Source organism: Medicago sativa, chromosome 5 (genome assembly GCF_051527215.1).
Source record: "Medicago sativa cultivar Bolivia chromosome 5, Bolivia_mono, whole genome shotgun sequence".
NCBI lineage: Eukaryota > Viridiplantae > Streptophyta > Magnoliopsida > Fabales > Fabaceae > Medicago > Medicago sativa.
This window is the reverse complement of record NC_140753.1, coordinates 48830271-48902359: the sequence shown is the minus strand read 5'-3', so window position 1 is coordinate 48902359 and position 72089 is coordinate 48830271. Positions and strand designations below refer to the sequence as shown.

General features: G+C 32.5%; 4 protein-coding genes, 1 long non-coding RNA gene and 1 pseudogene across 7 annotated transcripts in view; 4 read left to right on the top strand and 2 right to left on the bottom strand.

Annotated features, from left to right (window-relative positions):
* The window catches only part of LOC146922634 (uncharacterized), a 1689-nt gene extending 1105 nt beyond the window's left edge, over nucleotides 1-584 (top strand). The window contains exon 2 of the long non-coding RNA XR_015012541.1: nucleotides 204-584. This is a non-coding gene — a long non-coding RNA (uncharacterized LOC146922634). The remainder of the gene's footprint in view (nucleotides 1-203) is intronic.
* Nucleotides 585-17673: 17089 nt separating this feature from the next.
* On the top strand, nucleotides 17674-23702 carry LOC146922633 (putative beta-D-xylosidase 7). The gene is made up of 6 exons (XM_085715468.1): nucleotides 17674-18103; nucleotides 18416-18718; nucleotides 19598-19767; nucleotides 20205-20302; nucleotides 21430-22194; nucleotides 22978-23702. The coding sequence occupies exons 1-6, from the start codon at nucleotides 17690-17692 to the stop codon at nucleotides 23565-23567; spliced, it is 2340 nt and encodes a 779-aa protein (XP_085571594.1). The 5' UTR covers nucleotides 17674-17689; the 3' UTR covers nucleotides 23568-23702.
* An 11864-nt stretch (nucleotides 23703-35566) lies between these two features.
* LOC146922632 (uncharacterized) lies at nucleotides 35567-37990 on the bottom strand. The gene is made up of 5 exons (XM_085715465.1): nucleotides 37435-37990; nucleotides 37217-37349; nucleotides 36510-36788; nucleotides 36327-36434; nucleotides 35567-36246 (listed from the first exon to the last, which is right to left on the bottom strand). Exons 1-5 carry the CDS (start codon nucleotides 37581-37583, stop codon nucleotides 35836-35838), a joined length of 1080 nt encoding a protein of 359 aa, XP_085571591.1. The 5' UTR covers nucleotides 37584-37990; the 3' UTR covers nucleotides 35567-35835.
* Nucleotides 37991-38070: 80 nt separating this feature from the next.
* Nucleotides 38071-40911, bottom strand: LOC146922631 (uncharacterized). The gene is made up of 3 exons (XM_085715464.1): nucleotides 38865-40911; nucleotides 38257-38571; nucleotides 38071-38180 (listed from the first exon to the last, which is right to left on the bottom strand). The coding sequence occupies exons 1-3, from the start codon at nucleotides 40883-40885 to the stop codon at nucleotides 38078-38080; spliced, it is 2439 nt and encodes an 812-aa protein (XP_085571590.1). The 5' UTR covers nucleotides 40886-40911; the 3' UTR covers nucleotides 38071-38077.
* A 12165-nt stretch (nucleotides 40912-53076) lies between these two features.
* On the top strand, nucleotides 53077-62388 carry LOC146922630 (putative beta-D-xylosidase 7; annotated as a pseudogene). Its single transcript, XR_015012540.1, has 6 exons — nucleotides 53077-53527; nucleotides 55029-55331; nucleotides 55673-55842; nucleotides 56190-56287; nucleotides 58327-59091; nucleotides 61634-62388. The product of XR_015012540.1 is annotated as a putative beta-D-xylosidase 7 (transcript).
* A 1763-nt stretch (nucleotides 62389-64151) lies between these two features.
* LOC146922629 (putative beta-D-xylosidase 7) lies at nucleotides 64152-69694 on the top strand. 2 transcript variants are annotated; one of them, XM_085715466.1, is made up of 6 exons: nucleotides 64152-64589; nucleotides 65004-65306; nucleotides 65698-65867; nucleotides 66260-66357; nucleotides 67340-68104; nucleotides 68954-69694. In XM_085715466.1, exons 1-6 carry the CDS (start codon nucleotides 64176-64178, stop codon nucleotides 69541-69543), a joined length of 2340 nt encoding a protein of 779 aa, XP_085571592.1. In that variant the 5' UTR covers nucleotides 64152-64175; the 3' UTR covers nucleotides 69544-69694. The 2 variants fall into 2 exon arrangements, with proteins under 2 accessions (XP_085571592.1, XP_085571593.1); XM_085715467.1 differs by lacking the exon at nucleotides 68954-69694 and adding an exon at nucleotides 68183-68253.
* The last annotated feature ends 2395 nt before the right edge of the window (nucleotides 69695-72089 follow it).

Sequence of the window (72089 nt, the reverse complement as noted above, 5' to 3'; positions counted from 1 at the left end):
CATGGATTAAAAGTATGACCCATGAGAAATTTCCACACTCAAGCAAGAGAATTAGAGTAAAACACCTAGTTATATGATGAGTCAATAATTAGAGTTTTTAATATAATATTTGAGTCCGTTTTATTTAGATTTGATTCCGTTTTATTTAATATTATTTTCTTTTTAGAACTATTTTACTTCAATTGCAAGTTATTTAATTTCAGGAACAAATAATTGAAAGATTGAGTCTTGGAGCAAAAGAAAGAGGATTTGGAGCTGATTCGGGTCAAAAATACGAAGATTGAAGACAGAAATACAATTTCCGCAAGTCAGAAGCTTGGCACGGCCCGTGCCACCAGCCACACGGCCGTGCCACCTCCCAGACACTCTTTTGCTGCTTTTGCTTAAAAGACAAGCTGCCTATTAGTTTACTTCTGACCTAAAAGTCCATGGTTTCTTGTGGAACATTCTAGTGATGTATTGCTTAGGATTTAAGTCATTGTAAACTATAAACAGAGTAGCTATCTATCATAACAATTCATCTTTTGTTCTCTGAAATAATAAGTGACAATTGTTTCTTTGAATAAAAGTTCACCTTTATTTTATGTTCTTCTTCTTCTCTTCTATGTCTACAATGAACGAGACTTCTCTTCTATGTCTACAATGAACGTGAGTGAGTAGACTCTTCTTGTCTTGGGATTGTTGGGTAAGTCTAAATGACATAACCCTAATGGAACCAAGCTTTGAACCCTAATTTTATTTAAATCTACCTTCTAATCTAATTTCACCGTTGTTATAATGAATTAACAAATATCAAACTCATGAAGCGAAAGTGGAGGGTTAGTATTTGTTAATTCATCATCTCAAATATCAATTCATAAAGCTAAAGTGGAGTTTTGATATTGGAACAAGTGAAATTAGACAAGGATTGCGAAACATAAGAATAGTCTAGCAAACCTTGAGACAAATAAAGTTTCGTTCTTCAAGGATTCCAAAGGCAATCAACCATGAGAATAGGCGTGGTTGCTAGAGGAACACACTCCCTGAAACCGAAAGGAGATGTGATAGGCTTAAAAGAAACTTGTCTTTAGAAAGTAAATCCAATATAAAATTTTGGTTTAGAGTTTGTTTGTGAAGAGCTTGTTATTTAGATGAACCAATAATTCCAAGGCACTTTTATTTTTATTATTTTCTTTTAATTAAAAATCCAAACTTTATAACTCAAAACTCTTTTCTAATCATTGTTGAAAGTTAATTGAATTCATAACTCCCTGTCGGAATGATACTCTTTTATTACTACTTCGGTAAACCGTGCACTTGCGGATTTATCTCATCATTATACTTCCGTTTAGTAAGGGAAATAGAGTCAAAACACTTTTCACCTCTTTGAAGGGAAGACAATAAAGAAAAAGAAAATAGAGAGAGGGGAGAAGCAAGAAAACAGAAACACATTCTCCTTATAATGTATATCGATCTCGAACTTTGAAATCTACCAAATTCACCATTAAAATCATCATCATTCCTCATTAAATTAGCAAAAGTACAAGGAGAAGGAAAAGAGTCAAAGAAGACTAAATGAATAGAAAATGACGACGAGGATAAAATCTACAAGGGAGGGGAGAGGGCATCGAAGAAGTAGATAGTTCATCATCAACACCATCTCCATATTCAAATAAACGTGGGATGCCTTTTTCTCTCTCCATATGCATCAGTGTAAGGTGATATTAGAATGACGATTATTTTTCTATACTACTACAACAACAATCAAGTCTCATCCCACTATGTGGAATCGGCTGCATGAATCAAATTACAACGTAGTGTTCTGTTATAAGTCATATTTGAATTCAACTCAGTAATCTCTAAATTTGTTCTAATAGTTCTCTTATAGTTAGTCTATGTCTTCCTCTACCTATTGTAATCTGACTATGTTTCAACTGATCTACTCTCCTTACTACATAACCAACAAGTCTTCTCACTATATGCCCAAACCACTTAAGCCTATTTTCCACCATTTTTTCTACTATAGGTGCTCCCCGAATCTCTCTCTCTCTCTCTCTCTCTCTCTCTATATATATATATATATATATATATATATATATATATATATATATATATATATGTATGTATGTATGTATATTATGAGAATGACTATTTTATATGAGAAAGGTGAGAATGATCATCAACCATTGTTTTATCTTGGTTTTTCGGGTGTCAAGCATTGATTAGGCTTGAACCTTTTTAACCTTTGATATCTCATTTTTTCTTGGGAAGGGAAAAATAAGAAAAACCCTTGAGAATCGAGGTCCGGGAGTTGTTTTCGCTATAGGAAGGTGTTAGGCACCTATAACGACTATAGTATTCTATAGGAACCGTCTTTACTTTCTACACACGCGCTTTATTTTTAAATGCTGTTTGAAAATGTTATTTACACCTAAGGGTTTGCTAGGTTAAGAATTGGAGGGAGAAGAATGTGTTTGAATTTTTGTTTTATTGGACTTGGAGAAGTTTTGACTTCTTGCCTACATACCCTTTTAAGGGATCAAACTCCATGTAGTTCTCTTCCAAAAAGAGTTTTTATTTTTGTTGGTTGATTTTAAGTTTGAAAATGGAATTTTGAAGAATTGAGATGAGAGGCCTCAAGGGCATAAGCATTGGGAAAATGTGAGGTGGAATTAGTCATTTTGCAAAATAAAGTCTAAGTATGATTAAAATTCATTAATGGTTTTTGTTTAAGAAAATAAAGGAAAAAGGAGGAGTTTTGACTCCTATTTTTTGGAAAAAAAAGTTTTCAAGTGAGATTGTTCATGTTTATTTGGAAAATAGATTTTTTGCCTAAGTGTCAAAACCTAAACATACATCTAAACATACATTCCCTAAACATACATCTAGAGCATACACACCCTAAACATACATCTAAAGTATCCATGTGAGGTGTGTGCTTGTGTCGGTGAGTGTCGGTGTACATGTTTAGAGTCCATTGTCCTTTTACATCATTGACCTAGATTCACACTACTATCCTTGCGAGAACTTAATCTCGCATAAAATGAATTAAAGCAAAATAAAGTGCTAGAAATTAAAAGGGGAAGGAGGAGATGGAATATGGAATGCTTATGATGTATGAAACATGGAACAAAGGGGTTAGTAGCACATGATATAATATCAAGATGTGAAGCAAGCAAAAATTACCATAACAAAAGCAAGAAAATTATCACAAAAACAAGTAGACATAAATCAAGAAAATGCCTAAAATTATCATAAAAATGCAAAGTTCACATGACTTATAATCCTCACAATCCAACACATTTTCAAAGGCATAAATTCAGGTTTTGCAAAGAGGATTAAAATCATGTATCACACTAAACATCTTTAAGGAAAAATTAGACATACTCTTCATTTATTTATTCACAAACAAAGCTTGTAAAGCAAGTAACCAAGCACAATATATTCACATACAGTACAAAACACATCAAAACAGTAGTAAATTCCTCACAAAATCACACATCACGAATCACAAACATATATCAAGGATTGAGAACAAAATTATGCCAATTTTGCAAGACTTTAACATAAAATTTCAAGAAATAAAGCAAGAAATCAAAACATTATTTTTTTATCCATTTTTCCAGTACAAAATTATCACAAAAAGATGACAAAATTAATAGGAAACATTCACAAATTATTTTAGAATTTTTTCAAGAAAATATAAGCATGGTAGGGGTGCAAATATCACAAGACAGTGTGGAAATAACAAGAAATTTCAGAAAAAAACAGAAAACAAAGGCCACAGGCCCAAGCCCATACGTATACTGGATCTGGATCTCAGGAGACAACAGGAGCCATCAGATCGATCCAAACGGATCAAGCCTAGATCTGACGGTGAGGATTGAGGGAAAGATGAACCAGGAATGAACCGGACCGGTTCATTGGTTATATAAAGGTTTGAAACCGGTCCGGTTTCATTTCCTCTTCTCCTTTCTCTCTCTTCTCTAGTTCTAGTGAGAGATGCCCTCGCTTCTCTCTTCTCACCGGTGTTCTTCCCTTCGCCGGTTTCTGGAAAGAAACGGCCGGGGAAGATGAAGATCGGCCGGGATCTTCATAGATCCGCCGGAATCTTCATCTTCTCCGGCGTAATTTCCAGATTCCGGCACCACTTCAAACAACTCCGATCTAAACCCTAATCCATTTATTTTTTCAATCTAAACACGAATCAAACATCAGAATTGACAAATAACCGGTGAAACGTTGTAGATCTACATTTTGAAGTTTCGGTTTCAAATCTTTTCAATCTTTTCAAAGTTTTGTGAAAGAGCAAGTCTAAAAACTTGTTAACCTACTTCGATTCACCGTTTATTTGTGCTTACGAACTTTCGTTGAGCTTTTGCGATGAAAACGAGGGAGTTTTGAGAGATTACCTGAGTTTGATTTAGAGGTTCGAACAAGAATTCTTCGGAGAACTTCAAATTCCTCTGGTAAGTGCTTGAAGTTTCTGAAATCGAAAATAAATCGGTGATGTTTCTCTTCGTCTTCTCCGGTTAGAATCTGGCTTCGATCCTTCTTCTTCTCACCTCAAAACCTCTCTCTGTGATCGTCCAGGTTCGTTGCTTTTGCGATGAATTTGGGCTTGAATTGCAGAGAAAGCGATTCGATGATGATGATTCAAGCTTGAATCTCTGAGAATTGCAATGAATTCATCGAATTGGTGATGAATTTGATTTTCTGGAATTCTAGGGTTTGATAGTGTTCTTTGTGTTCTTGGTGAATTCTGAGATTTTGATCTAACTGCCAAGAGAGAGAAAATCTCTTTCTGTTTCTGTGATTTGATGAGTTGTTGAATTCTGAATGGGGAATGTGATGATTAGGCTCTTATATAGCTGACACTTGGATTTGTAAGCCAATGAAATCCTCCCACCTGGGTTTGAACTAAGAAAGGTTCGGCCTTGCTGGGTTTTAGCACTTGAGGACCTTTTTGCAATTTATTAAAACTTGGGACCCAAAATGAAATAACAGAAAAAGGACTTAAAAGCAAAATTAAAAATATTAGAGGACCGAAATGTAAAACTATTAAAGGACCGAAATGAAAATAATATAAAAATGGAATAAAATTGGTAAAATGGAATAAAAGTAAAGTGAAACACATTTTAAAATCAACAAAAGGACTAAAATGAACCAATTACAAAATAAGGTACTTTAAAGTAACCTCTCTGCCAAAAATTTGAGTGAAATGACCAAAATGCCCCTGGGGACTAAATTGACCCAAAATGAACTCAAATGCAATTTTTGAAATGAATTTTAACATGGAATTAAAGCAAGAAGTTATACAAACCAATTGAAAAGACTCAGAGACAATGTTCAGGGATGAAAAAGAGTTTGAATGCATGAAATGACTAAAATGCCCTTTTTTCATGATTTTTGCAAATAAGATTGAAATAAAATGCAGAGAAATATGCAATTGATCAGAGACAATTTCAAATGACTTGATATGCAAGAAAAACCTTTTGGATGGCTTGAAATGCAAGAAAACCACAGACAAAATCACAATTAAACATTTTCAAGTAACATCAGTAAATTTCAGATAAAGTAGAGTAAAATATCAGAGCAAAACAACAGTCAATTACAATCTCTCAAGAGTCAAAGACCCATCTCAGAGAAGAGGAAAATCATTTTGAGCAAGTAATTTTAGGTCCAAAATTAGGGTATGACAACCATCAGATCAAAATTAAACGATTGAGATTAAAAAGTCACATATGTGCCTCACCCTATTCTATCAAATTTCATAAACTCATTCTTAATTCTTTCATCTTCTCCACTCCATCTCTCTTGCATTCTCATAGTATATGTCCTATATATATATATATATATATATATATATATATATATATATATATATATATATATATATATATATATAATATTGTCATTTCTAATCTTATCTTTCCACAATCTTACCACACATCCAATGCAACGTCCTTATATTCGCTATGCTTATTGTATTCTTGTGTTGGTTCTTAACCATCTAACACTCCATTCCATACAACTTTTTTATTTCTTTGTCATTTTGTACTATGGACCCAAGATATTTAGTTTGTGTAATCGGGGGTTTGAAATGATCTCCAAATTTCACCTCTAAGGTAGGAAATACATCTCCTTTTACTGAGATTACTCTTCATATACTTTGTATTGGTTTTACTCAGGTGTATCCCATACCCTTACAAGGCTTGTCTCCAACCTCTCATACAATTCCTCCCTCGACTCTCCAAACATAACTATATCATCTGCAAAAAAAGTTACATCTCGTTGTTAACCCTTTGATGTGTCCCATAAGTACATCAAAAACTAAAGTATAAATACAAGGGCTTAGGATTGACCCTTGGTGCAATCCTATTGTTATGATAAAATTGTCGATAACAGTTGATCTATATGACAAACTAGAATACGCGCTAGAGGGGGGGGGGGGGGGGGGTGAATAATGTTTTTCTAAATTATCGAGAGTTTAGCGAAAACGTGTTTGAAAAAGGGTCTGACTAATTGGATTTGTGTTTGATATAGATAAAAAAATTAAAGCAATGAATTATACAATAAGATTTACTATTGTATTGAGAGATTCAATTGCTAAATCTTAATACAATCAACTATCAATAATACTCGGCACAATTTAGAAAACTAGACAATTCTTAAACCAAACCCAAAAGCAATAAATCAAGTTTTTACAAATGAACACAATGTATATGAACTTGATGAATTGAAACTTGATTGAATTCAATTGTGATCAATACTGAGTTAGAAAGAAAACTTAATTTAATGAATCAAGACTAGGTTTATAGTTAATGCTTTGATCAAATTCAAACCAATTAGCAACAATTATCAAACATTCATATACATAACTTAACATAAAGTAAAAGAGAAAAGGGAAGATAAATGAAACTGGGATTTATAATGGTTCCCCCTTTGAGTCTTGGCTTCGGGGTACCTCAATTCTTCTTGACAGAAAACGTCTCTATCAGGGACTTTCACTTGTTGTTTTCAAAATTAGAAAAGTACCTTTTTGAAAACTAAATCACCCCCGAAGATATTACCGGTTGAGTCACGACCAGGTCGCTCTCTTTAAGACGTTTTGCAGCACTACCCAAGTTTGTTCAAGGTAGACTAACAGCCGCACCGCCTAAAGCAGCTCATCTCACCTGTTCGATTACGTACTACACCGTAAGTAATCGTTCAAGAAATAAAACCACAATATGGTTTAATCGTTTGACTAAACCACTTAATATGATACGAAGACCACTCAAAACCAAAGGGAGAGAAGTAGTAAAAGAAAGGAAGAAAGACCCGTCAACACAAGTCGAAAGAGGGAGAAGGGAGGAAAAACACATGAAGCAACAACTTTGTTTATCGGTATGAAGAATGAGTCAGGCGAGCTCTCATTTTATAGGGATAGTTCGTAACAAATCCGGAGCGACTTAAGCTAACTTGTGGATTAAGCAAACTTAATCTTTATCATTTTCAGGTTATAAAAAATATATTTCTTTTTGACCCAAGTCTGGCCTGGCCGGCGGGGGCGTCGCGCGTGTGATATATATATATATATATATATATATATATATATATATATATATATATATATATATATATATATATGCGTTCACTTGTTCGCAAAAGTGGGTACCCCAAGGGAACACCCTTGGAGCCTACTTATATAAACACTACTAGTGGGTATGTTCTATCCAATGTGGGACATTTTTCAATTCATACCAATACTAGTTCTTTCCTAAGGGACATGAGTTCATTCTTTCCAACTTCCACTCAAATTCAACTAGTGTTGTGATTACAAGAACTTCTTCAATTACCGTAATTTTTAATACCTATGCAACCACGACCCCCAATCTTCAAGTAACTCTTGAAATTGGCGATTCTCCAAGTCTTGGAATCCTCAATTACCCATGCAATCATTGAAGCTCTTCACCTTGAACTCTTATTTGCTATGTCTTGTGGTTGGATCCCCTTGAACTTGAGAACATTAGAAAGAAAAAAAAAACCAATACCCATGGAGGTGGAATGTAATTACTCAATTCACTTTGGAAACTTGATTCCCAACCAAGATCCTTGAAAGCAATCAACTTACAACCCTTATAGATATCTAGTAAACTATGATTCAAAGACCACAATGATTCTTAGAAAAAGTGTTTAATCTGAAGAACAAGTGGAGAGAGAGAGAGAGAGAGAGAGAGAGAGAGAGAGAGAGAGAGAGAGAGAGAGGTTTGGAGACTCTAGAGAGAATAAATGCAAATGATTCAGTTTTTATAGAGATATGAGGATAAGACTATATATAGAAAAGAGTGGAAAGAAGAAAATTGTATTAAAAAAATATGAGGATAAGACTATATATAGAAAAGAGTGGAAAGAAGAAAATTGTATTAAAAAACAAAGTGAGTATTCAAATCACTAAAAGTTTGATTCGTATCAAACATGTGAAAAAGGATGAATATGGAGTTTTGAAGATTGATACGAATCATGCAATGTATGACTCGAATCATCCTTACCCAGATGAAGGTTGATACAATTCAAATAATGGTGAATCGAATCAGCACATTGAAAAATAAGTCCATAAAGAGTAAATGATATGAATCAGAAGATTTTGAATTGATTCAACAGTGACACGATTAAAAAAACCATGAATCGCATCAAAATGCATGACACAAACCCAACAATGGCAGAGAGGAGAATTGTTAAGATTCAAAATCCTTTGAATAGAAAGAAATACATAGAAAAACTTTTTCCCACTCAAAAAGAAGATTTTTATGCATATGGAAAACTTTATTTGACATCAAGAATCATATGACATGACGACAAAGAGTGCTAGGTGCTTTAACAAGATTCTTGGCCATAGCTACTATTTATATAGACATCATCAAATTAAACTATAGCTAATTCAATATCTAAGCATCATCAAAACTAATGTTATAAGCAACTTCAGTAACCCCGTCCTACATTTTCACAGTAATTGAATCTCCATCACACGTATCCTTAATCACTTGAATATAAGAATTCATAACCTTTTTCTTCTCTAGGGTTTTCCACAAAATATCTCTAGGCTCTCTATCATACACCTTCTTCAAATCTTTAAAAATTAAGTGCAACTCTTTTTTATCCACACATCACACGTCGAAGTAAGTATATTGCTTCCACAATCGACCTTCACTCATAAAACAAATTGATTATCAGAAAATCGAGTCTCATTTCGTAGTCTTAGTTTAATTAACCTTTTCTCATAACTTCATGGTGCGAATCATAAATTTATTTGTCCTATAATTTGTACAATTTTCTATATGCCCCTTGTTTTTATTGATAAGAATTAAAGTGTTTCTTTTCCACTCATCTAGCATTTTCTTTCTTCACGTAATTTCGTTTTGAAAGTTTTGTGAGCCACCCAATTCCTATATCCCCATGATGGTGAGAAAAACGTAAGAAGAGGGTTGAATTGTGCTGGATATTGCAAACTTTTTCAAAGTGTTTCACAAGTCAGAGTCTGAATGTGTTCAGAGTTTGAGTATAGTTCATAATCTGAGTGCAATTCAGAGTCTGGGTGCAACGGATAAAATCAAACACAGAAAAAGAGAGATAGGGATGTATATATATATCCCTATCTCTCTTTTTCTGTGTTATATATATATATATATATATATATATATATATATATATATATATATATATATATATATATCTGTGTGTGTGTGTGTGTGTGTGTGTGTGTGTGTGTGTGTGTATAGAGAGAGAGAGAGAGCAGACACAAAACAATTATACTCATTCCTCCTATAATCCAGAAGTAGTCCATCTGTGGACAAATAATTATTTTCTTTCTTTAAACAAATTGTTTTTTTTGTTCTTCATGAAGTTTGTTGTTATGTGGGTAGTTTTACTTTCTAAAACATATTTGCTGCGATCCATCAGTAACGTGATTATATGCATCTAATTTTTATAGTTGCTGTCAAAGAAGAACAGGAGATGTAATCCAGAACCTCAATATTTTGGATAAAAGAAAATAATTGTGTATAGATAAATATGAAGTGAGTGAGTATATATGTGCAGAATTTTTCTGTCTGCAAATACTGTGTTGTATTATGTTACGTGACCCATCTTTGGAGAAGAAAAATGAATGATATATCAGTGTAGTTTGGTATGTGGAGAAATGATGAAGTACTCATTCTATATTTGTGTATACTATTATTTATTATATTGATTAGACTGAAGGAAAGAAAGAAACACGTTTTTTTATTGAGTGGCACTAGGTGTTCCTACTAATGGGGAAATAAGGCATGATAATAGGAAAAATCAAAGTCTAATGGTCAAAGCAACCTGACATGTAGTTTATAAATCATGAATTAAAGCACATGACAAAAGGACCAATTTATGTTAACTTTTGAAATAAAATAAAACCATAAAATTACAACAATTGTTGTACGCGGATGACTGAAGGATCACAACCTGCAAAACAAGAGAGTGTGAAGTAAAACCTGAGGCGTGACTAAGTCACTGGACTAAGGAATTATCCGCAGAATTGCGCAACTCCCCCAGAATACAAGAGGTTCATCTCGGCGATAATCATACCGAGACTATCAAAACACGAGAAATAAACAATACAAGGTAACTCAGGCACTTGCTATTTTATGTAAAATGAAAGAACAAATTTTACTAAGTGTTTTAGGTGATGAGGGACTGGTTTTTGAAAGAAGGTTTTCGTCAAAAAACTGTTTTAGACAAACTACACTTATATTGTATAGACTCCACTTATCACTAACTTCCTTCACACTATAATTAATATAAATAATAATAATATTAACACCAGCGGTTGAGAAGTTTTAGGAACGTAAGTGTAACGCACCAACAACAAAGTTAAGGAAAAAAGAGTTAGTCATGTAAAATACCAGTCAAACTTAGTTGGCACACTTAAAACACATTTAAAATAATTAAGTTTAACTAATATCACTCAATAAATAGTTAGAATAATTCAAAGGATGTTCCACAAATCATGGTAAAATGACAACGTGACTTATCATATCTATTATTTATATGTCATTAAAATTAATTTCCAAATTAAATCAATCAAAATAAAATAAATAAATATAAATAACTTTTGAAATATCTAAAATATACAACAATCCCCCACATATTTCAAAAGTTTGAAATTAAGAAAATAATTGGCCTGAGTCACCTTTGAATGTAATGCATCGGAACGGTGTAGCAAGCTATGGAACCCGTCCTAGACTAATGAGGCTTAACACACAGTGAATTGGTTTAGCAAGCTATGGAACCCAATACACTTGATGTATGCTAGAGGTCTCATAATCACATTACACCCCCACAATTCTCGTGTAATCGTTGTGTTGCGCATTTAGGCCGTGCGCGTGTCTAGTTTTCATGAGTGCTCTAGAGACCCGCCACGGTCTCATGCAAGCGGCCCCACTTGACACTCATATAGGTGATTCCATCTAGTGCATGCTACAACCACACACCACCCTAAAGGCTTATGGTAATCATTAAAGGCATTAAAAGCCTAACCCTCAAATTTTAATTTAATTAGAACTTCTCATTTCATTGTCATGATACTATAGGAAAAGGACAAAACAGTTTAGTGCTAACATAACTAACAAGTGACTTATTTTTCCCATCGAACCTTTTTCATGGGATCTCCAATCATAAAGGTTGGGTTCCCATCACTTGTCGTTTTCGAGTGGCATAGTCCCATTTCTCTAAATTTCCTCCCAAGGGGTTTTTTTATACGGACCCGCTAAATTCACAAATATTGACCAAGACGTCTCTTAGTCAATTAACCTCATATTTCATCAAGTCTATAAAAATAAACTCGGATTACACAATAAATTACATATGTCTGCTTAGCTGACAACTAAGCGACAAATTAGTCATCAATAAGATAAATCTACTTGTAGATTTATTCTTATTGGATTCATATATAATTATCATCATTGTATTATTTGAATACAATGGTTCATCCATTCTAAATAATGTCTCATGTATTGTTCAGTCAACTTCCCTAATATGGTTTATCAAGTCTACTTAGACAAATTCCAAATGACAACATCTCCACAAAGGGGATAATCAAATCCAAAAATATTTAGTTATTATATAAGTCTGCTTAAATAAACTTTAAGCAACGTCACTATCAACCAGGTATGCTTGAATGACTATCAAAAGACAATGCCCCCACAATTGGTAATATAATGTAGAGTTAATTTAATTAAATTCTAATACAATGGATAGTTCATAGTATACCATTTGATATTTCATGAGTTAAAAAATCATCACAAAATTATTTATAAAGTGAACTCATTAAATGGATCATACAAATTTTCACAATCATAACATCAACAAATCCACTTATTAAGAGCACTAAATCTCAACATAGAATATGAACTCAAAAGTAGGAAAGGAAATATTTTGCATACTTTCACAGCATATTAGTCAAAAGGTCAAAATAAAATAAGGACTTCAAAACTACAAATTACATATGTTCCAAATTTGGTTCGACACAATTTGCTTTAAAGCAACTACCCAAGTAATACATTTCATAAACTTCTCATTAACATACATATCATATTAGTGCACTTCTAAAATTTCTCAAATCACAGAAATATATATACAATCGTCACAAAGTAAACTTACTCAAATAATATATATTTGTAGCATAAACATTCCAATAAAGTTCTCATATATCATCAAACATTTCAGTTTAATTTATATCCACATCATTTTAATTTACGGCAAACAACTCCTAACTCAATTAATGTTTGATAGCAAATAAAACTAAAACTACTCTATTAAAAATTATCAATGCAAATCAATCCCAATAATACAACCTCATATATCCAATATGTGCAAACATTGAACTTCATAGATCTAATAGAATACACAAAGTAAACACATGTCCCAGCAAGCATTTATCGTCCAATTGGATGAAGAAGGTTAATAGAAACTTGTTCTTTTAAGTCTCACAAAAGTATTCAGATTAACAATCATCTCAAAGCTCTACACACTTTGAATAAATTTTAAATCGGTTTTTAACTACTCATGTTTGCACTCACTCATTTAGATAAAATATCACATCAAATATTTTAAAGACAATATTACTTGAATATCCAACAAACATATGTATGAGGCATATAATGCTTTATGAAATTCAGTTTTCAACTTTGATAAATCACTGTCATCAATCAAACAAAGAGTACTACGATAAAATAGTATGAAACCTTTTAGAAACTCACGTTTAAAATTACAGGTGATCAGTCTCAAACAAACAAGGGCTTAATAATTTACATCAGATTTTCAAAATGCCTCATTAATCAAAACAATACTATATTTCAAATCAAGTAAATCAACAATTTTCAACATGATTAAAAATATTATGCTAGCTCAAATAATTAAGTAGGAAAATGCACCCAAACACATGATTGTAATTTACACAAGTACGTTTAAATTAAGGACAAGTAAAATGGAGTAGATAGAACCTGTGTGACATATCCACAATGTAATTTTCTACAACTTATTCGCCATTCTCTTCAAATCAAAGGTTCACCACCTCTACATGACGATGTAAGGACTCATTCACAATTCCAAGTAACATCATCAAGCTGCTCATCATAGGTGGCCACTGTCAGAGAGCCGACCATGTTGCAGGTTGGTAACGACATTTCATAACCCTTTCCAGCCATAATTCCTTAGATTGTTGTACGCGGATGACTGAAGGATCACAACCTGCAAAACAAGAGAGTGTGAAGTAAAACCTGAGGCGTGACTAAGTCACTGGACTAAGGAATTATCCGCAGATTTGCGCAACTCCCCCAGAATACAACAGGTTCATCTCGGCGATAATCATACCGAGGCTATCAGAACACGAGAAATAAACAATACAAGGTAACTCAGGCACTTGCTATTTTATGTAAAATGAAAGAACAAATTTTACTAAGTGTTTAAGGTGATGAGGGACTGGTTTTTGAAAGAAGGTTTTCGTCAAAAAACTGTTTTAGACAAACTACACTTCTATTGTATAGACTCCACTTATCACTAACTTCCTTCACACTATAATTAATATAAATAATAATAATATTAACACCAGCGGTTGAGAAGTTTTAGGAACGTAAGTGTAACGCACCAACAGCAAAGTTAAGGAAAAAAGAATTAGTCATGTAAAATACCAGTCAAACTTAGTTGGCACACTTAAAACACATTTAAAATAATTAAGTTTAACTAATATCACTCAATAAATAGTTAGAATAATTCAAAGGATGTTCCACAAATCATGGTAAAATGACAACATGACTTATCATATCTATTATTTATATGTCATTAAAATTAATTTCCAAATTAAATCAATCAAAATAAAATAAATAAATATAAATAACTTTTGAAATATCTAAAATATACAACAGTCCAATCCCCTTACAATTTCAAGTAGGCATGGAAACAAAACCCATACCCGTGTGTACCCACCGAAACCGAACCCAAATTGAGGAGTTTTCCCCGCTTTTGTCTGGGTTTGAGTATGGGTTTGACTTTTCCCCGATCTCAAAACACGGGTATGAGACGGGTTATGGGGATATAAGTACTCACCCCGAACCAATACTCAAACCCGTCCCGAATGTAGAAAATCAATTAATTATCCCTTTTGTATAAATAAAAACTCATACCCTAAATCATTTCACTCACACTGTCAAAATCTCAGTCTGTCAAACTAAATCTTTCGACAACAAACATTAGTATAAAATAAATGAGAAGAACACGCGAGAAATTAAGTCAAAATTGGATCACATCACAAACATAATATTCATATCCATAAAGAATATACTTCACATTAGTCAAGAAAATCATTACAACATAAGAATCACAATATTCACATACATAATGTTAAAATTCAATCCAAGATAGTCACAACAAAGATAGTCACAAATAATAATTAAGGCAGTTAAGGACATATTCTCACAAGGTAATCAAGAGCCTTCACTGTGGAATAGTCGCAATTCAGACAGTGATAAAAATAGTCACAAATGACATTGAAGACGTTCAATAGCATACTCTCACGAGATAATCTACATCATTCTTAACTTTCACCAATCATTTGTATAGATGTATATGCAATACATCTCATCTCTTTATTATTAATGCATGTGGTACATAATATATGTCTTCAAGCTGGAAACATCTGCCCTTTCGACTCCTCATACTCCAATTGGTTCAACTCGACAAATTATTGTTGAAGGTAAAAAAATAAAATGTGAGAATACACTCTAAAAAATGCAATTTTGAAATTAGTTCAGAGACACTTACCCAAAATTAGATAATTAACCTTCAGATGATATACATAATATTCTCACGAAAGTTTTGATATTGTTTTCATTAAAATCGAACCTTCGGTGAAGAAGAACATATCAAAATAGCAAAATCCATAAACGCAAAAAGTAGAGGTTTCTGCAAGGGTATTGGAAAGGCTAAAATTTTGTAAAAGTGATTGTGATACACTAACACAACGAGAGAAACAACATACTAAAATTTGAGGAAAATCGGAAAATGTTTCTGGACAGCTGATTAGCATCGTGATGTGATTTCCCTCTTCATGGGAGCCATTGCTACTATTGTTGTTGTTCGCCCGTGAGTTTTACTTCTCTCCCTCTTACGTTAGGGTTTTAAGTCTCTCTTATTCCAAATACATTGCGCATGGGCCAATCAATTCTAACACTCATTGGTTCATATATTTTCTTCTATTAATTAGGTCCACTCAACTATATACACCCACCCATTTATTCTCTTCACTCACTAATAATAAAAACTAATTTTATTTTACTCACTCATAACTAATATTGTCCCAAAAATACTCATAGTAAACCACTATCATTTTTCTAAAATGATTAAAATAATAAATCAATAAATAAATATAACCTCTTATATTACTTCTAAATCAAATAATTATCACACCATAACAACTACACATGTAAGGAAAAATAATCAAAATATTACTAAGCAACCAATATAATTATTTATAAAATAAATAATTAAATAAGATGTTAGTTAGAAATAATTAAAATAAAATATGCACACAATTCTTATTAATTCACTTGATGTCACAATAATAAGCAACATACATGTACACATTAAAATAATAAGTAGATATTTATACGATGACCATATATATATATATATATATATATATATATATATATATATATATATATATATATATATATATATATATATATATATATATAGAAAATATATTATGGAAAATTTGGGGTGTTACATGGGGTGCTTTCCAAACACTTGAGGCGATTGGCAGCACACTTGGGGCGCTTCAATGCAATTTCCTACGCATAATCACCTGAATTCATCCCTTTAGGTGTTTGCTTCCATATAAGATGTCTTGGGACTGGGGAAAATAATTCCTTCCTTTGCAATGTCTTCCGAGACCTCTTGAATCTTCATTCATTGTTTTCCGAAAGTCTTCACAAGTCTTCAAGATGTTTTGCTTTGCCGATTTGCATGATTTCTTCATGAATTACATTAAAAACCCTACAATTGCTATGTTTCGAGAAATGTAGAATTACATAACTCGTATAGAAAACATTAGAAAATGTCTCGAAAATCATAGACAATTGCTCTAATACTCATATATTCTGAATGAAAACTAAATGAAAATAACTGGAAAACATGCTAAGAATAACGTAAGATGACATGTTATCAACTTTCAAATTTGTCTTCATTGTCCCTCCAATAAAGGTCTTGCAGCATTTTGATCCAGGCCCTCATTCCTTCTCTGAAAAATCTGCATCTGGTTCAGCTCATCAATGTCATGACCATGACACCTCTTTAATAGGAGTTTGAAACGTTCGTATGCATCGTATAAAAATTCTCCATTTCCTTTCTCAAAGTGGGTGATTTCTTCCCTTGGTGCAATAAACTTTAATACATGGAAAAATCTTTCAAGGAACTTTTCTTCAAGATTATCCCAAGCTGCAAATGTTCCGTTAGGAAGAGAAAATAACCAATCTTTTACACGTCCTTCTAAAGACATAGAGAACAGTCTCAAGTATCAACCTTTTTTGATCTTCTCTAACTTTATGTGTAGAGAGCTATGAGTACGACGGTTTGACTTGGATCAATTTTTAGTTAAAAAAATCTTCAAACCGGTGAAATCTTCATCGGTTCGATTTGTTTTGGCTATCAATGTTTTTTAAAAAAGGAACCGAACCAAACTAAACTAACCGGTTTGGATCGGTTTATTTGATCGGCTTGTTTGAAATACAATTAAAAAAAAAATCATATTCTCACTATTTGTATTTCATGCAAACAACATACTAAAATATTTAATCGAACTTTGTATTTCATATTTTATTTTTTATGTTCTCCGTTTTTCACACGACTTTGTATAACTCACCAAAAAATGGACGATCTCAGTAGCAATGAGGAACAATCAGTTAGGTGTCGCTGACGGCTACAATTATGTTTTTTTTTTTCTTTCTATTAATTAATATTTCCTATAATATTTCCCCTAAAAAAATGTAAAAGTGGGACAACTAACATTTTATTTTATAAAAATTATAGTTAATTTATTGATTTAAAAAACAAATCTATTATTACACTTCAATAAAAACAGACCCACATATCTCTATAAAAACACGCTGTGTTGTACCTGTTACATACATCCCCTCACAGCATGGGTCACTTTTCCATCACCATTACTTTCATTTTTCTCTTCCTAACTCGCTACCACCAACTCGTTCATACCGATTCACAAACTCATGTACCTCCATACTCCTGTGACACCACCAACCCACTTACAAAATCCTTTCCCTTCTGCAATCTCAACCTTACCATCACTCAAAGAGCCAATGACATTGTGTCACGGCTCACATTGGATGAGAAAATCTCTCAACTCGTTAACACAGCTCCTGCCATTCCTCGACTCGGTATACCGAGTTACCAATGGTGGGATGAAGCGTTGCACGGTGTTGCTAATGCTGGTAAAGGGATAAGATTGAATGGTAGTGTTGCAGGTGCTACTAGTTTTCCTCAAGTTATTCTTACTGCTGCTTCTTTTGATCCTAAACTTTGGTACCGAATCAGTAAGGTTAGTAACTCTTTTAATCCATGTTTGAAATTCATTTTAAGATATTTTTTGTATTTTTATATCTTTATATACAAAAACATGAACTAGTTTAAAGATTTTAGTTTTTGGTTGATTAGTTTAAGATATATTAATTACTTGAATTCAGTTTTTATAATAAGAAAACATATTATATTAGTGTATTTTTATCATCACTTCAGATGAGTTCGTCAGACTTGAGACCTTCGAGTATACTCTTCTAATGGTCTCGGGTTTGAATCATTTCAGTGTCAGATAAAAAATTATACTTTTTTATCTTAATTAAAATGTATGTAGGTGATTGGAACTGAGGCTAGAGGAGTGTACAATGCTGGACAAGCCCAAGGGATGACGTTTTGGGCACCAAACATAAACATATTTAGGGACCCAAGATGGGGAAGAGGACAAGAAACAGCTGGGGAAGATCCTTTGGTAAATTCAAAATATGCTGTTTCCTATGTGAGAGGACTTCAAGGAGATTCCTTTGAAGGTGGGAAACTAATTGGAGATCGTCTTAAAGCTTCTGCTTGTTGCAAACACTTTACTGCTTATGATTTGGATCATTGGAAGGGTTTGGACCGTTTTGATTTTGATGCAAAAGTAAGTTTTCTTTTCTCTATGATTTGGATGATTAATTCTGCGGTGAACAAGTGAGATAAATCTTGCATCATGCACAAACTAATTTTCACTATTAGATCAATAAATCTTATTGTTATATTGAAAGATGTATAATGTGATTTATTAGTCAAATGTAGAAATGATATTTGTGGATGATACAAAACCATTTTATTTGTGCTCACTCCCCCGGTCTTATTTATAAGAGAAATTTTGGTCAACGAAAGTTAATGTATTTGGTTTGAATTTTGAACCAGATACATCAACTTTTGTTAACCAAACATTCTCTTATAAATAGGACCGGAGTGAGTATTAGACAAAGCCGTCACCTGATTTGTCTTTTAGTTTCGTTTGTTGTGTTGTACAGCAGAGTATGTTTTGTCTTTTTGTTATTTTTATTTTGAATTGCCTTGTTTTATGTCGTTGATGAATACTTGGAACTTGAATAATTTCTTGCATATTAGAGCTTCAATTATCTTTAGTCATGTTAGGTATTATTGCCAAAAGAATAGTTGATTTAATATTGAAATTAAAAAATGACAAATAGGTAGTAGCAAAATTTTGAAAAAAAAAAAAATCGATACGTGAATAAAAACGGAGAAAGTGACCAAGTTCTTGTTTGTTTAGTTTGTTGAGTTGTGCATATCATGATGATTTGTCTTTTTGTTTCACATTTTGAATTGCCTTGTTTTATGCCGTTGATCAATGCTTGGAACTTGAACAATGTCTTACATAGCTCTGGTTTTGGATCAAGAGGTGGTTTTGGATACATTTGGTCAACTTTTTATGCTAATGATTCTTATTATATTCTTCAGCTTTTAAATTTTTCCATTTAAATAATCCAAATCCGTTCTAATAATTCAGGTTACTTTGCAAGATTTGGCGGATACGTATCAACCCCCATTTCATAGTTGCATAGTACAAGGACGGTCTAGTGGAATAATGTGTGCTTACAACCGTGTCAATGGAGTTCCAAATTGTGCAGATTACAATTTGTTAACCAAAACTGCTAGACAAAAATGGAATTTCAATGGGTATAGATATTAGTTTGTGTTGCATGTTTTTTTTTTACCCTTATAATTATTTCAAATTTATTTTTTTAATTCTTTTATTTACTTTTTAGTTCTTACAAATTACAAAATTGGAAACACAAAATATGTAGTTTTGTATTTTTGTTTAGATATTTAAAAGCGAGTACAAAAATGTAAATTTTATAAGAAGGAACCCCTTATAAGAATTAAACAATATATTTAACAATGTATCCTTTATGAAACAATGTTTTTCACTCTATTGAAGGTGTGAGCAATGGCCTACTTAGTTGGTGAAACTTAGTTTTCAATTCAAACTTTTCAGTTTTCTCTCCTCTTTTTGAAGCTACATTTTTATAATGTATCATTCACCAAAATGTGAAAGTGAACTTTTACTTATTTTTACTTGATTAATAAGAATGATTTTTTGGTGTTAAAATCAGGTATATTACGTCGGATTGTGAAGCAGTAAGAATCATATATGATAATCAAGGTTATGCAAAAACACCAGAGGATGCTGTAGCTGATGTACTTCAAGCTGGTATACTTTCACTTTTCTTTTTATGTCATAATCAGAAGTAGATAAATATAGCTATTACGTGTTTACGGATTCTATCAAAATTTTATGTGTTTTAGAATTGATTTATAACTAAATAAAATCACAATGACAATGTGACATTTAATTATGGTTATCTTACTTTATCAATGGTCCCAATGGAAGGTACTTTTCTCACTTTGTAGTTTGGTCAGTTTACATTTTTTGCTCATATTACTAGCAAAAAAATCACATGGTTTACCCACATTTTCATTAGAGTCCCCACATATATTCCCCACGCCAAGCAAGTTAAATAGCATACTCCAAAAATTTACAGCTGGATTTAAGTTGTGTGTCAAAGACTGTACTTGTTTTAATGTCTATCATTGGACCTGAGTACAACCTAAAAACTTTCTTTCAATTAGAGATTTATTTCATGCTTATTTTTCTGAGAGGTGTGCATTTTACCTCATACCAAGATCTAATCGACTAAATCACGAGAATTAAAAAAGTTGGTTTTAATATAAATTTGTTGACAATTGTTATTGTTTTATATGTTTACCTTTTAGGATAGAGAATAAGTTTATATTTCAATCAACATATCTATTCCAAGTTTCAGAAAATGATGTAATATAATTAGACTTACATTGGTAAATAAATACTTGAAAATTTAAAAAAGATCTTAAAGTGACTTCCTTGTCTTTTGTATTTTAGTTATGACTTTGCCAGTGGCCTCATTTGTGTCATAGAGTGAGGAAAATTTGCAAGTGTCCATGATAATTAAGATTGATCCATGCACTCTAAGTTTTATGGTTAAATTACATGTCTTAATTTTACACAATGTGGACATATACTATCTCTAAGCACTATAATCACTTTAGTTATCTTTATTTTGTAACAGAACAGAACATGACTTTACTCTTTAGATTTAATGCATGTTTAGATTGATGATGAATAGTAGTTATGTTTATTTTGCAACAGAACATGACTTTAGAAATAATGCATGTTTAGATTGTCGATGAACTTTAGAGAATCACATAGTATCACTGGAATTTTGTCAAACTCAACTCCAAACATATACAAGTACTATTATAATCAAGGCGATTTACATGTTCTGTAATCAAACTTTTCAGGGATGGATGTAGAGTGTGGTGATTACTTGACAAAGCATGCAAAGGCAGCAGTAATACAAAAAAAAGTACCAATATCTCAAATTGACCGTGCCCTACACAATCTATTCACCATTAGAATAAGACTAGGCTTGTTTGATGGGAATCCAACCAAACTCCAATATGGCACAATTGGTCCAAACCAAGTCTGCTCTAAAGAAAACCTAGACGTTGCTCTTGAAGCTGCAAGAAGCGGCATTGTACTTTTAAAAAACACTGCCTCAATTCTCCCGCTTCCAAGAGTAAATACCCTTGGAGTTATAGGCCCTAATGCCAATAAATCATCTAAAGTTGTTTTAGGAAACTACTTTGGCCGTCCTTGTAGATTAGTACCAATATTAAAAGGATTTTACACTTATGCTAGCCAAACACATTATCGTTCTGGATGTCTTGATGGAACAAAGTGTGCTTCAGCTGAAATCGACCGAGCAGTTGAAGTTGCTAAAATAAGTGATTATGTTATTTTGGTTATGGGATTGGATCAAAGTCAAGAGAGGGAATCACGCGATAGAGATGATTTAGAGTTGCCTGGTAAGCAGCAAGAACTTATTAATAGTGTTGCCAAAGCTTCTAAGAAGCCGGTTATTTTGGTAATTTTGTGTGGTGGTCCTGTTGATATTACTTTTGCTAAGAATAATGACAAAATTGGAGGGATTATTTGGGCTGGTTACCCTGGTGAACTTGGTGGAAAGGCTCTTGCTCAGGTTGTGTTTGGTGACTATAACCCAGGTTAGTTTTCTTCTATGCTTTATCCATTGATAGATAAAAACACATAATATGGTAAAAAATGGATTTAGATTGTTTGCAGTGTTACTGCACGCAGTCAGGTAACATCTGAAGATTGGACGGTTCAGATTTCAATGACTATTTGATTTTTTAAAATCTAAAATATCAAGTTTGAAATTTAAACTGCTCAATCTTTGATTGGATGGTTCAGATATTTCTAACTGCTTGCAATGTAGTTGTGGCTGCGCACGACCAAGATCCTTAAAACATGCATAAACTTCGTAGATTTGGAAAAGTCTTAACTATTGAATAAGATAATATTTAGTTAAGCAAAAAGGGAATTTTTAAATTTTTTATTTTATATTGGGAGACAAGGGAAAGAGTTTGAAAAATCAGCTTCGGTCCCATGCAACCATTTAGTAAACACAACTAAATCTCAGTTACTGGATGTGGAATGAACCTTGAACCAACTACAGAGATTTGGCTGAACTGACTAGAGATTCAAAGAAAAATAGTCTTTATGTTCATGGTTTTTAAAAATAGTCTGCAACTGCAACTGTGACCATAAAATGAAGACTATTTTCTATATGACGGTTGTAGCAACGTCAAATATATTTAGCAAATGTTTTCTACAATATCATTCATGTCAATGCAACTTAAAAGTGTCCACAATTTAAAATATTGCTTATAGTGCTGTAAACTTTTTGTGGTTGACCAAAATTATTATATACATGCCCAAATAACTTTTTCAACTAATTGGATGCTTTGTTAATGACTGCAATGCAGGAGGGAGACTACCAATGACATGGTACCCAAAAGATTTCATCAAAATACCAATGACAGACATGAGAATGAGAGCTGATCCATCATCAGGCTATCCCGGTAGAACCTACCGTTTCTACACAGGTCCAAAGGTCTACGAATTCGGCTATGGCCTAAGCTACTCAAATTATTCCTACAACTTCATTTCCGTCAAAAACAACAACCTTCACATCAACCAATCAACCACTCATTCGATACTCGAAAACTCTGAAACAATCCATTACAAGCTTGTTTCAGAGTTGGGCGAAGAAACATGTCAAACCATGTCAATTTCTGTCACATTGGGAATTACAAATACTGGAAGCATGGCTGGAAAACATCCTGTGTTGCTGTTTGTGAAGCCAAAGAAAGGTAGAAATGGAAATCCAGTGAAACAGTTGGTGGGGTTTGAGAGTGTGACGGTGGAAGGAGGTGGAAAGGGCGAAGTTGGATTTGAAGTTAGTGTTTGTGAGCATCTTAGTAGAGCAAATGAGAGTGGTGTAAAGGTGGTTGAAGAAGGTGGTTATTTGTTGGTTGTGGGAGAGGAAGAGTACTCAATAAGTATCACTGTTTAATGAAATGTTGTATTGAGTAATTTTCAATCAAGTAAAGATGGAAAGCTTGATGAGTTAATTGCAATGTGACTCTCCTTATGTAATGGAAAGCTTGATTGGCCCTGATAATATAATCATGATAATATATTTTTGGTATATCCTATCCTCCATCTCATGTCTTCTAAGGTTATGTATATTTTTAAAAAAAACCAATGAGTAAATTAATTTAATGATAAATTAAATTCATTTACTAAAATACCCTTATTAATATTATGCATGTCACTCTATTTTCAAATAAGCGAGTAGATGACATATTAACATTAATATAATTTGTTTTCATTGAAAACAAAACAAAACTTGCAAATGACGACCCAAACTAGGTATTTATAATCTAAGACTTTCTAACATCTTGAAAAGTTTGTCGAGAAGGCTCAATATGAGACCACTAATGCAATAAGTCGTGATAAATTGAGTATCATATCTATATGGATTGTCATTCCAACTAGCCAATTCATGTAATTTATATATAACAATAAATAACTCCTTCAAAAAAAAAATATAACAATAAATAAAATAAAATAAAAGAAAAAGGGGGGAGTTGTGCAGTTTGATCTATTTGCTCAGAGCAAGAGTTTAGGAGTAATATGTTTATGATTGCAAAATTTTAGCGGCTATTAAGATTCTTAGAATCCCATCTATTCATTTGTCGGAATTAATTAATGGTCAAGCATTATTCAGATATTGGTTAAATGTATTCTATTTAAGTGATGAGTTTGTGGAGTTTTATTTCCCTCCATGTTGTCAAGTTGCACCTACTGATCGCATGGGTTTGTGTGTGTGTGGGGCCTTACACTCTCAGAGGTCATATGTTTTACTCCCCTCCAGCTGTCAATATTTATGTTCTCAGAGGGCTGAAATTGCAGATCACAGATTCCATGAATCACGCATGAATCATGTTCTTCATTTTTAGTGTTTAGGGTGCTATATATACATACCACTATTTACTCATCTTGCACAATAATTCATCATTCATCTCTCAGCATTAGCAGATGCACACACAACAACAATTTTTTATTCATTGATGCATGCAATTTGGTATCTCAACGGTGTATGTTAATGCTATTTTATTGGGAGTTTAAGGTTATATAATTGTTGTGCATTTCTATTTGGATCTAGATGTATGTTTCTCTTTAGCTATGTAGTGAATTTGAAATGTTCAATTTAATTTTTAATCTTCAGGTGTGGAAAAGAAGTTTAAAAAGCCGGAGAAGAGATACCCACTTCATTTTGTAAACCTGTTGATAATCGAGGAATAAAGACTGATGGACTTAAGGAGTTGTTCATGTCACGATAGCAACCACTCTAATTTTTTAGAGAGGCGACCACAAAAGGAGCACAATACGTTGTGTGAAGACAATCATCAAAAGTTTTGCTAGGATTCACAATTTTACAAGTTTTTTTCTTTTTTTTTTACAAAGATGGTCATATGTTTTTACTCCTACATTTTGATCTATATATAGGTTAATTCTTAATGCTAGGTTACAAATTCTAATGATTTTTCCATGTGTGTTTTTGTATTCTGATATATGGAATGAAATCAAAATAACAATTCTATGTAATTTTCTATTTGAATGTTGATATTAAATAAGAGATTAAGAAAAGATTACGAGGTTGCTGAATTTGTTTTAATGGTTTTCATTGTAGCTCTTTGACAAGAAGTTCTATGAGTAGATAACCAGGAACATAGTTTAGCAAATATAGAGTCTGTATTTTTACATGTTCTTTAACTATATGGCTGCTTAGTCCGATCGCTTTTTATGGAAAAACCTACACCATAAAATGAATCAGTAATATATGAAAAATAAATTAAGAGATTATTGCTTCTTCTTTTCTTTTTCTTTTTTTTTTTTTTTGTAGAAGAGAGTAGTAAAACATTGATATGCACCTGTAAAAAATAGAGGGCAAAATTATTTAGTGAACCACATTTTTAATCATTTTTTTCAGCCGCGCTATTTATCGTGACACCTTTTCTCGCGAATGCATCACAAATGCATTGTGAATATGTGGTCAAACTTTCAATGAGAAGAACGACCTTGCATATTGTTTTAAATTTTTTTGACATTTTTCTTTTATTTTGATCAGAATGTGATTTTTCAAGCATCTCTCTTTATCCATCATCACCTCTTTAGACTGGTGTTGTGCTTTTTAGGTTTAATAGAACGTTTTCCTTTTTTTTTTACGTTAAGATTTCCACGCTTACCAAAAAAAATTAGTGTAATATTTGTCGAAACTTATATATTAATTTGGCAATTATATTAGTTAAAACTTAATTTAAACTTATTGTACAATCTTGACTATGAAATCGCCATCATATTAATTTGGCAACATTATGAATTCATTGTACTATTTCTTTATTTTTATTGATTTCTTTAACTAACCGTGATCTTTTTCTTTTTTTTTTCTGGGTACAAACTAACCGTGATCTTTATTTTGCTAATAATGGATACTCATTTTTTTTTATGGGTAGGGATACTCATTTTTAAATTGAAAATATCAATTTATATTAATATATCAATTTTAATATCTATTTATACTACGATAAATATCTTCACCATTTTCATATCATGTTTTGTTAAAATGATATATTAATATTAATATAAATTAATATCAAAAATGCGATATTAAGATTGAAAATAGATTAAATAGATATTCAAATGGTAAGACACTTTGTGATGCATTCCCGAGAAAAGTTTCACGATAAATAGCGGTTGAAAGAAAAATGATTAAAAACGCGGTTCACTAAATAATTTTGCCATCTATATTTAAATATATATTAAAATATGTCCAAAAGATATTAAAGAAAATTGAAAATATCTTCACCATTTTAATATCTATTTATATTAATATATCAATTTTAAATGGGGTTTCCTTGCTAAAAATGTGATTTTGAATCTCCTTTATAACATTAAGTTCTCTTATTTACGATTGGATGTAATATGTTTATTGTCTTACAATAATCGGTTCAAAATTAGGGAAATTCTAACCGGTTTAAAATTTCTAAAGTACACATGACACCTCTTCTTTCTAATGAGCATTAAATACTACTTCATCTCATAAAAAGAGTTTTCACTTGTGATTCATTTGGCAAGGCAATGTATGTAGATTAATTCGTTACCTTTATTATGTCTTTTAATCATTAGTTTTTGCTTTGTTATTAAAATAAGGGTTAATTATGTTTCTAGTCCCTATAAAATAGCGACCTTGTAAGTTTAGTCCTTACTTAATTTTAATAGCATTTTTAGTCCCTAATTTTGTTTTTTTGCCCTGAGTATTAGTCCCTACTCAATTCAAATTTGTTTAATTTATGCTTAAACTCTTAAATTTTTGAACAATTTTTTGCAGACATGTTTAGAACATTACTAAAAGTTCCTCCGCAAAAAATTATCGCAAAATTTGATTTCTACATCCAGATTTTATTACTTTTTATCTTTAACTTTTGTCGTTTTAAAAAATTCATATTTAATTCATTTCATGTCTGAAAATTCTAAATTTTAGTAAACGAACCTTTCATAGTGTTCTAATCTTGTCTCAAAAAAATCGTTCAAAAATTTAAGAGTTTAAGGATAATTAATCAAACTTTGTTTTAGGAGGGACTAAAATTATAATTAAATTTTTTTTTATAGGGACTAAAAATGCTATTAAAATTAAGTAAGGACTAAACTTACAAGGTCGCTATTTTATAGGGACTAGAAACATAATTAACCCTTAAAATAATTTAGGGTTAAATATGTTTATGGTCCCTATAAAATTTTAAACTTTTAAGTTTAGTCTTTACCTAATTTTAATAGGTTTTTTAGTCCCTACAAAAAAAAATTACTTCTAATTTTAGTCACTGTTACAACAAAGTTTGTTTAATTATCCTTAAACTCTTAAATTCTTGAACGATTTGTTTGAGACAAGTTTAGAACTCTATGAAAGATTCATTTACTAAAATTTAGAATTTTTTAACATGAAACGAATTAAATATGAATTTTTTTAAAACGACAAAAGTTAAAGATAAAATTAACAAAATCTGGACGTAAAAATCAAATTTTGCAACAATTTTTTGCAGAGGAACTTTTACTAATTTTCTTAACACGTCTGCAAAAAAATTGTTCAAAAACTCAAGAGTTTAACCATAAATTAAACAAATTTGAATTGAGGAGAGACTAATACTGAGTGCAGAAAAAAAAATTAGGGACTAAAATAACAATTAAAATTAAGTAAGGACTAAACTTAAAAGGTCCCAATTTTATAGGGACCAAAAACATATTTAACCCAATAATTTATTTCAATATTTTAATAATTATAGCTAGGAAAAAAAATGGTTTCAAAATTTACATTAAGTTTTGGCTTATTGAAAACCATTATTCTTAAGAATTTGTGTAAGGAGTTCGAACGAATTTATGACACATATGTTTCATTTAAATCCACTATTGTTTCCTTTTGGTGAAGATTGATATTACGTTGTTGAATTGTGTTACTATAGCTTCGTTTACAAGAAGGATGAGATATATTTTTCACAACTTCAAGGATGCCATGTAACTCAAATTGAAGAGAAATATAAAATTTTATCAAATCTATGGTTTGAAGGAGAACAAAATATGCAAGAATTTGAAATGATAGAGATTGAATAAAAAACATAGCATCAAAGTGAATGACAGTCATAAAATAAATTTTAGATTAAAAAATTAAACAAATGACATCCAAACACTAACAAAATAATCCATCATAATGTTGAGACATCAGAAAGGAGTCTACATTGGGTTGGACCATTATATTAGGGTAAAAGTAATCACACAAGTGATATTGATACCATGTCTTCACTTAAAATGTCTAAGAAACATGTATTTTTTTTTTTGACATTAACATGTATTTTGTTAACTCAGCATAATACATCTATATTTTGACATTGTTAGATCTCATCAAAGACCAAAAATGAAGGAATTTGAAATAATGGAGGTGGGATAAAAAAATAGCATAAAAACGAATGACATAAAAAAATAATTTTTTTTTTTAAAAGTTCATCATTGGGGGTGTTTAAACTAGGTTGGATAATCGCATTATGCTAGGAGTAATAACAAAAGTGAAATTGACACCACATCTTCATCCAAATTGTTGACGCATTAGACATATGGGTCATTTAACTTATATGTTTTTCACCATCTACTCTTGCATCTAATATGAAATTTTAACTCACATATGACTTATTGACATTTCTCGCTTACATGTGAGACTGTACATATGTAATCTGGTAACATAGTCAAATGAGATTAAGGAATGCATAACAGGGTAAGAATATGGGTTGGTGATGAATTAATAGAGGGAGGTTTTTGTTCATTTCTTTCATGCGAAGAGAGAAAATAAATTAGAAAAAAAGACAAAAAAAAAAAAGAATTTGAACATGAGAGAACTGATAAGGAAAAAAGGAGTGTTTGTGCTTTGTCTGTAAAAGTATATAAAATAAACTGAATATATGGTAATTTACGGGATTGTCGAAGGAGTTAGAGATATTTGAGGAAATATTTTACCAAAAAAATAAACTAAATAAATAAAGCGCCACATTATTTAAATAATTCTAATAACCATTTATTTTGTCAAATTAGCAAAACTCATATAGAGTTTTCCATTGTCAAATCTCACCAAAGACCAAAAGTGAAAGAATTTTAAATGATAAAGGCTGGATAAAAGATTTGATATGAAAGTGAATGATATCCAATAACCAAAATTTAAAATAAAAGATTAAACAAATGACATTAAAAAACTAATAAAACAATTTACCATAATGTTGGGATAATGTTAGGACTTTTGGGTGAGCCTACACTGGGTTGAATCATCATATTAATTATTTTACCAAAAAATTAGACTCAATTAAAAAAAAAATCACATCATTTTAAAATTTCTAATAAGTATATATTTTTATCAACTCAGAATAATACATATGCATTCTTCTAGGGGATTCTACACTGAGTTTGATCAAACATTATATTAAGAGAAACCACACAAGTGAGATTGATATCATATCTTCGTCTAAAACCTTTAGGTATCAGGTATTTGAGTCATCACACTTATATGTTGTTCAAAGTCTACTCTTCCATTCAATATATATAGAACTTTTTAACCCACACTCGACAGATTAACATCTCTTAATCAAATGCGCAACTATCCACATCCGTAATTACAAGACATATTTAAATCAAGTCAAATTAAGGCACGATTAAACAGTTTGGTTGGTGGTGGTTTCATGGAGTGAGTTTTAAGTTCTTTTCTTCCATAAGAAGAAAGAAATAAAATTAAAAGGAAAAAAAATATGGAATTGAAAAAGGAATTTAAACATGAGAAGATAGGAGAAAGACAATAAATATTATGTGTTTTGTTTTCTTAAAAAAATAAAAATATTATGCGTTTTATTGTGGGTGTATAGGGAATAACGTGAGTTGTAGGTTATTTTATGGGTTTGTTGAAGGAGTTGGAGATTTTTCGGTATGGACAACACTTAGGTACAATTCTTTAGGTGCTTTTCGTATGGTTATTAACTAAAAATACACCTTTTTTTTGGATATAACAAACTTTGATAAATTATGGATTTAAGGAAATCATGGTAAATTTAGTTAAGAACCATACGAAAAGCATCTAAGGAATTGAACCTAAGTTTTTTCCTTTGGGTAATTAGTTTACCAACAAATTAGATTAGTTAAATAATTTTAAATTGTCTAATAAGCATATATTTTTGTCTACTTAGCATAATGCATCAGCATTTTACCATTTTCATTTGCCACCAAAGTCCAAAAGTGAATAAATTTGAAATAATAGACGTTGAATGAAAGATTTCATATGAAAGAGAATGACATCCAAAAATTAAAAAAAGAACGGTTCATAACAATCTTTTGACTTTCAGAGAATACTACATTGAGTTTGATTATCTCATTATATAAAGAGATTCCACACGAGTGAGTTTGACACCACACCTTAACCTAAATATTAACGAACTAGGTATATGACTCATACCACTCATATGTTTCTCAATATTTACTCTTGCATCCAATGTAGAACTTTAGTTGACACTTAAAACACTAACGTCTCTCACTCATGTTTGAGACTCTCTACATCTGTAACACCCGGAACCACACATGCTTCCTCCATAAAATTGAATTAGGTTATTATACCATCGTTGAACCTTATAGAGGGAGCCAACATTAGTGTGGATCAATCTATTGGACATAAAACAACTATATAAATGAGAATAATACCACATCTTCATCCAATATTTTAATTACAAGGGAATTCTAGCCCGTGTTTGGCACGGGTATCCATACTAGTGTCACTCTATTTTCAAATAAGCGAGTAGATGACATATTAACATTAATATAATTTGTTTTCATTGAAAACAAAACAAAACTTGCAAATGACGACCCGAACTAGGTATTTATAATCTAAGACTTTCTAACATCTTGAAAAGTTTGTCGAGAAGGCTCAATATGAGACCACTAATGCAATAAGTCGTGATAAATTGAGTATCATATCTATATGGATTGTCATTCCAACTAGCCAATTCGTGTAATTTATATATAACAATAAATAACTCCTTCAAAAAAATATAACAATAAATAAAATAAAATAAAAGAAAAAGGGGGGAGTTGTGCAGTTTGATCTATTTGCTCAGAGCAAGAGTTTAGGAGTAATATGTTTATGATTGCAAAATTTTAGCGGCTATTAAGATTCTTAGAATCCCATCTATTCATTTGTCGGAATTAATTAATGGTCAAGCATTATTCAGATATTGGTTAAATGTATTCTATTTAAGTGATGAGTTTGTGGAGTTTTATTTCCCTCCATGCTGTCAAGTTGCACCTACTGATCGCATGGGTTTGTGTGTGTGTGTGGGGCCTTACACTCTCAGAGGTCATATGTTTTACTCCCCTTCAGCTGTCAAGTTGCATCCTTACATCGGAGTTTCTACACGGGTTCATGCTTAGGGTAGTCAATCTTATAGGGGGATGCTTCCTAGCACGTAGATGTATATGTGGGTTCTTACTCTCTCAAAGATAATTGAAGCACAAACTTAAACTAGGGTTTCCTAAATTCTTAAGGTCCTAAAGGTTCTCTCGTCTATGAATCTTAGACGTTCATCAACATATTCTCCTTGGTAGTTCTACAAACAGGAAGCCATATCTCCTCTACCTTACCAAGGATGTAAGAAGATTAGGGTGCGTTTGATGGTCAGGATAGAGAGGCAGGATATGATTAATATTTCCTATCCTGTTCTAATCTTCCGTTTGATGCACCAAAGGGATAGGATAAATTATTCCTTTTACTTATCCTATCCTATCACTCTTTTGTAATTCCTATCCTAAGTTTTGGCTGGGTTAAAATTAACCTATCCGATTTGGTAAAGAAAATCCCTATTCTGCCCTCACTCTTTTGCCCCTGTTGTATCCTCTCATCTTCTTCCTCTCGCTTACCAGTGTCGTCATGTATGCTATTCTCAAAAAAAATTATATTTCTTTTTTTTTTCCGATTCCAATTATCTTTTTTATTGATTCCTCTTTCTTTTTTTTCTTCTTCTTTTTGTAGATTCATCTAGTTTTTTTCTTTATGGATTTAAATTTATTTCATTCTTTTTGAATCGTTTTTAAAATTTCCTCCGATGATAGATCTCTCTCTTTTTTATATAAATTCCTATTCTTTATTTAAACCATATATAGATTCTTCTTTCCCATGTTCCCTTACCTGCCACTTCCTTCACTTGGCTATCAATTTGAATTTTGTCCTCTTCTCCTATTTTTCTCTATCGATTTCAATTGTTTTTTTCTTCTTGTCGGCGGATTTCCGTTTTTTTACAGATTACTTCTTATTATTTGTTGTGAATTTCAATTTTTCCTCTCTCTGTGATGTTGTTGTTGATATGAATAAACATGAAAACCTGTTAAAATATGTTATAAAATGAATTTGATTATAAGGATAATTTTGTCATTTAATCAAATAAAATAATGTTATCCTAATAATTATCATGTCTGCATCAAACACATGATAGGATGAGTGTTTATCCTTTTCATATCATATCATATCTCTATCCAGCTTCATATCATATCCTGTCTTTATCCTATCCTGACCATCTAGTTCCTAGGTTCAATTAACATTATTACTATTATTTCCCTAATTCGGGTGGTTAAACAGTTATATAAGTTATTACTTGATTCATGTAGGTTATCACCGAATATTATGTTATGTCACTTCCCTAGTTATTGTTATCTCTGGGTTGGTTCACTCGGGTGAAACTAAGAATTCGCATAATAAAATTAAATAGGATTCATAAAATAACAGAATAAAAAACTTAAATTAAAATAATCCAACAAATTAAATAGAGGTTCATCTTAGAACCCTACCCTGATAGGATTTAGTTACTCATGGTAACTAAAGACAAATTACAAAAGTAATAAAACATTACATAGAGACTTAGAGTGAGGAGAGAGATTCCTCCCTGAAAAATATGAATGAGAGGAGTTGTATTTATAGGCAAAGTTTCCACCAGGGTTTGGGCTTTGAAATTGGGTTTTCCCGTCAAAAAGTAGCAAAAAGCAATTACTTCTCGAAACAACACACTCAGACGCACGCAGAACACACTTGGGGGGCTCATGGAAGACACTCGGGGACATGAGTGCAATTTTACACACTTGGGGGCGCCTGGATCACACCAAGGGGAGCACTAATGACAGGTCATCTTACGTTATTCTTAGCATATTTTTCTGTCATTTTCAGTAGGTTTTACCAGCAAAACGGAGGAGTATTAGAGCAATTGACTATGATTTTGGGTCAATTGTAAGGTTTTCTATATTTGAGTATGTAATTCTATTCTTCCCGAAACATAACAATTCTAGGGTGTTTTTGATGTAATTCACGAAGAAGTCATGCAAATTGCAAAACAAGAACATCCAAAGATTAGTAAAGACCTTGGGATGATCAAGAATGAAGATTTAAGAGGTCTCATAAGACTTTACAGAGGGAGAAATTATGTTCCCAGGTCCCAAGACATCACATATGGAAGCAAACACCCAAAAGGATGAAAAACGGAAAGACCGGGTCCATAACGCACTCACATGCGCCTATGGCATGGCTTGTGCGGTGCACTGAAAAGTGCGGGCGAAAACTATTATCCTGGTTTTTTGTGGGAAAATGCCCGGATTTTGGGCCCAACTTCAGGTGGAAACTCTCCCTATAAATATTGCATCCCTATAAATATTTTCAGGAGGAGTTTCTCTCTTTCTCCTTGTTTTTCTAGGGTGTGTTCTTATTTTTTTTTTAATTTCTTTTCAGTTACCATGGATAACTAAATCTTTTTAGATCAGGTTATAAAATGAACCCCTATTTATTTTGTTGGATACTTATTTAATTTAATGTCGTTTATTAAGTTATTTTCTTTTCGCTATTTAGTTTTAATGTAGTGCGTAAGATTTGTCTCCTCTGAAGTGCAACCCTAATTTAGGCACTTAGGTAGTAACATGACCTAATATTATAGACACTTAGGTAGTGACAAACCCAGAAAAAGATATAACTTGAAGAGCAAGCACATATGTTCTCTAATCAAAGGCCATTAGTGTGGACAAAGTTATAACCAACTCAACAACATTATTCACTGTTTTATGAAACTGATTTTTCTATGAAAACGATAGCATTATAGTTTCAATTTTTATAATAATGTAAAATGTACAATGACTAATTAATAACGACCAAAAATTCCAATTTATAATAAAAGAAAGTAACGAAAAACATGAATGGGAGTAGATCTGACTAACATAAGCACAAAACATGCATACCTTCAAGACTCAAAATTCTAGTTCTCCATATATCAAATCATGAATTGAAAGACGAAAATAAAAGGATATGGTTGAGAATACACCCGTTATGGTAAGTAGATGTATTCTAATTGCTTCTCTTTTGAACCTGTGAAACTGCAAATATTATTCAGTGTGCTGCTCTCTCCGGATATCGTAATAGAGAGCAACACTATAATGGGTTGGAGATTTCAAAGGCTAATAATTGTACCTATTACGATATCATGTGTTTGTGTATACTAAATAATTAAAATACAGATATACTGCATTCAAAAGAAATAATAATATGCTATTGATATAATGAAAAGGCGATTCAAGAAACACCAACCTTTGTTAAAATATTCAAAATACCCTCTTTGATCATATCATCATTAGTATCCTTGAGTAGCTTCACCCGGTCCTCTTGCTATCGCTAAAAAAGTGTGGACTGAAACGAGCAATTATAGTTCCATATCAAAATCACAAAAGCATATGAAATAAATGAAAAGAATACCGCAAAAAATCATCCCGAGCTAGGGAGTTATTTTGGAATTGCGTTTCAGAAGGATCTTGGTCACATAGAACAGCAGCAACAAAAAAACGAAGGCCTTCAAATCTATGTGAGGTTTCATCACTGCCACAACATCGTGGTCAGATAGGTTGTGCTTAGCCATTTCTTCGTGAGATCGTCGAAACGGTTTTAGAGGTTGTGGCTTGACCCTAAATCGCGATGCACTACTAAAAAAGTTGAGAATAGAGACGGGCAAAATCCGTCTCTAAAATGGAAAAAATCTGTCTCTATACGTGTTAGAGACGGAATCAGAGACGGAACTAGGTCTGTCGTTGTTTTTGTGGTCTCTAAACCCTTTAAAGACGGATTTTCATTTTCCGTCTCTGATCAGAGACGTAATAAAACCGTCTCTAACAAATAGAATCCGTCACCCAAACTTTCCTGAAAGTTAAGAAGAATCCGTCTCTGCAGAGACGGAAAATACCGTCTCCAATATAAAAAATCCGTCTCTAAAATTTTGTCACAAACGTTAAAAGTTCCGTCTCTATTAATTGATATTCCGTCTCAACAGAGACAAACTGAAATTCCGTCTCTAGAATGTATTTTTTTTTTATAATATATTTGCCTCAATAGTCTCCCTGTTTAGTGCAAAAACAATGTTTAAAATATTACTACATTTAACTCTAACTCTCAAGAATGTCAATAATATTTTGATACCCATCAAAAGTTAGGAGAAGGGACAAAGTACACTAATAAAAACAAAATATTAAAGGTAACCAAACTAAAGATTATCATCAATCCACCTGGTAGTTACCAAGATAAGTTTACCATCAATCGACTTAGAAGTTACCAACATAAAGTTGTCTAAAATATAAAAGACCATGATATGTTTGATCTAACAAAAGATACCAAAATAAAGGCGACAAAGCTAAAGCTCATCTATCTCGTTGTTACCATTATCACCTTCTCCTTCCGGCTGAATTGAAGTGTTCATATTAGGCACAATATTCCCAATTATTTGCTCCAAGCGCTCCATCTTCAGTTTTAGCGTTTCTTGTTCAAGATTTTTCTTTTCAAGTTCAGCATTTAATGCTTCAATCTTAGCCTCCATAGCAGCAACTTTTTCCGAAGAAGCTACATCGGTAGAAATTGAAGGCGATGGTCTCAGAGATTCTTTGACAACAACAGCTTGAGATCCTAATCCAAATATGCGCCCCTTCTTGTTAATGCCTCCAACAATTTGCATATAAATATCATTGTCAATTTCTTCAGTAGGTTGTTGACTACTAATCTCACCACTTTGAGAGTGTTTCTCAAACGTTTGAGTTTGGTACATTTCCTGCAAAAAAGAGTTACTATTAGTAATATAATTTAGATATATGAAAGATAAAATTAAATAAAAAACGTGTGCATACATACAGCTATCTTAGCTTGTGTTTCATTAAACCACCCATCTGGTTTCCCTTTTGGTCTATGAAGTTTGTTGTAAATCTCAAACCATGTTGGTTCCCTATCCAATTCCACTCTCTAAAACATAACCAACAAACAACAAGTTAGTATGAACATATTTACATTGTAATTTAAACAAAAAGAATCACTAACCATTTTTTTTCTATGCACTCTAGCAGATATGGATCCTCCACTATGCACATTGTGTCCAACTTTAGACTGCCTATTTTGTTTATTAGTCATAGAATTTTTTTGCCATTTCTCTTCTTCCCATTTAACCTCCAACTGTTTCAAGTTGTCTACACCAATCCATTCACCTTTATCATGACCACTACGCACCTTGAACAGGGCATTTTTTAATGCCAAAGACCCCCTACTATTAAAGCTCTTTTTAATGTTAGCTTCATCATTTGCAAGCCACTTGAATTTAGCCTACAAACAAAAAAATGTCATGAAGCTATGTATTTGAAAAGGTAAATCAACTTTCAACCTAAGTAACAATGAAGCTTCATATTTCATATCATATAAATCAAATAGGTTAAAAGAGCAGCAATTCCAATAGGATCATATTCATGTTGCACATATAAATAACTATATTTTCCAATTTATATAACTTTCCTCTGCTTGTATATCCCCTATGCTACCAAATACTATCAGATTTTTTTTGAACAATATACTATCATATTATTATACTAAGTACTAACACAAAAATGTATGACTCCAACTATAAGATATCATAATTTCACAATATTCATTGGCAAAGAAACAATTGTTTCAACATATTTATGTAACTACATTTGTTAGTATATTTCCTATTCTACATGATAGGAAATTTTAAACAACATATATCAAAAAAATACCTTAAAATCATTAAACCAAAGCAACGGTACTTCCTTCTTTTCTCTTGCATCTTTCCAGCATGACCACGCCCCACCAAAATTTTCCTTGAAGATTTTTGTTATAGCACTCCTCACTACCTCTTCTGGATAAAAGCTGAAAGTGTAAGAAAAATAACTTGTAAGATGCAATTTAAAACATTATATAATTCTATAGAATTATAATATAAAATTAAAATTACTTATTTCCAAGTTCTGATCTTATCCAAATTCGTCCATCTGATCTATCCTTTGACCCCCATTTGATGTTATTTGGTGTGTAGGATGATATATATGAGTCTGGATTTGCTTGTGAATTGTTATCAACGGAAGGATCTTGTGGCATATCCATAGATGTTCCACTTTGGGAATGAGATGGAACATAGTTAGGGGTGGTTTGGCGATGAGAATGAGATGTTCCACTTTCCTAGATGCTCTAACTTCAACATTTCCATAACTATCTACCTTTTTACCTTGATTCAAAGTGGGATCAAACCAATCACATTTGAACAGAACCAACGTCTTTATTGGCCATCCAGTATAGTAAACTTCAACAATGTCAGTTAAGACACATTAGTAATCACTGTCAATTTCCCCATCCTCACCACCTTGAACAGATACGCCACAATTTGTTGTACTCATCCCATTACCATGATCTATGGTATTAAACTTGTATCCATTTACATAATACACTGACCATTTGTTGACTTTTTTCTTGGGCCCCCATGCCAAACTCCTCAAAAAGTTATCTTCAACATGGTTTTTGAGACCTATTTCGAAAATAGTTAGATTAGTTTCAATTAACAAGCAAAGTAGGTAGCATTAATGACACTAGGGAGATTCAATTCACCATACATATTTGCTGAACCAATTGGGAAATGATGTGGAGATTACTTTGTCAACTTCTGAGTCGGCTACACCAAGATCTTGAAGCATATCCGTATACATGCTACATTAAAATCACACGTTTAGAGATATTATATTTTTTTCAAAGATATTGGTAAATGAAAGAAGTGTACACTTACGACAAAAATGGCTCAACTTCTGGACAATTTAGAAGAACATAGAGATGTGCAGCTTTCATTTCTTTGTCTTGTAGGAAGTAGGTTGTACATTTCCCAGAAGGACGCCCAGGATAATTAAAGATAGACAAAGGTTGTCTGATTGAACAACTTTCGCCTCCATCATCATTCCGTGGCACTCTTGTCCTTCTACAAGTAACATCAGGCGGATAATAGTAAGACGCAAACGTAGAGGCCTCCTCCACTAAGTACGCTTCACAAATAGAGCCCTCGACAGAAGATGAGTTTGTGACCTTATCTTTTAAGGTACGAATAAACCTAATAAAATAACTTGAAGACATTAATACAATTATGAGTGCATAGTGATTACTAAAATAAGACAAGTTTAAGTGACTAACATGAATAGTAAGCATATAATTGGTTGAATCACATTTAATCGAAACTAACCAGACAAGTTTAAGTGACTACCATGAAGAGTAAGCGTAATGATCAAATTGAGAATGCTTTGTCCATTTCGTGGGAAAAAGGAAAAAAAAACAAATAACACCTTGTTCACAATTATTAGTGCATAGTGATTACTAAAATAAAAGAAAAGAGGATAGATGGCCAACCTTTCAAAAGGATACATCCATCGATATTGCACGGGACCACCAACCCTAGCTTCATACGGTAAATGTATTGGAAGATGCTCCATAGAGTCGAAGAAACTAGGGGGAAATATTTGTTCTAACTTACACAAAATGATTGGGATATTTTTCTCCATTACATGTAAATTCTCCTTTTTTAGTATAGGCGAAGTAAGCTCTCGGAAGAATTGACTAAACTCTGTAAGGGTGTTCCAAATAGGGTCCGGTAGAGATCTGAATGCAATAGGAAGCAAGCGTTGCATGAACACGTGGCAGTCATGACTTTTCATTCCAAATAACTTTGCTTCCCGCAAGTCAACACATCTACATAAGGTAGATGCATACCCATCTGGTAGCTTTAGTTTTCTGACCCATTCACACACAGATAATCTTTGTTGTTTTGTTAATGCGTACTTTGCTTTTGGCTTCTTAAGCTTTCCCCCTCCAGCATCTTGTAGCTCTAAATCTTTCCTTCTACAAATATCTGCCAAGTCCAATCTAGCATTAAAAGTGTCCTTCGTTTTTCCCTTGGTGTCCATAACTGTATACAAGATATTAAGAAACACATTTCTTTCAATATGCATGACATCTAGATTATGTGGGAGAAGATTTGTCTTCCAATATGGCAACTGCCAAAAGATGGTTTGTTTGGTCCAATTGTGGAGAAGTCCATACCCTGGCAAATCATCATATGGAGGTCCAATTATGCTCGGTAAATCCTTGACCCTTTCCCACATTTCTTCACCGGTCAACCTTTTTGGGGGCAATGATGTCTCATCTTTATTCTTCCTAAAAGCAGTCTTATTCCTCCTATAGCAATGATCAGGTGATAAGAATTGGCGATGACAGTCAAAAAAAGTTGTCTTATGACTATGTTGAAGGGTAAATGCTTTCGTAGACTCCATACAAACAGGACATGCAAGCCTTCCCATTGTCATCCAACCCGACAACATCCCATATGCAGGAAAGTCATTAATTGTCCACAATAAACAAGCTTTCATGACAAAATTCTGTTGTAATGAGACATCATATGTCATCACACCAGAATTCCACAAAAGTTTAAGGTCGTCTATCAGTGGCTGCATATACACATCAATTCTCCCTTTTGGATTAGAAGGGCCGGGAATTAAAACAGTTAAGAATAAGAACTCTCTTTTCATGCACATCCAAGGTGGAAGATTGTAAGGAGTAATAACCACTGGCCAACATGAATATGTTCTGCCTGTTTTATCAAATGGTGCAAATCCATCAGCACATAACCCCAACCTCACATTTCGAGGGTCCTTTGCAAATTCAGGATAGCTTTCATCAAAATGCTTCCAAGCTTCTCCATCAGCTGGATGAGATAAATATCCATCGTCTCTTGTAACATCATGATGCCACCTCATTTGGCTTGCAGTTTGCATTGAGGAATATAGTCTTTGAAGCCTTGGGATAATAGGGAAATACCACATCTTTTTTAAAGGAACATCTCTAACCTTACCATTTCTAGTGACGCTTTTGTAACGGTTTTCGCCGCATATTTTACAATTACGGAGATTCTTATCTTCCGGATAGTAGTAAATCATACAACCATTTGGGCAGCAATGAATCTTTATGCAACCCAATCCAAGCTTTTCCACCGATTTCTTTGCACGATAGTAGTTTTTAGGCATTCGATTGTCATTTGGCAATGCTTTCCCCATAAACTCTACCCATTTATTAAAGCAATTCTGTGAGTTATTGAAGTCAGACTTGATACTTAATGCTTGTATTGCAGCTGACAGTTCAGAATAACTTTCACAACCGTTATACAAGGGAGCTTGTGCAGCTTTCAACATCTTAAAAAAACTTTCTGCTTCTGGGTCAGGATCCTCCCTTATTTGTTCTGGACAAGAAGACTCTTCTTGCTCAAGATAATAACCAAGAGATGGTCCAGCTGCATCCATTACCATTTGCTCAAAGTTATTGAAGTCTTCTCGTATCCCAATGCTTCCATAATACGAGTTGTTTGAAACCACTGGCATATCCGAAGGCCTTTGTTCACCGTGGCTACTCCCAGTGGCGGATCTTGACAAAATATTTGGGGGGAGCCAAATATGTGTTACATATATATATATATATATATATATAAGTTTTTTCACATAATAGAAACAAGATGATGTGTGGTATGTTGGTTCATAGTGCTGGAATACCACCTTTTGATCAACGGTTCGAGTCCTGCTTGGCCATTTTTTGTGAAATTAAAATAAAAATATGAAGAAAAAAGAGATGGAAGGGGTCGAACTCACGACCAAATAACGCAAAACAACTTCAATTTCCACTGCGACACAGGCACAACTTCTGATAGTATTTGTGTAATATGGTATTTATATTAGATCTGGGGGGAGCCATGGCTACCATGGGCTCCCAAGAAGATCCGCCACTGGCTACTCCAGTAATAGTAATCCTCCTTAAACCCCTTCATACAAAGATGTTTCATGACATCGTCAACTAACTGAGGCTTTCTACACTTGCATATTTTACATGGGCATCTCAACTTTCCCACTTTTTTGAAATCATCTTGTGCACAAGCAAACTCAACAAACTCACAAACCCCGGCCAAAAACTCATCTGTAACTCTGCTATTATCGGGAAGCATCCTATTATCCATCCACTTGCGATGTTCAGGAATCTCCATTCTATATTGAAAAATTGGTAGCATGTTAATTATAATAGTTAATAGATTTATGTGTTTTTATTTCTCATATTAATAATAGCAAGGGGATACAAGAAAATAAAATAGAAAAGCATTCACATTCAAAACTTCAATAAGAATTGAACAAAATATTTAGTGCTAATTAATAACAAAAATCAAAAACATAAAACTGTAAAAAAAGGTAGTAAATAGGAACTGTTATGAAATACACTTATAAATAAAACTTTATTATCATTAGCATAGTTAAAAACATAACATAAAACTTTTATTTTCAAAATATCTGCCATATAAATATGGCTCATTGATAAAAAAAAAAATTTAATTATATTTTGTTTGTTGAATAGTAACGAAAAAAATCTAACAAACTCCTATAAGTAATGTCTATCAGTCTTAAGCATGGGTTTCTACTCGATGCAGAAATAGGTTCAATCACCGTCAGTTGAACATGCCACAATCAGAGATATAAAATAGTACTAGTACATAGTTGAAGTAATTTGATCCTATTAGCCTCTATGAAGCAAAATACTTGTACATCAAAATGAAAATTTCAATACCAGTATGATGATACTCTAATGATGCAATGTTTCATTAGTTGTTAGACAAAAATCAGATAAATAAAACGCGACTAAAGCAGACAAATCGGATAAATAAGCGCAAACTAAATCAGACCATACAAGAGATAAACGCAATTGAACAAAAATGTTAGTATTGAACCATAATATCGAATTATCGATTGCTTTGCTTCATGGTGATTTGGAGACCTTCTAACAGAAAAATCTGACAGTAAAACCAAGCATGATATATGCCATCAGCGACAATCAATTTAAGGCAGTGTGCTTATCATGCCTTTGAATAATGTATTCTTGGAGGTAACAAGGAATACAAACAAGCATAATTTGAAAGATCATAAAACTGAAGCTAGACTAAAGTTTATCGATGATGAGAAGGAACACAAAATAATAAACAATATGAAGGTGTTTATGTGATTGAGATGAATCATTTCATTATCAATGTAAAATTAAGGTACTGATCATCATGCCACAATAACCCATATGGAGGGCCTAGCAAAATTAACAAATCGTACTTAACTACAAAAGTAAAAATAAAAACAGATCTGAGAATAAGTTGAAATACAAACAGAGAAACATTTATGTGCATCAAATTATTAGCAATACATTCTAATGGTAATACTGATACACATACACGGCTGAATTAATAAGTATGTGTTTTCTGCAGTAATGAATATAAACATACATGCATAACACTTTATTTTATAACAGAGACAAAGAAATACATGCTAGATATGGATATGACTACTATTTTAAAGTTTCTGTACTGTGCTCTTAGTAGTAGCATCAAAGATTTTATAAACTGGACATCATAATCTTTTATAAGGTTTGAAAACAAGTGCTTCTAATATATATTTCTTTTTAAGATCTTTTCGAAGATTATTTTCTGACATTTCCGATAAAAGCACAAAAACAATTTTATTCCAGAAAACAATACTATACATCAAACAGATATTATAAGTTTTAACATGTTTTTAGACCAGTATGCACACCTTTGTTAAATTTTAAAATTAAGAAGTTCAAAATATGCTTGTATTCCAATATATACAGCCAAGGCTAAATAGGAGGCAAATTCGTGCAGAAGAGACATTGATTTTAACTTCTAATGGAATTCTACATTACACATCAGCAATAATCAGAAGCAACAATTACTAGTACAAGTGAAGAAGAAATTAAACACATACAAGCATACGATACATTAACAAAGATGTGTATCGACCTAATTAAACACATAGAAGCAACAATTACTAGCTGCTACTTGAAGGAAAACTTCACATAAGAAATTAAGCAACAAAAAACATGAAGGAAAAAAAGTTGAAATTGATTAACATTAAATTACCTAAGATCTTTCACAAAGAATCTCCAATTGGTATCTGGTTGTTCTTTGTAACCCGAAATTGAAATTAGGGTTTAGAATTGGGAACAAGAGAAATTGATGGAAGTGAGCTGTTGGTAATTGAGGAGAAGGATGAATTGGGGTTGTTGGTAACAGGGTTTGGAATTGAGAATAAGAAGAATTGATGGAGGTGAGATGGTGGTGAGAACAATGAAATAGCAAAGGGGAGAACAGAGAACGTGAAAGTGGGAAGGGAAGTGTGAAGTGGGAAGAGATAATATTTGTTATTATTATTATTATTATTATTATTATTATATTATTGATATTATTATTATTAAAAAAAAAAAAAAAACACACCAAAGGAGCTGGGTGGTCCTTAAAAAAAGTGGCGGGAATGAAAAATTCATTAGAGACGGAATTCAGAGATGGAAATATTCAGACACGGACAATTTCCGTCTCTGATAAAAGTTTGACTATTTAAATAACTACTTGACCATTTAGAGACGGAAACAGAGACGGAATACATTAGATACGGAAAAAATTGTCTCTAAATTCCGTCTCTAAATGTCCTTTTATATCACCAATTATAAAACTAGTAATTTAGAGACGGATTTAAAGACGGAATATTTTAGAGACGGAAATTTCCGTGTCTAAAACCGTAACAAATAAATAAATTATAATTTTCGTCTCCTAATGCTTTTTCCCGTCTCCAATTCCGTCTCTGGTAGAGACAAATCTAATTCCGTCTCTAAATTCCGTCGGTATTCCAGCTTTTTCTAGTAGTGATGAAGGGTTTACTGTTTATGTTCTTGAATCGCAATTACGATCCAGAGTTGTACATGGAGTGAGTACAATATTCGAAACTAGGGTTTAGTCTGTTTATAGAGTTGTACATGGAGTGAGTACAATATTCGAAACTAGGGTTTAGTCTGTTTATATGATGTCTTGAGAATGATCTCAACAGGGATATTTATAGCCCTTTGTGGGCTTGTTTTCGCGTGAATTAAGCCACAAGTAAGCTGGGCCTTAAGTCATTTTACAAGCTCTAGATGTTTCTAGAAGCTAGATAAGGTGGCGCCTCTGAAAGGGCGCGCCTAAGCCTTAAGAGCCCCTCTGAAAGGCGCCTAAACCTTTCTAGAGGGCTTTCAGACCCTTCATAGTTTAAAATAGAAATCAAGATTTAAATAAATAACTCTTCTTAGATTTCAAAAAGTAGGACTGAGCACCGGTCGGGTTCGGGGACTAAACATCAATAAGAGATGAAATCGATCACACTAAATTAAGGCCCAATCCCGACCGTTCACTGTCTCGGTTTGATCGGGTTCGGGTTAGTCGGTTTGACGGGTTGAGCGGATGGGTTGAATCAGTTATGTGAAGAGAAAGGAATTTGTTTTATTCCAAAGTTCAAACTGAGATTTTAACTTCTACATCTTTCAACAAGCGGAAAAAAAACCAGTAGTAAAAAGTTGAAAATTCGTAGCATAAAGGAAGGGAAACAACAGAGTAGTGATTGAGAAGAGAAAACCCAAAAACGTAAGGAAAAACAAAATATATAAATGAAAATTCACGATAATCTAAGAGAGAAGAGTATGATATTTGTAGTTCTTTAATTTCATAGAAGAGTGAAGAGAGGACGAAAATGATTTGATCTGGATTCCATAGAAAATCATTTCAATCTGGGTGGAAAATGATAGTTGGGTTTGATGTTGGAGATGGAGAGAGATACAGAAGAAGTTGGAAGCGGCGTTTCACTTTCAATTAGGGTTTGGAAGGATAGTAGTTGAAAATTGATATTTATATCATGGGTATTGGACTGGATAATTGTTTGGGCAGGTTCAATTTTGGGCCTAAATAGCTAGTCCCCTTATTATTTAGCAACTGGTTGGACGGGTACGGTTACAACGGTTTTGTTTTGGCCAAAACTGTTCCCGACCGCATTAACCCTACAAAATTGTGTTGTCTCAACCGTTTACCCGCTTAACCCATTCAAACCCGCCCGACTGCCAAAATTCAGAACCATTTTTATTGGTTTCGGTTGGGTCTGGGTCCCCTGCTCAGCCCTATCAAAAAGATGAAAGTAGGACATACAATAGTGTGGATTTTTTTCTCTGTAACAATGTGTCAAACAGTTAAAATCATATGATAAAATATATTAATAGCGCTAAAATTAATACATATACGATTGACTCCATGATGATTATATCCAAAGAAAAAGAGTGGTTGTTGTGAGACACATCTCAAACAAATCACACACAAATAATGAAATCAATGTTGAAATTTGGGGCCTAACTCATCATCACAAAACCGGCTTGTGAAGTGAGGATTGCCTCCTCTTTATAAACTTTCATCAGAGTATCATCTATCATCTATCTGAGACTTGGGTTTTTCCAAATACACCCCCGTCACGCCCAACACTCTTTGGGCTTGATGCGTGAATCGGTTGGTGGCCCTTTTGGGGACTAACTCATCATCACAAAACCGGCTTGTGAAGTGGCCTAACTCATCATCACAAAACCGGCTTGTGAAGTGAGGATTTCCAAATACACCCCCGTCACGCCCAGCACTCTTTGGGCTTGGTGCGTGAATCGGAGGTGGCCCTTGATGCGTGAATCGGTAGGTGGCCCTTGAATTCGACAAGCTCTGATACCTTCGAGCTCTGATACCTTCGACAAGCTGTTGGGTCACTGAGGGGACCTCGGGGGACCGTCCACATCGAGGCCCGAACAACCGCACAAGCAAGAGAAACACCACACTCTTACCCAAAACCTTAAGGCAATGAGTTTATGGGTCCTCTTACTTATAAGGTGTTCAACCTTTACTGTTATATCCGATGTGGGACATATAATTCTCACACTTGCACACAACACTCCCCCTCAAGTGTGAGTCCATAGGTTTATGGGTCCTCTTATTTATAAGGTGTTCAACCTTTATTGTTCTATCCGATGTGGAACATATAACTCACACTTGCACACAACAATCAACAACACTTCGGGATAATTTCATAGACAAATTCGATTTTGGGAGGCGTAGCTAGTTGATTTAAAAAAATAGTAAAAAATTCATGTAGAAAAAAGAAGAAGATGGAAGGGTTTGTGAAACAACTTTAAAATCCAAAATGTACAAAACTACCAGCAATGTGTGCATTATATAGTAGAAAAATTATTAGACTTACAATGGCATTGAGGTTGAAAATTATTGTTTTTGAAGGGGAAAATGGAATTTGAAGATATTTTTTTAATGGTGCTAGTCAATGTCATGATTTTATAACGTTTAGACTTTAGCCAGAGACAATATATGGAGCGTGTGTCTTGAATGCAAAGATATGAAAATAATTTTGAATATTTATTTTAGTACATTGAATGATGATAAGAATATTATTCAACGTGATCTTCTTATAGAAGATGAGTATATTGAACATTTGTATAAATTGTATTATCATAGCATTAATTATAATTGAGATATAAGCCTGCCACGCGTACTTAAGAATAGATGGAGTTTTATTTGTTTGTAACTAGTTTGGAAACCCGTGCCAAGCACGGGCTAGAATTACGACTACTTTTTTATTTTATAAAATCTAATTAATCGGCAAATTGAATATTTTATACACAATATATCAACGTGTATATAATTAATTGGATTCTCCTATCATTAAACAGGAATGATTTAACGGATGTAAAGTCGAAATATTAGTATTTAACGTCGGAATATTTTTCTCGGATGGCTAAAATTGATCGCGGAGACATGAGTTTTTTTTTTTTTTGATGTTCTGCATATAACTGGGGGTGTTGCAGTTTCGAGGCCAACCACTACATATACAATTAATTGTCCCTATCTAACAAATCGTCTCTACCAGATGCCCTTATATATAGTTTCCCTTCAAATTCCATGATTTATATAGCGGATACCCTTATATATACAAAGTTAATGTTATGCATACACTTGCTTTGAATATTTATTTTAGTACATTGAATGATGATAAGAATATTATTCAACGTGATCTTCTTTTAGAAGATGAGTATATTGAACATTTGTATAAATTGTATTATCATAGCATTAATTATAATTGAGACATAAGCCTGCCACGCGTACTTGAGAATAGATGGAGTTTTATTTGTTTGTAATTGTATTGTAGATTAATTAGTTAATTAATTAATATTTAGGGTTAAATATGTTTTTGGTCCTTATAAATATATCAACTTTTTGTTTTAGTCCTTTTAATATTTTCCTTCAACTTTTAGTCCCTTAAAAAAATTTCACCTTCACGTTTGGTCTCTCTTTAAGTAAGCTCGTACGTAGAATTCATATTTTTGTATAAGATTTTGCAGAAAAATTCATAATATTATAAGAATTACTAAAAAAAATAGAATTTTTTAACAAAACATGTATTTATTATAAAAAAAAGTTTGACGATTAAAAATTCATATTTAATTTATGTTTTGTTAAAAAATTCTAATTTTTTTTTTGGAAAGATTTTTACAATATTCTACACATATCTGCACAATTTCATTAAAAAATTAATACTAAAATTAACTTAAAATAGATATAAAAAATAGTGATTGAAAATTTTATAGAAATTAAAAGTTAAAGGAAAATTTAAATGATTAAAACAAAAAATTAGTATCTATCTATATATATTTGTAAAGGAAGCTTGAGTTGTTCTCATGCAAGCTTTGTGATGATGTGGCACTCTAGAAAAAGATATCTCCCCTCTCTTAAAACTTTACAAGTTACAACTCTCCACTATATCAATTAAATGTTACATCTTTTAAAACCTTACAACTCTCCATATATCAATTTATATTATACAATTTCTACCCAAAATAATTGATGCTTTCAATGTCTATTTATACTAATACAAATTATAAAATTAAATAAAAATTACTAATACAAATTCGTGAATTGATTTAATATGATACGTCCCATTGTCTTCTTTGTGTAAAAAAACATTGTCTTTGCAAGTTAAATAGTAAATTAAAAGAATTTCTTTTTATTTTAATATAGAAAAATTAAAATAGTTGTTGGTTACATTGATCAATTTACTTATCTTTTTTTTTTTTTTTGATCTTATCAATTTACTTATCCTTATTTACAGATACTAATACTAACGCCATGAAAAAACTATACTATTACTAATCTTCCTTAAAAAAAAAAATACTACTATTCTCAATTAGTTATTGGATATGTTACTTATTCTTCCCATTCCATTTGATCTTTGAGTTCATTTTTGTTTCAACTACCCTATTTCTATTCTATCAATTAATTACAAGCCACCACTCATCCTTTCATTTTTCCCTCAATTAGTGACAACCCATGTTACTTATTAACCTCATCTCATTTCTTCTTTCCTTTCATTTTTTGTTCTTAGTTTTCACTTTCCTCTTTCAAACATCATATATGCTTTCTTCTAATATTTTGTATTATGAAATGAATATCCAAAGTGCATGTGCATGCGCAGGTTTTATAAATAGGCCTATTAATATTTGTTTCCCAACAAGAGTTTCTTTAAAAAGTTGTGACGAGGTAATATCCATGGCTCTTTTATGATCAATATTTTTATTAATTTTTTTTACCTGTGAATGAATTTATTTGCGATAGATAACGATGTGTGCATATTCTAGAATTAGATATCAACATGCATGAGAAGGTTCTTCCACAACAAGGTGTGTATTTTTTTTCAAAGGAACAAGGTGTGTATTTTTATCCACCTATTTAATTTTACATGCATTTTAATGTTTACACGTATAAGATTATTTTTTTTTGATTGATTTTATTGGTCTACAAATGTTTGTTACTCAACAAGAGCAGCTTTGCAATGTTGTGATAAGGTAATATCCATGTCTCCTTTTCTACTCAATTATTTCTCCCTGACTTTTTATTTTGGTGTCGATTTGATGGTGCATCATTTATGTATGATGTAAATTAAATAATGGATCTATAAATAATCAAATTAATTTTAATTAAAAAATGTTTACTGTGAAAGGGATTAAGATGAATACTAATTTTTCTTACTAAAAACTATGTTGTCATTGTTAGATAATAAAATATTGGGCTTAAGTCATTGTTAGATATAATAAAGTATTGAGTCCGTAAAGTTTTATTATATATTCTTTTATAACCTTTTGCAATGTTAAGCTATCGTTATTCTATGAAACCCTAGCCGTCTTTGTTTTTCCTATTCTCCCTTTCTCTATTTTGTATTGGTATCGTTAACAGTCATAAAGTGTTTGAATAGTACAAATGAAAAAGAAGGCATTTGATTTTTTTTTTTTAACGGTGTTAGTTTATTATTTTCAACTAAAATAATTTCATTGACTTAAGTTAGGATAAACTTTTGAAACTTATTACTAAGCTTATCTTTTTTCTTAGCTTACGTGTATATAACTTATTTTATCTTTTCCATTCCTTAATTCCGTTTAATTTTATATGGTTTTCATCTTTCCCTTCTCTATTCATGTACATTTTCTTCTAATATTTTGTATTCTTTAATGGATATTCTTTCTTTGAAGTTGCAGGTTTTGGATAAAGGAGGCTTTTGTTGAAAGAGCATTTCTTATATGAAAAAATAGTTATCTTTGCATTAACTAATTTAGTTAATCTTAATTTTGGATTATGCCTATGTTACATTCCTATAAATCTCATCACCTTTTCTTGAAAAATTTGTCACCTTTTATATTATAATTCTTTCAAATTTATAAGTTATATAACCTCCATTATATGAATTTTATATCTATTGATACTAACTCCTCAATATTGATTTTTGACATTTTGCATAGCTCATTTTTTCCTGATCTTATGTGTATATATTTGTAACTTATTTTATCTCTTCCATTGAAAGTGCTTTAACCACAACTTTGTAAACTAAGTTTGAGCTATCCAAGAGCTAGAAATGTGATGATGTGACACATCTAAAAAATATTGTTTCATACTATTTTCAACTTTTATTCATAAACAAGGTGGAATTCTATCATGGGAATGATGTTATGATAGTGGTTTGTTTTTCTACCATCATGCATGTCGCTAAAATAAGTTCCTAAAACATTTGAAGAAGTTGGTTTCAAAGATAACAAACTACTTTTATTATTTGAGTAGTGATATTTGTACAACTCTTTGGTGCAACTTTCATGATAACTTTGGTTTTCTCTTTTGATTGGTCAAAAATAATAGAGAGAGAAAAAGGAAGAGAGAGAATAAGAAGATAATGTGAGTATGAGAGAGAAAGTTGTCAAAAAGTTGTTAGAAAATGGTTGTACAAATATCATTTCTCTATTATTTTGAAAAGGGATGACAAATAATATTAATTTAACGGAATCACGATTCTAAGAATTCTAATGCATAGATTTCATACACTCAAATAGTTTTTATATTTAGTGGGACGTTAATTTTATTTTGTTTGGAGAGGAATATTTAGTGTTGGTTGTGGATTTTATGATATACAATTGTATTTTGTGAAGGATTTCAAGAGGAACTATGTTTGATCTTAATTATATGTTTTGATTGGTGTGCTTGGCAAACTAGCAATATATTGCTTCCGTTTACTTTCTTCGTTCTTTTTTTTACGCTTACTTTTTTCATTCTAGAATTTGAACAATAAAAAGCTATGTAATTTTGGAGGTTTTTTCTTTTAAGTCTTTCATTTTACTGCCCCTATGATGTCAATTTCCTTCTTAGACTAACAGGATACCCCATACGTAAGCTAGCATTCCTATAAACCAATGAGTAGTAATTAAGATAGTAGTTAACATTATTTATATAATATACATGCATTTGCGTATTTTTGTGATGCCATGAGTTTTTGCATAACTTTTTTGTTTGTGCCTTTTATGGATGGGCCTTTCTTTGGTTCTGTTTTATTTTTAATGGCTGAAAAATATAATTTATTTGTTTATGTTATATATCATTTGGATTTAAGGAAAAATGAATGAGATTGGAGTTGAAGTCAATGGTACTGAATTAGGGAATGTTCAAAATGTCGATGTTCATTATTGGAAGCATAAGGTTACTGCTTCTATTTTGGATGGAAACAATGTTTTGGTTAGTGGCATTTACGAAGCTTTTTTGATGTTTTCATGTTGTTAATAGTTGTAGATTGATTTTAATTTGTATGATTTCTTGACAAATCTATTGTAGCCATTTTCCTCGACGTGTTGCTGAGAATGTTTGTATATCAATCAATCTAAAATTCTCCTCTTTGATGAAGAAATCGGTAAATCTTATGATTGTGATGTTCACGCTACGTCAAAAAACATGCATCAAAAATACATAGGGAGAGGATGGAACGACTTTGTTCTTGAAAAGGACCTAAAAGTTGGTGACGTTATTTTGTTCATGGTCAATAAACCTCCTAATAAGATGTATGCTACAGTCGTTAACTAATACTGATTCTATGATCGAATGTGGTGGCTCAAGGTTGTTTATATGATTGTCTATTTTTAATGTAAGATTTAAGTTGGAAGGTTTGACCAAAAAATTATTGTCCTATTTATTCAAGTTAAATTTTAATTGTTTTTATGTTAAATTCAGTTAATGGTTGAAGTAAAGAATTGAAGTTTATGTTAAACTATCTACGTTGAATGTATGGTTTACATTTTCAAATAATAAAAATATTTTAATAAAAAATAATAATTTTTAACTGTATTTTAATGAAACCCGTGCAACGCACGGGTTGAATACCTAGTATTTATAGAAACCGAAAATATATTAAACCGTATTTACAATTGTTCAATTGCCGACATCTGAAAAGAGCTTGATAGCGAGTGGTAGAATACTAGAAGTAGAATATAATGGATGTGTTGTGTTCTAGTCAGACGTGTACGATTCTATTTCTAGTGATTCCATTTCATTTTCTCTTGGTTGTGTTGTGTACGATTCTATTTCTAGTGATTCTATTTCATTATTTCATTTTTTCTTGGTTGTGTTAACTGGTGTCTCGGGCATTGGTTAAGGTATCTAAAAAAGGAAAAATTAAATAAAAAAAAGACACTTTTTTGACTTTTGAAACCTTGATTATACAATTTTCAACGTAAAAGCTTCTACATTTGTTTCCAGCCAGTGCCCGGGGGCACCGGTTAACATTTTCCTCTTTTTTGCTTAATTACTATTTTTGGTTTCGTTTTGGTCCCTTAACTTAATTTTTGGTTTCGTTTTGGTCTTTTAACTTATTTTTTGGTTTCGTTTTTGTACCTTAACTCTAATAACATAAAGGACCAGAGTGGTTGACGGAGGAAGAGTTAAGGTATCAAAACGAAACCAAAAAATAAGTTAAGGGACCAAATTGTAACGTTAATAACTTATGGGACCAAGATGTAACCAACAAATAACTTAAGGGACCAAATTGTAACCTTAATAACTTATGAGACCAAAATGTAACCAACAAATAACTTAAGAGAGTAAATCATTAATTAAGCCATTTTTTTCTTTCAATTTTCATACTCCATTGACATGTGGCGGCCTGGCATTAGTCACTCTGATCAGGTGAATCAGTGCTTGACACGTGGCGCCCTTGGAGGGACAAAAAATATCATCTAATTTCATTTTTTGGTTTGAGGGACAAAAAAAAAAATTCCAAAAACAGAAAGACGTATCTATATAAATACACATGTTATGTTCACCACATTTGTTGCATAAAATCCCCTCACAGCATAGCATGGGCGACTTTTCCATCACCATTACTTTCATCTCTTTCATTTTACTCTTCCTAACTCGCTACAACCAACTCGTTCATGCCGATTCACCAACTCTTGTTCCCCCTTACTCCTGTGACACCTCAAACCCACGTACAATATTCTTTCCCTTTTGCAATATCAACCTTACCATCACTCAAAGAGCCAAAGACATCGTATCACGGCTCACATTGGATGAGAAAATCTCTCAACTCGTTAACACAGCTCCTGCCATTCCTCGACTCGATATACCGAGTTATCAATGGTGGAATGAAGCTTTGCACGGTGTTTCTTATGTTGGTAAGGGGATAATATTGAATGGTAGTATTCCAGCTGCAACTAGTTTCCCTCAAATTATTCTTACTGCTGCTTCTTTTGATCCCAAACTTTGGTACCGAATCAGTAAGGTCAGTAACTCTTTTAATCCATGTTGGAAGTTTGTGACAAAATATTGTTGGTTGAAAATTGAAATAGTTTCATTCAAGTAATTTAACCCATGTTTGGATTTTTTTAATATTAAAGTTATATTTTTCATTTAGTATTTAGTAAATAAGTTTTAGTACTTACCCAATCCCAGGGTTTCCCCGATTGTTTGAGACTTAGGAGTGTGGCCAACAATTCTAGTATTGAGTCGGTTCATGCATAGTTATAATTTCAAATGAATGGGCGGTGATATTAGTCTCCTGAACTAGTATGTCACGTCACGTCGATCACCAAACAGATACTCGATTTTAATATATATATATATATATATATATATATGGGGACTGTTAACTTACTCCCACCTAAAATCATGAAGGAGTAAGTTAACAAGCCTACTGCTGCTTATTATACTTTATTTGTTCTTCTTTTCCTCAACTTCATTCAAACGTGGACACTGTTGGGCTCCACACTTTTTTTTTTTTTTGAGCAAATTGGCCTCCACACATAAACTACACACATACTGAAATATACACATTTTTATTTGTTGAAAAGTACATATGGCCAAAATATATTCAATAAAAATGTGTAATTTCTCCCCCAAAAAAATGCATAGTTTCTATAGTACAATACATATTTAACACATGAAGAAAAAAAAAACAAATTGAAAACGTGTGTTGTTAAAAAAAATAAAACTGAATAGATAGAAAGGTGCAGGGGTATGAGGGCATCAACGACAAACAGTAACATTTTGAGGGGTGTAATAATGTTTTGGGAAATGTTAACTAGTGCCCCGGAGCACTAGTTAAAAGCACAAAATTAAAAATATTGTATTGGGAATTGTAAAAAGGTGAGTATTTAATATTTAAGAGTCAAAAAGTTGGTGTTTCCAATAAAAGTTTTCTATATTTAACTTCTTTAACCAGTGCCCCGAGGCACTAGTTAACAAGACACGTATGTTTTTAGAGGTTGGCGACGTTGTCATGTTCCAACAAGAAACTTGTTTTCTATTTAAAAAAAAAACATAAAATCCAATTTACAAACTTATCCTTACACAAAACATTGTTTTAAATAGATAATAGTTGGGTTTTTGGCAAAATACTAGTGGAAGTCGGGTTGTTAACTTACTCCTTCATGTTTTTGAGTAGGAGTAAATTAGCAGCCCTATATATATATATGGGTTATGTTACAAGACACCCTTTGGTGGTGTCTTTTATCAAGCAACACCTTAAGGTGTGATTTTCACTTTTTAGTTATAACTTTGCTAAAAGACACCTTCACAAAAGGTGTCTTCTATCATAACCCATATATATATATATATATATATATATATATATATATATATATATATATATATATATATATATATATATATATATATATAAATCTGTGACCTTTTTTTATAATGAGGATAAAAAAAATTCAAATGTTTTTTTTATTTGAGTTTTGTTTGCTTTGTAATTATTATTATGTGTTGTATGAATGAAGGTGATTGGAACGGAGGCTAGAGGAGTGTACAATGCTGGACAAGCTCAAGGGATGACGTTTTGGGCACCAAACATAAACATATTTAGGGATCCAAGATGGGGAAGAGGGCAAGAAACAGCTGGGGAAGATCCTTTGGTAAATTCAAAGTATGGTGTTTCCTATGTGAGAGGACTTCAAGGTGATTCCTTTGAAGGTGGAAAACTAATTGGAGGTCGTCTTAAAGCTTCTGCTTGTTGCAAACACTTTACTGCCTATGATTTGGATAATTGGAAGGGTGTGGATCGTTATGTTTTTGATGCCAAAGTAAGTTTTCTTTTCTCTATGGTATAGTCCTTCGATGATTAATTATATGGTGAACAAATAAGATAAGTCTAGTATTTTTAAAATTGTGGTTGGGGTCTAACACAACCCCACAATACCAATAATGTCGTCCTCAAATTTGTCTTTTAGTTTTGTTTGTTGTTATGTGCAGGCTTCAAAGCATGCTTTGTTTTATGTCGTCGATGAATCCTTGAAAATTGAATCATGACTTGCAAAAGAACAATTAATTTAATTTTGAAATTAAAAAATGATTCTTATTCTTATATTCCTTCCTTTTTAAATTTTTTCCATTTTAATAATCCAAATCCGTTCTAATAATTCAGGTTACTTTGCAAGATTTGGCGGATACGTATCAACCCTCGTTTCATAGTTGCGTAGTACAAGGACGATCTAGTGGAATAATGTGTGCTTACAACCGTGTCAATGGAGTTCCAAACTGTGCAGATTACAATTTGTTAACCGATACGGCAAGGAAAAAATGGAATTTCAACGGGTATGTATAATAGTTTGTGTTACATATGGTTTTGATCCTTATAATTATTTCAATTTTGTTTTTTTAATTCTTTTATCTACTTTTTGGTTTTTATAAATTACAAAATTGAAAACACAATATTTAGTTTTGTAATTTTTAGATATTTAAAAGTGAGTGTAACAAAAAAGAAAAGAAAGATATTTAAAAGTGAGTTGAAAAATGTAAATTTTATAACAACTAAACAATATATTTAACAACATATCCTTTATTAAACAATATCTCCTTTATGACTTGATTAGTATTAAACAATATATTTTACTTTTTTTTTTTACTTGATTAGTATGAATGATTTTGGCTGTTAAAATCAGGTATATTGCGTCGGATTGTGACGCAGTAAAAATCATATATGATAGGCAAGGTTATGCAAAGACACCAGAAGATGCTGTAGCCGATGTACTTCGAGCTGGTATACTTTCACTCTTCCTTTGTTTATGTCATAATCAGAAGTAGATAAATATAACTATTATGTGTTTATGTGACATTTAGTTATCGTTATCTTAACGGAAGGTACTTTTCTCACTTGTATATGTAGGCCAAACCATATGAGAATTTTGTTTTTGCAAGCCATAGTTTTGAAAAAAAATTGTTCACTCTACCCTACATTCAAAATAAATATCTAATATACCATACTTTCATTTTCCCCTTACATGGCGTCATCTCATATGGCACCCTACTACCTTTTCCTCTTTTTTTTTTTTTTTCGTTTAATAATTTATACTTCCTTCGTCATGACTCCATCTCAGTTGACACCATCTTACTAATTTTTTTACATTTTTATTTTTTATTTTTTTGGCTGAAAATTTATTATATAAATAATTAATAGAAAAATCATATTAACTAATAATAGATATTAATCAACATAAATAATTAATAGAAAAATTAAAATAACATGATAATATAGATTGATAAATATTATAATGAAAAGTATTTAAATATTAATATTACATTATTTTCTAGTTTTTCTAACTACTTTATGTCCGCATGTACCACATCCTTTAGGTATTGACACACGAGTGGACTTTCGTTGTTGAACTATCGGTTCTTCTTCTTCTTCGTCCCCATCTTCTTCTTCATTATTATGTTATTTTATATTTTTTCTATTAATTATTTATATAACAAATTTTCAACCAACAAAATAAACAAAAAAAATATATAAAGAAACTAGTAAGATGGTGCCAACTGAGATGGAGCCATGATTAAGGAAGTATAAATTATCAAGCCAAAAAAAATGAAAATCGAAAGAAAAAAAATATAAAAGGTAGTAGGGTGATGCCAAATGAGAGGGAGTTCTCCTGAAGGATGATGATGTCATATCAGATAGTGTCATGTAAGAGGAAATCTGAAAGTAGAATAGATTGGATATTTATTTTGAATGCAGGGTATAGTGGACGATTTTTTTCAAAAGTAGGGCCTGCAAACAAAAATTCCATGCCATTCTAAGCCATCATTAGTCCCCACATATATGAGGCATGCCATTCTAAGCCATCAACGATGGCCCATCATCGTTTCCCTTGGCAATAAGCAAATTAAATATCTTAGTTAAAAAATTGACAGCAGGACTTCAGACAAAAATTGGTGATAATATAGATTTCTATACAATTTATATGTGTATTTTTATGTCTACCATTTAGGATAAATAATTAGTTGTTTATATTTTCATCAAAGTTTTTAGTATAGTTTGCAGAAAAAGATGGGTCATGTTAACTTGTGCCCTTAGGGCACAAGTTAACATTTACCTTTTTTTTTTGGTCTAGTAGCCTAGTGGTTAGAGTTCACACAATTTAATGTGGAGAAGTTGGGTGTTCGAGGTTCGAACCCCGGCCCCTGCATAAATATGCAACGTCCCTACCAACTGAGCTAAGCTCACGGGGACTAATTAGAGGTATGTTAGTAAATAAATAACTGACCCACTTGAGAATAAATAATTAACGTAATTAGATAGTATTTTGCTTATCATCACTTGTTTAGTTTTCGCTTGGTTAAAGTTGTGACTTCCTTCTTCTTTTGTATTTTGTTTGCAACTGTCTAAGATAAATTAAGATTCATTCATGCACTCTAAGTTTTATGATTACATACTTGTCTTAATTTTAATCAATTTGGACATTTACTACCGTAAGTTTTATAATCGCACTTTGTTTGCATTAATTTTAGTTTATGTCAAACCTCTTTATCTGTAACGTATATAATCACTTTAGTTATCTTTATTTTGTAACAGAACATGACTTTAGAATCATAGCATGTTAGGATTGTTGAAGAATTTGGGAGAATCACATTGTACTACCGTTATTTCAACACAAGTTATACTTTAGAACTTTTCAACAAAATCATAGTATCATTGTAATTTTGTCAACTCGCCATAATTTCAAATTTAAAACATGCACAAGTACTATTATAATTTTGATGAACCGGTGGCGATTTACATGTTGTGTGATCAAAAAATTTCAGGAATGGATTTAGAGTGTGGTGACTATATGACAAAGCATGCAAAGTCAGCAGTATTACAAAAAAAAATTCCTATATCTCAAATCGACCGTGCCCTACACAATCTATTTACCATTAGAATAAGACTAGGTTTGTTTGATGGGAATCCAACCAAACTCCAATATGGAAGAATTGGTCCAAATCAAGTATGCTCTAAAGAAAACCTAGACCTTGCTCTTGAAGCTGCAAGAAGTGGCATTGTACTTTTAAAAAACACTGCCTCAATTCTCCCACTTCCAAGAGTAAATACCCTTGGAGTTATAGGCCCTAATGCCAATAAATCATCAATAGTTCTTTTAGCAAACTATTTTGGTCCTCCTTGTAAACAAGTATCCATATTAAAAGGCTTTTACACTTATGCTAGCCAGACACATTATCGTTCTGGATGTATTGATGGAATAAAGTGTGCTTCAGCCGAAATTGACCGAGCAGTTGAAGTTGCTAAAATAAGTGATTATGTTATTTTGGTTATGGGATTGGACCAAAGTCAAGAGACGGAAACACGTGATAGAGATCATTTAGAGTTACCAGGTAAGCAACAGGAACTTATTAACAGTGTTGCTAAAGCTTCTAAGATGCCTGTTATTTTGGTAATTTTGTGTGGTGGTCCTGTTGATATTACTTTTGCTAAGAATAATGACAAAATTGGAGGCATCATTTGGGCTGGTTATCCTGGTGAAACTGGTGGAAGGGCTCTGGCTCAGGTTGTGTTTGGTGACTATAACCCAGGTTAGTTTTCTTCTATACTTTATCCATGAACAAATAAACACACATAATATGGTAAAAAAAATGGATTTGGATTGTGTGCAGTGTTACTGCACGCAGTCAGGTTACATCTGGAGATTGGACGGTTCAGATTTCAATGACGATTTTGATTTTTTTTTTAAATGTAAAATATCAAGTTTGAAATGTAGACCGCTCAATCTTGATTGAATGGTTCAGATGTTGTTAACTAGACAATCATGCATGTAGTTGTGGCTGCGCATGACCAAGATCCTTAAAACATGTATAAACTTCATAGATTCCGAAAAGTCTTCACCATTAAATGAGAGAATATTTAGTTAAGAAAAAAGGGATTTTTTTTTTATTGTTTATTTTATATTGGGAAACAAGGGAAAAAGTCTGAAAAACCAGCTTCGATCCTCTGCATCCACTTAGTAAATGCAACTAAATCCCAATTACCGGATGCGGAATGAACATTGAACCAACGATAGAAATTTGGTTGAACTGACTAGATGGCAGCAGAGGATCCAGATTCCAAGAAAATAGTTAATGTTGCAACCTCAATTGCAGCCACAAAGTCTTAGGGTGTGTTTGTTTCAAGTTATATTTGTTAATTACTGGGAATAAAATGGTAGAAATATATATGGTTAATTAAGTTTTTGGTTCCTATAAATATCTGCAGTTTTGTTTTTAGTCCCTATAAAAATAAATCAAACTTTCTAGTCCTTACAAAATTTTCCGTTAGTGTTTTTAGTCCATATTAAATTAAAATTTGTTTAATTATGCTTAAAATTTTAAATTTTTTAATAATTTTTTCCATACTTGTTTAAAACATTATAAAACATTTCGCCGCAATAAGTTAGCTAAAAATTTTATTTTTAGGTCCAAATTTTCGTTAGTTTTATCTTGAATTTTTGGCGTTTTAAAAAAAATATATTTAATTCATTACATGTTAAAAAATTCTAATTTTTTATAAAAGAGATTATTATCATGTTCTTAACATGTCTGTTAAAAATCATTTGAAAATATAAAAGTTCAAGTATAATTAAACAAATTTTAATTTAACAGGGACGAACACATACTTGTAGTCCTTGTAAAATTAAAATTTGCTTAATTGTGCTTAAACTTTTACATATTCAACATATTTTTTACGTACTTATTTAGAACATTATACAAAGTTCCTCTGCAAAAAAGTAACTCACAATTTTATTATTAGATCCAAATTTTCATTAATATAATCTTGAAATTTTGGCTTTTAGAAAAATTCATATTTAATTCATTACATGTTAAAAAACTAAAAGATTTTATAAAAGAGTGTCTTACGATGTTATGAACATGTCTGTAAAAAATCTTTCAAAAATTTAGAAGTTTAAGCATAATTAAAAAAAAATTAATTTAACAGAGACTAAAAACACTAACGGAAAATTTTGTAGGGACTAAAAAGTGTGATTTGTTTTTATAGGGGCTAAAAACAAAACTGCAGATATTTATAGCGACCAAAAACTTAATTAACTCAAATATATATGCCTATGTTTGTCACAAGTTTACTAAAATTTATTCCCGGATATAAAATGTTCCTGGGAATAGAAAAATTTTCCCAAAGAAAATGGTGGGAATAAAGCTCCCATGGAGATGAGAATAAAGTTCCCATGTAGTTACCTATTATAATCCCTATTTTTATGGTTCTTAGGAATATTATAAAGTTAACCAAACATATTTTTTCTAAATACCTTGGAATAAAATTCTCATCTTTATATTCCAAGGAATGTTATTCCTAGAAATAAATTTGGTAAACTTGAAACAAACACACCCTTAATGTTCATATATTTAAAAAAGGGAAATGCTAACCGATGCCTCCGGGGCACTGGTTAAGGATATGAAAAAGAAAATTATATAGTAGTTAATGCATTGAAATTGTGTAATTAATTTATAATAAAGCCAAAAACAGTTTCCTTTTATGGTAATAATTCCTTTTTATGGTATGCTTAACCAGTGTCCGGGAGCACCGGTTAGCAGGACCCATTTAAAAATAGTCTGCAACTGTGATTGTGACGGCAAACGAAGGCTATTTTCTAATTCTATACAACGATTGTAGCAATTTCAAATATATTGAACAAATGTTTTCGATGCAACTTAAAAGTGTCCACAATTTGTAACATCGATTATAGTGTTGTAAGATTATTTTTTTTGGTTGACCAAAATACACTATATACATGCCCCAAATAACTTTTTTAAGTATATTTTCCTAATGGTGTGTTTGGATGGAGGTTTAGAAGAAGAAGGGAGGGGAGAGTTTACTTTTCATTTTTAAATTACAGACACTATGAAATGTTTTTTAAAAAGTTAACATATTAACATGATAAACGATCATATAATACTTCAGTCGCACTTAATTTATTTTAGAAAAACATGTTATATAGTTTGTAATTAAAAAAAGAAAAGTGAACCCTCCCCTCTCTTCTCCTCCTAAACCCTCAATCCAAACACATCCTAAAACTGCTATTACTCAACTAATGGGATGCTTTGTTATTTAATCATTGCAATGCAGGGGGGAGATTACCAATGACATGGTACCCAAAAGATTTCATCAAAATACCAATGACAGACATGAGAATGAGAGCTGATCCATCATCAGGCTATCCCGGTAGAACCTACCGTTTCTACACAGGTCCAAAGGTCTACGAATTCGGCTATGGCCTAAGCTACTCAAATTATTCCTACAACTTCATTTCTGTCAAAAACAACAACCTTCACATCAACCAATCAACCACTTATTCGATACTCGAAAAATCTCATACAATCCATTACAAACTTCTTTCAGAGATAGGCGAAAAAACATGTAAAAACATATGTCCATTTCTGTCACATTGGGAATTACAAATACTGGAAGCATGGCTGGGAAACATCCTGTGTTGTTGTTTGTGAAGCCAAAGAAAGGTAGAAATGGAAATCCAGTGAAACAGTTGGTAGGGTTTGAGAGTGTGACGGTAGAAGGAGGTGGAAAGGGTGAAGTTGGATTCGAAGTTAGTGTTTGTGAGCATCTTAGTAGAGCAAATGAGAGTGGTGTTAAGGTGATTGAAGAAGGTGGTTATTTGTTGGTTGTGGGAGAGGAAGAGTACTCAATAAATATCACTGTTGGATGAACTGATGCCATGTAATATTGAGTAATTTTCAATCAAGTAAAGAATGACCCTGATGATATAATCATGATAATTTATTTTTGGTATACCCTATCCTGCATCTCATGTATATGTACTTCAATAATAAATGTAGCAAGTATAAAAAAACTGATGATTAAAATAAGTTCATGATGGAATAGTTTGAGATAGAAATTGAGAGAAAGAGGGAGAGAGTAAATTACTACAGTTTTTTTTTAAGGAAGTAAATTACTACAGTTTAGTTTCCATTAAATTGAAAAAAGATACCAAATTCAACAGTTTAGTTTCCTAAAAAAAAAACGGTTGCTAAAAGATTTTTTCCGAAAATCAATGGATGAGATAATTTTAGGAAAAAAAAAATTACTTTAGGAAGGAAGAAAAAAAGAGTGATTAACAACAATCAAAAAAGAAAAAGGTATAGAGAGATTAGGAAGTACGAATGATTTACTGTAAGTTGACAACATTATTCCATGATGAAATGTCCTATTTTTTTGATTAAAAATGGTTGACCATGAAATGAATTAATGGAGAGATAAAAATAACAATGGATATAGAAATTTTTTGTTGACAGGAACGATAGATAGAGAAGTTCTTAATGAAAAAAAATAATGATAGAATTGATGATTGTAGGAGCAATGTGTGTTTGCGAAATCAGAGTGGGGAAGTAAGTATCCGGCATTAAAAACTAATTTTTTTGGTGGTGGTCGGGATTTGAATCCCGGACCTTACATATTTTATGCATCGTTCAAACCAACTGAGGTAAGCTCACGAGCATAAAAAAAAAAAACTAATTGATTGTGTGTGATGAGAAGTTAATAGTGTGAAAAATATAATTGAAAAAGGGCATTTTGGTATTAAAAAAAGACTACACCGAAAAAAAGTATTGTCTTTATTACTCCCTCCGTCCCATAATACTTGACACAGTTGACCTTATTACGCATGTCAATGCATAACTTTGAGCTTAAATATCTTGAATAATATATTAGAAAAAATTATGAAAATTTGATATTTTGAAAATACTTATCGAGACGAATGTAATGACATCTTATATGATATTATTTATCTTTGTATATTAGTAGAAAAATATGGTTAAAGTAAGTTAGGACAAAATTTCACATTTTCAAATGGATCATCTATTGCGAGACGGAGGGAGTAATAAGTATAAATTTTATATTTTTTTCTATGTTTGTGTTTATATGATTATGATAGTAGTAATTTGCAAGTCAGTAATTTTTTTTAAGGTACTCGTCGCCGTACCCGCCAATGCCAACCTATTATGCATTTTACCGGCGAATGCTGATTCCACGTTAGTAACAAGGACAAAACTTGCAAATCCAAGTTTTTTTTTTTTTTTTCCAACGTATGCTTGGTTCTGAGATTTACAACGTTTGTACGTTTTGTGGCCTAACATTGATGAGTTTGATTAAGTGAATCAGTGCGTGACATATGGCTATCTCGCTGGTTAGTTTAACGAACAAAATATAAAGAAACCAAATCGGATCTCAGAAAAAAGTAGTCAAAGAATGAAAAAAAAAAATTAAAAAAAAAGGCCAAAACACTGACACACATATATCTACACGAAGTCACAAATCAAAAATAGACACACATATCAGTCCAAATCAAAGACAGACAGCTGGTAATTGGGTGACATAGAGTTGGGTGACATCGGTGACATTGGTCAATCACAATATCACAATGTTTGTGTCTCTCTCTTCTACAAGCATTATGACTTTGTGATTGGTCAATATAACCAATGTCACCCAACTCTATGTCAACCAAGTGCTATCCGACAAACACACGTACTATTTTTTCTTTCGGAATAAACTTTTGAGTACAAAGGTGTACGCATTAAAGGTGTCTACCTACGATTGCTCACTATAAATACACATGCTCTGTAATCTGTTCAGCACGTTGCATAAATCCCCTCACAGCATGGGCCAATTTTCCATCACCATTACTTTCATTTTTCTCTTCTTAACTCGCTACAACCAACTCGTTCATGCCGATTCACCGACTAATGTACCTCCTTACTCCTGTGACATCTCCAACCCACGTACAAAATTCTTCCCCTTTTGCAATCTCAACCTTACAATCACTCAAAGAGCCAAAGACATCGTATCACGGCTCACATTGGATGAGAAAATCTCTCAACTCGTTAACACAGCTCCTGCCATTCCTCGACTCGATATACCGAGTTATCAATGGTGGAATGAAGCTTTGCACGGTGTTTCTTATGTTGGTAAGGGGATAAGATTGAATGGTAGTGTTACAGCTGCAACTAGTTTCCCTCAAATCATTCTTACGGCTGCTTCTTTTGATCCCAAACTTTGGTACCGAATCAGTAAGGTCAGTAACTCTTTTAACCCATGTTCGAAATAGTTTCATTCAAATCATTTAACCCATTTTTGGAGATTAAAATTATATTTTTCATTTAGTATTTAGTAAATAAGTTTTATTACTTACCCAATCTTGGGGTTTCCCCATGGTATATGGTTTGAGACCTAGGAGTGTGGCCAACAATTCTAGTGTTCAGTCGATTCAAACATAGTTATGATTTCAAATGAATCTTGTTACTGGAAGGTGAGATTAATCTCCTGAATTAGTATGTCACGTCACGTCTGTCATCAGACAGATACCCGATTTTAATATAATTAAATTTGTGACCTTATATTTTTATAATGAGGATAAAAAAAATTCAAATATTTTTTTATTTGAGTTTTGTTTGTTTTGTAATTATTATTATGTGTTGTATGAATGAAGGTGATTGGAACTGAGGCTAGAGGAGTGTACAATGCTGGACAAGCTCAAGGGATGACGTTTTGGGCACCAAACATAAATATATTTAGGGATCCAAGATGGGGAAGAGGGCAAGAAACAGCTGGTGAAGATCCTTTGGTAAATTCAAAATATGCTGTTTCTTATGTGAGAGGACTTCAAGGTGATTCCTTTGAAGGTGGAAAACTAATTGGAGGTCGTCTTAAAGCTTCTGCTTGTTGCAAACACTTTACTGCCTATGATTTGGAAAATTGGAAGGGTGTGAATCGTTATGTTTTTGATGCCAAAGTAAGTTTTCTTTTCTCTATGGTATAGTCCTTGGATGATTAATTCTATGGTGAACAAATAAGATAAGTCTAGTATTCTTAAAATCGTGGTTGGAGTCTAACACAACCCTACAAAACTGGCTAGTGCATATTAGACAATGTCGTCCTCGAATTTGTCTTTTAGTTTTGTTTGTTGTGTTGTGCAGACTACAAAGCATGCTTTGTTTTATGTCGTTGATGAATCCTTGGAAATCGAATCATGACTTGCAAAAGAACAGTTAATTTTATTTTGAAATTCAAAAATGATATGATACTTTTTCTATATACTGTTATGCTAATGATTCTTATTCTTATATTCTTCAACTTTTAACTTTTTTCCATTTTAATAATCCAAATCCATTCTAATAATTCAGGTTACTTTACAAGATTTGGCGGATACGTATCAACCCTCATTTCATAGTTGCATACAACAAGGACGATCTAGTGGAATAATGTGTGCTTACAACCGTGTCAATGGAGTTCCAAACTGTGCAGATTACAATCTTTTAACCAATACGGCAAGGAAAAAATGGAAGTTCAATGGGTATATATAATTATTTCAATTTTGTTTTATTAATTCTTTAATCTACTTTTTAGTTCTTATAAATTACAAAAGTGGAAACACAAAATATGTAGTTTTGTAATTTTTAGATATTTAAAAGTGAGTACAAAAATGTAAATTTTATAAGAATTCAACAATATATTTAAAAATATATCTTCTATTAAACAATATCTCCTTTATGAAACAATGCTTTCCACTCTATTAAAGGTGTGAGCATGGCCTACTTAGTTGGTGAAACAGTTTTCAATTCAAACTTTTCAGTTTTCTCTCTTTTTGAAGCTACATATTTATAACGTATGATTCATCAAAATGTGAAATTGAAATTTAATTTTTAATTACTTGATTAGTATGAATGATTTTGGCCGTTAAATCAGGTATATTGCGTCGGATTGTGACGCAGTTCGATTCATATATGAAAAACAAGGTTATGCAAAAACACCAGAGGATGTTGTAGCTGATGTACTTCGAGCTGGTATACTTTCACTCTTCCTTTGTTTATTTCATAATCAGAAGTAGATGAATATAACTATTATGTGTTTACGGATTCTTATCAAAATTTACTTGAACTTTTATGTGTTTTAGTATTGATTTATAACTCTAAATGAAATCACAATGACAATGTGACCTTAAACTATCGTTATCTTACTTTATCAATGGTCTCAATGGAAGGTACTTTTCTCATTAGTATTTTTGTCGGTTTACAATTTTTGCTTATATTAAGTCACATGGTTTGGCCTACATTTTCATTAGACCCCACTCCCCATATATATGAGGCAAGCCATTCTAAGCCATCAATGATGGTCATGGCCCAATGTCCATCATAGTCTCCATTGGAAAAAAGTTGGTGATAATGTAGATTTGTATACAATTTATATGTTTATTTTCATCATAATTTTTAGTATAGGTTGCAGACAAAGATGTAACATAATTAGAGGTATATTAATAAATAAATAAATAATGAACACAATTAGATAGCATTTTGATTGTCATCACTTAGTTGTTTTAGTTCTGGTTTAGTTAAAGTTGTGACTTCCTTCTTCTTTTGTATTTTGTTTGCAACTGTCTAAGATAAATTAAGATTCATTCATGCACTCTAAAGTTTTATGATTGCATACTTTTCTTAATTTTACTCAATTTGGACATTTACTACCTTAAGCTTTATAATCACACTTTCTTTGCCTTAGTTTTAGTTTATGTCAAACCTCTTTGTCTCTAGTTCTATAATCACTTTAGTTATCTTTATTTTGCAACAGAACCTTAGAATTAGTCTATGTTTAGGAGAATCATGTTGTACTACCGTTATTTCGGTACAAGTTATACTTTAGAACTTTTCAACAAAATCATAGTATCATTGTAATTTTGTCAAACTCGCCATAATTTCAAACATACACAAGTACTATTATAATTTTGATGAACCGTGGCAATTTACATGTTGCGTGATCAAAATTTTTCAGGGATGGATGTAGAGTGTGGTGATTACATGACAAAGCATGCAAAGTCAGCAGTATTACAAAAAAAAATTCCCATATCTCAAATCGACCGTGCCCTACACAATCTATTTACCATTAGAATAAGACTAGGTTTGTTTGATGGGAATCCAACCAAACTTCAATATGGCAGAATTGGTCCAAATCAAGTATGCTCTAAAGAAAACCTAGACCTTGCTCTTGAAGCTGCAAGAAGTGGCATTGTACTTTTAAAAAACACTGCCTCAATTCTCTCACTTCCAAGAGTAAATACCCTTGGAGTTATAGGCCCTAATGCCAATAAATCATCAATAGTTCTTTTAGCAAACTATTTTGGTCCTCCTTGTAAACAAGTATCCATATTAAAAGGCTTTTACACTTATGCCAGCCAGACACATTATCGTTCTGGATGTACTGATGGAGTAAAGTGTGCTTCAGCTGAAATTGACCGAGCAGTTGAAGTTGCTAAAATAAGTGATTATGTTATTTTGGTTATGGGATTGGACCAAAGTCAAGAGACGGAAACACTTGATAGAGTTCATTTAGAGTTACCTGGTAAGCAACAGAAACTTATTAACAGTGTTGCTAAAGCTTCTAAGAAGCCTGTTATTTTGGTAATTTTGTGTGGTGGTCCTGTTGATATTACTTTTGCTAAGAATAATGACAAAATTGGAGGCATCATTTGGGCTGGTTATCCTGGTGAAACTGGTGGAAGGGCTCTGGCTCAGGTTGTGTTTGGTGACTATAACCCTGGTTAGTTTTCTTCTGTCTTATCCATGAACAAATAAACATACATAATGTGGTAAAAAAATGGATTTGGATTGTTTGTAGTGTTACTGCACGCAGTCAGGTTACATCTGGAGATTGGGCGGTTCAGATTTCAATGACGATTTTGATTTTTTTTAAAATGTAAAATATCAAGTTTGAAATGTAGACCGCTCAATCTTGATTGAATGGTTCACGTCTTGCTAACTGCACGCAGTTATGTAGTTGTGGCTGCGCATGACCAAGATCCTTTAAACATGTATAAACTTCATAGATTCTGAAAAGTCTTAATTATTAAATGAGAGAATATTTAGTTAGGCAAAAAGAATTTTTTTATTGTTTATTTTATATTGGGAAACAAGGGAAAGAGTCTGAAAAATTAGCTTCGATCCTGTGCACCCATTTAGTAAGCACAACTAAATCTCAATTACTGGATGCGGAATGAACCTTGAACCAACGATAGAGATTTGGTTGAATTGACTAGATGGCAGCAGAGTATCCAGATTCCAAGAAAATAGTTAAGGTCGCAACCACAATTGCAGCTACAAAGTCTTCATGTCATAGTATTTAAAAATTGTCTGCAACTGTGATTGTGACCGCAAACAAACACTATTTTCTATACCATGTATGTAGCAATTTGATATATATTCAACAAATGTTTTCAATGTTACTTAAAAGTGTCCACAATTGAAAACATTGATTATAGTGTTGTATGATTTGTCTTGTTGACCGAAATACATTGTATATATCCCCCAAATAACTTTTTCTAGTATATTTTCCTAAAACTACTATTTCTCAACTAATGTGATGCTTTGATATTCTATCATTGCAATGCAGGAGGGAGACTACCAATGACATGGTACCCAAAAGATTTCATCAAAATACCAATGACAGACATGAGAATGAGAGCTGATCCATCATCAGGCTATCCCGGTAGAACCTACCGTTTCTACACAGGTCCAAAGGTCTACGAATTCGGCTATGGCCTAAGCTACTCAAATTATTCCTACAACTTCATTTCCGTCAAAAACAACAACCTTCACATCAACCAGTCAACCACTCATTCGATACTCGAAAACTCTGAAACAATCCGTTACAAACTTGGTTCAGAGTTAGGCAAAAAAGCATGTAAAACCATGTCCATTTCTGTAACATTGGGAATTACAAATACTGGAAGCATGGCTGGGAAACATCCTGTGTTGCTGTTTGTGAAGCCAAAGAAAGGTAGAAATGGAAATCCAGTGAAACAGTTGGTAGGGTTTGAGAGTGTGACGGTGGAAGGAGGTGGAAAGGGTGAAGTTGGGTTCGAAGTTAGTGTTTGTGAGCATCTTAGTAGAGCAAATGAGAGTGGTGTCAAGGTGGTTGAAGAAGGTGGTTATTTGTTGGTTGTGGGAGAGGAAGAGTACTCAATAAGTATCACTCTTTGATGAATTGATGAAATGTAGTATTGAGAAATTATCAATCAAGTAAAGAATAACTAATGGAAAGCTTGATGAGTTGATTGCAATATGACTCTACTTATGTAATGGAAAGCTTGATTGGCTCTGATGATATATTCATGATAATTTATTTTCGGTATACCCTATCCTCCGTCTCATATTAAGTGTCTTTTAAGGTTAAGTATTTTGATAGGATCCAGTATGAGAGGGTGTTTTGAGTAATTAGTAGGTAGTTAGTTAAGTTTAAGTAGATTATTAGTAACATTCAAAACAAAAAAAGTAGATTATTAGTAAGTTGCCCATTAGGATTAAATAATAAGAGGCCCATTAAGGTTAAATACTAGAATGTTCTCTTTATTTGTATATAAAGGGGAATTCTTAGGAGTTTTGGGGTATGACAGATTGAGTTTTCTGTTCAGGGCCAGAGTAGGATTCCTCTCTGAGTTGTGTCGGAGCTTTGCTCTGGGAGTAGTTAGAGAATCTCTCTGCTACTATTTTACTATTTTCGTTCCTATTAATAAAGCACCCTATTTTCTTTAATCACCATTGTTTCTCCTTGGTTACCTTACTGTTAATTCATTGGTAGGATCCTTTGGTTCCTATCAAATTGGTCCGACCTACCGGATCTTAAGTATCACCACCTCCCGTTTTGTCACCCATTAATCAAAACCAGTCAGAAACCTAAGCCAACACACAAACCCTTTTCCTTTCACTATTGAGCCATATCCAGAAAACTGCATACCTATTTTATTTTTAATTTTTTTTCTCAAACCGCAGCTGAACCCCCGCCTTCCTCAAACTAGAAAACTGAATTCCTATATTTTCTCGACCTAAATATTTATTCACAACATCAGCCATATCCAGAAACTTCAAATAACCTAATCCTTATATTTTCTCAAAACAGCAACCGAATCCCTGTTTTTATTTCTTATTTTTGTTTATCACCAAAAGTTTCTCCAAAGTAACAAACCCTATTATATCTCTCCAAATTAACAACCCTATTATCTTTCCCCCAACATAACAACCCTCCTTTCTTTCTCCAAAATAACAAACTTATTATTATTATTTTTCCCTACATATACTCCCAGAAACAACACAAAACCTAAACCAGAAAACAACACTACACAACCTAGAAAACAACAACACACTTTACAGAGAAACCTAAACTTTCTATGCCACCCAAAAAGAATACGACCACAGACACCATGGAAGCTCGCATCAGCGCGTTGGAAGAACAATTCGCTAACCTAGAGGTTAGTCTAAATGAAGCTCAGACAAAGGCAGAAGAGCACGCGGCTGAAACTAAGGATACTATTAAAAATTTGTCTGCTGAATTGAAAGATCAATCCGCAAAAGCTGAAGCAGAATGGAAAGACAATTTTAATAAGTTGCTTTCAATGATGAAAGAATTACAAAAATCAAACAACGGACATGGAAAATCGGTCATCCATAAGGATGACAGGACGGGGCCTTCCAACCATGATGATTTGGACGAATTTCGTCTCTCGGTCAAGAAAGTTGAGCTTCCTATGTTTTCAGGTGAGGATCCAGCCGGATGGATTGCTAGGGCAGAAGTATACTTTCGAGTTCAAGGTACTAGTCCAGAAATTAAGGTTGATTTGGCACAGCTTTGTATGGATGGTTCAACCATTCACTTTTTCAAGGCTTTGATTGAAGATAATGAAGGGCTCACCTGGGAGGAGTTAAAAAATGCACTGTTGGAACGTTATGGTGTAGTGAGTGAGGGAAATGTGTATGAACAACTAGCCTCTCTTCAGCAAGAGGGCGAAGTGGAGGAATTTATAGAAGACTTTGAGGGCCTTATTTCCCAAGTGCCACGATTGTCTGACGAACAATTTGTCGGGTACTTTATCCATGGGCTGAAAGAAGGAATTAGAGGACGTGTCCGAAGCCTTATCACATTAGGTCCGGTCTCACGACATCGCTTAATGAATGTGGCAAAGGCGGTTGAACGCGAAATTTATGGGAAGACAAGCTATAGAACCTCAAAGAAACCACATTATGGCGAGATCAGACATAACCGCGGGGGTCTCCACAACCCTGGAAGTTCACATTACAATGGACGCTCATTTAACAATGATCCAGCCTATGTTCGAAGTGATAAGGATCACCATGAGCACGGTGGAGTGCCTTCTGGTGTCAAAACAGCCATAGCAAATGACAAGAGAGAGCAAGGCAGGCGCGACAAAGGAATTCGACATCTCTCTTCCCAAGAAATAGCTGAGAGGCGACATAAGGGTCTGTGTTTCAAGTGTGGAGGCCCCTTTCACCCTAGACACCAATGCCCAGATAGACAACTCAGAGTGATGGTGACTGATGAGGATGATACGATGGAAGAAGAAACTGATGAAAATGAGAGAGTTTACTGCGCTCAGACTTGAGGACAAGTCTGTTTTTCAAGAAGGTGGCAGTGATAGGATCCAGTATGAGAGGGTGTTTTGAGTAATTAGTAGGTAGTTAGTTAAGTTTAAGTAGATTATTAGTAAGTTGCCCATTAGGATTAGGATTAAATA

What these genes read in the sequence shown, in the direction of transcription:
- LOC146922631 (XM_085715464.1), bottom strand. Translation starts at nt 40,885, where the DNA reads ATGCCAGTGGTTTCAAACAACTCGTATTATGGAAGCATTGGGATACGA. An exon ending in TGGATGTATCCTTTTGAAAG is followed by an intron (nt 38,572 to 38,864) that starts GTTGGCCATCTA and finishes TTATTTTATTAG; the next exon opens with GTTTATTCGTACCTTAAAAG. An exon ending in GAAGTTGAGCCATTTTTGTC is followed by an intron (nt 38,181 to 38,256) that starts GTAAGTGTACAC and finishes ATTTTAATGTAG; the next exon opens with CATGTATACGGATATGCTTC.
- LOC146922629 (XM_085715466.1), top strand. Translation starts at nt 64,176, where the DNA reads ATGGGCCAATTTTCCATCACCATTACTTTCATTTTTCTCTTCTTAACT. An exon ending in TTTGGTACCGAATCAGTAAG is followed by an intron (nt 64,590 to 65,003) that starts GTCAGTAACTCT and finishes GTATGAATGAAG; the next exon opens with GTGATTGGAACTGAGGCTAG. An exon ending in AGCTGATGTACTTCGAGCTG is followed by an intron (nt 66,358 to 67,339) that starts GTATACTTTCAC and finishes AAAATTTTTCAG; the next exon opens with GGATGGATGTAGAGTGTGGT.
- LOC146922633 (XM_085715468.1), top strand. Translation starts at nt 17,690, where the DNA reads ATGGGTCACTTTTCCATCACCATTACTTTCATTTTTCTCTTCCTAACT. An exon ending in TTTGGTACCGAATCAGTAAG is followed by an intron (nt 18,104 to 18,415) that starts GTTAGTAACTCT and finishes AAATGTATGTAG; the next exon opens with GTGATTGGAACTGAGGCTAG. An exon ending in GTTTTGATTTTGATGCAAAA is followed by an intron (nt 18,719 to 19,597) that starts GTAAGTTTTCTT and finishes CTAATAATTCAG; the next exon opens with GTTACTTTGCAAGATTTGGC.
- LOC146922632 (XM_085715465.1), bottom strand. Translation starts at nt 37,583, where the DNA reads ATGGATATGCCACAAGATCCTTCCGTTGATAACAATTCACAAGCAAAT. An exon ending in AGATCAGAACTTGGAAATAA is followed by an intron (nt 37,350 to 37,434) that starts GTAATTTTAATT and finishes TTACACTTTCAG; the next exon opens with CTTTTATCCAGAAGAGGTAG. An exon ending in AAACACAAGCTAAGATAGCT is followed by an intron (nt 36,247 to 36,326) that starts GTATGTATGCAC and finishes TCTTTTTTGCAG; the next exon opens with GAAATGTACCAAACTCAAAC.